At 36.4% G+C, this 57,659-nt stretch overlaps 2 protein-coding genes across 5 annotated transcripts; one reads left to right on the forward strand and one right to left on the reverse strand.

Moving 5' to 3' along the window:
• The first annotated feature begins 2,078 nt into the window (after positions 1 to 2,078).
• Positions 2,079 to 14,618, forward strand: TRMT61B (tRNA methyltransferase 61B). The gene is made up of 7 exons (XM_081263819.1): positions 2,079 to 3,253; positions 7,407 to 7,509; positions 9,539 to 9,729; positions 12,741 to 12,832; positions 13,289 to 13,515; positions 14,170 to 14,247; positions 14,335 to 14,618. The coding sequence occupies exons 1-7, from the start codon at positions 2,465 to 2,467 to the stop codon at positions 14,376 to 14,378; spliced, it is 1,524 nt and encodes a 507-aa protein (XP_081119945.1). The 5' UTR covers positions 2,079 to 2,464; the 3' UTR covers positions 14,379 to 14,618.
• Positions 2,929 to 49,585, reverse strand: SPDYA (speedy/RINGO cell cycle regulator family member A). 4 transcript variants are annotated; one of them, XM_081263820.1, is made up of 9 exons: positions 49,465 to 49,487; positions 44,005 to 44,086; positions 42,678 to 42,927; positions 39,651 to 39,709; positions 36,940 to 37,025; positions 31,928 to 32,099; positions 19,248 to 19,545; positions 7,618 to 7,742; positions 2,929 to 3,035 (listed from the first exon to the last, which is right to left on the reverse strand). In XM_081263820.1, exons 2-8 carry the CDS (start codon positions 44,020 to 44,022, stop codon positions 7,633 to 7,635), a joined length of 993 nt encoding a protein of 330 aa, XP_081119946.1. In that variant the 5' UTR covers positions 44,023 to 44,086; positions 49,465 to 49,487; the 3' UTR covers positions 2,929 to 3,035; positions 7,618 to 7,632. The 4 variants fall into 4 exon arrangements, with proteins under 4 accessions (XP_081119946.1, XP_081119948.1, XP_081119949.1 ...); XM_081263822.1 differs by lacking the exon at positions 44,005 to 44,086 and having other exon boundaries at positions 49,465 to 49,585; XM_081263823.1 differs by lacking the exons at positions 44,005 to 44,086; positions 49,465 to 49,487 and adding an exon at positions 49,290 to 49,298.
• Positions 49,586 to 57,659: the final 8,074 nt, after the last annotated feature.

The raw sequence follows: 57,659 nt of genomic DNA on the forward strand, positions 1-57,659 counted from the left end.
CTAAATAAATAAATATTAAAAAATTCTCTCTCTCTCTCTCTCTCTCTCTCTCTCTCTCTCTCTCTCTCCCCTCTCTCTCTCTCTAAAAAAAAAAAAAAAAAAAGAAGGGACTGGGAGTGTGATAAGGTGATAAAATGCCCCTGGGTTCAATCCCCAGTACCACCCATCCAAAATAAATAAATAAATAAAACTCAGGCAACACCAGCTTTAATTCAGATTACCTCTCTGATTCTTAACAAAATATCATAAACCATGTCTAGAAATATATAAAAAAGTTAAACACCATTATCAAATGGGATTTCTTCCAGGAATTCAAGGTTGGTTTAACACTCAAAAATCAACAAATGTTGGGGGTGGGGATATAGCTCAGTTGATAGAGTGCTTACCTTGCACACACAAGGCCCTGGGTTCAATCCCCAGAACCACCTGCAGGGGAAAAAATAAATCAATAAATGTGCGAGGTATGATGGCACACCTCTGTAATCCCAGTGCCTCAGAAAGCTTCCAAATTGGAGACCAGCCTCAGCAATTTATTTATTTATTTATTTTTGAATTTTTTAATATTTATTTTTTAGTTTTCGATGGACACAAGATCTTTGTTTGTATGTGCTGCTGAGGATTGAACCCGGGCTGCACACATGCCAGGCAAGCGCACTACCGCTTGAGCCACATCCCCAGCCCCCTCAGCAATTTATTGAGACACTGTTTCAAAATAAAAAATAAAAAGGGCTGGGGGTGTCACTCAGTGATATGGTCCCAGTGGGTTCAATCCCCAGTGCCAAAAAAAGAAGAAAAACCAATAAATGGAATACTTCTACTAATAGAACAAAAGATAAAAACTACATGGTAATCTTAAAAGGTACGGGGAAAGAATTTCATAAAATCTAATAATCATTCTTTTTTTTTTTAGTTTTCGGCAGACACAACATCTTTGTTTTTGTATGTGGTGCTGAGGATGGAACCGGCTGCACGCATGCCAGGTGAGCGCGCTACCGCTTGAGCCACATCCCCAGTCCCTCATTCATGGTTTTTAAGAAAACAAACTTAATTTTTTTGGTAGTGCTCTGTGGCACATGTCTGCAACCCCAGCAACTGGAGTGGCTGCAACAGTAGAATCATAAGTTTGAGGCCAGCTTCAGCAGTTTATTTAATTTTTTAGTTGTAGTTGGACACAATATCTTATATTATATTTATTCATTTTTATGTGGTGCTGAGGATCAAACTCAGTGCCTGAAACGAGTTAGGTGAGTGCTCTACCCCTGAGCCACAACCCCAGACCCCAGCTTGGGCAGTTTAGACCCCGTCTTAGAATAAAAATTAAAAAGGTCTGGTGGTGTGGCTCAGTATGTGCCCCTGGGCTCCATCTCCAGGATAGGAGGCAAGAGGGGGAGCCAAAGAAAGGAGAAAAATTCTAATGATAGAGTTTATGGTGGCTGATGTCCTAGAAAGTATAGTTTATAAAGTTATAAATTTATGCCTCAGAAAATAATGTAAAAATTCATTCTATCAAATTTAAACCAAATCACATTGAATCCACAGCCCTTTGAACACGCTTGGACTTTTCAGTTCAATTGCACTGTCGACCAGTCTTTAGGAAAAGGGTTCAAGGTACAAAGGGCAAAGGCTGCTGAATCTGATTGACCTAGAATAGGAAACCCTGCCTTTCCACTTGTCAGCTATTTTGTTAGGAATTTCATCCTCCTTGGTCAGTTTTCTTCTGCAGAAAATGAGAATAATTTTTAGACGAGTTTTAAATTTTAATCAGTACTCTAACATGCCTGGTATAGCCAGGCCCTCAATAAAATTTTGCCATGTGAACTACTACTAAGCAGACAGACTAGTGCTATTTAAGGTTAACTTTGGACTCCAAAGATCTCTTTTCCTGTTTCAAAAAGCTTATTTAGTTTTGGGGAGGCTAAAGTCTAGATATTTTAATTATTTAAAACACAGTTTAATAAGCGCATAGTGAATACTATCACTTTAATAGACTCTCTGGGCCTGCGAGTGGGAACAAGTAGGAGGTCACAAACCTGTCAATGAGAGCGGACTTGGGGGTGGGAGTGGGGGCGCAGTCGTAGGCAGCTAGGAAAGGAGCACCGGTCAGCAGGTGGCGCGTTCCAGGACTTCTAACAATCGCATCCCGAGTGACGTTTGTGGTCACGATTACTAGCAAGCTAACTCTGGGAGAAAGCCTTTACAAAGCACTTCAACTGGTTTTGTCTTTTTTAACCCTTCTGTCACCGAACGGGCCAGGCGGAGATTGACCAGCGGTAAATTCTTTACCGTGCTCACTTTCGGTAGAGGAAAACCGTCCCCTTGCGCAAGTAGACACGCTACACTAGCAGTTCTTCCACCAGGCCCGCGAGGCAACACCTCACGCCCCGCCCACTAACGCCCCGGCCACTAGCGCCCCTCTGGACGCAGGCACAGTACCGCGACCCTTCCCGCGCTGCTGCGGAGTCCTATGGCAAAGCCCCAGTGCGCCGGGCATCAAGGGGCGGGGCCTTGCCCGGCCCTACGTCACTCCTCTGAGACAGCGCCTGCGCGGGAAATCATGCTGTGCGCTGTTCGTCGCAGTCAGGGCTTGTTGGGGCTGCGGCGCCTCGGTAGGCTTCTAGGGCTCGGGATCCATTCGACCCTGTGCGGCCTTGGCCGACCGCCTTTCGAAGAAGCGCGGTTACTGTGTCGCGAGTCCTCGCCTAGAGAAGTGCGAGATGGGGACAGAGAGCCAGAGGCGACTCGAAGAAAAGCCCCCGACGCAGACTCGTCTCCACCTCTCCCTCTCCGCGTCCCGGGCACTGGGAACACATGTCTTTGGTCACTGGAGACGCCGCGGGACGAGTCACCCCCTCGAGATCACCAAAGCTCGAGCGGAGAGCGGGCTCAATTTGGTCCCGCATATTCGGAATCCGGGGATCTCCTGCTGACCCCAGTGCCTCAGTCCACTTTTGAGACCACAGAGCTTCACGACTCCTCTTCCTGCTCAACTTCCAGAGAGGGACCCTTTCGGTCCGGGGAGCTGATTTTAGCTACGACTGGGAAAAGAGAAACACAATATAGAAAATTATTTAGGTTGAGCAATGTCGGACACTTAAATAGTAGCTGGGGGTCAGTCCCGTACAGCGAGATCGTGGGGAAGTTCCCAGGCCAGGTACTGACGAGTTCCTGTGGTAAGAGTTTCATGCTGATGAGGCCGGCATTGGAAGATTATGTATTAATGATGAAAAGAGGGCCTGCCATCACATATCCAAAGGTAATGAGAGAGGGATTAAGTGGGTATTGGTACCACAGTCCTGATGAATGTACTCAAAACACACCTCAAAACGTTTGAAAATTTTCTTCTCAGATTTTTTTTCAATAAGCCAGATGGATGTAACCAACCTATCTATGATATCGCTTATTAAGAGGAAGCAACCAGATTTTAGTTTGGTAGCTGCGATTTCACTAACCTATAAAATGAAGAGTGTGCCAGCTTACTGTTAGAGTGATGTGGACTCACAGGACACATAATATTTATATTTCTTTCACACTACTATTTATTTATTTTGTTGTTGTAGATGGACACAATACCTCTATTTTTTATTTATTTTTATGTGGTGCTGAGGATTGAACCCAGTGCTTCACTTGTGCTCAGCGAGTGCTCTATTGCTGAGCCACAACTCCAGCCCCCTTTTTAAGTATTTTTTTTAAGTTTGCAGATTCAATACTTAAGAATGTTGACAATTTTGTAGTACCCTTATAGTGGTATTTTGATTATCATATTTAATTTAGTAAGGCATGTTACTAGAGGTATACATTTGTACATATATATATACACATATATATAAAATAGTTTTTGCTTACTAGAGGTATATTTAATAGATACTAGGGCTGGGAGTGTAGCTCAGTGGTGGAGCACTTGTCTAGAAAGTGTGTGGCCCTGAATTCAATCCCCTAGCGCTGCTAAAATAACACAGTAGAGATATATATTAATATTACTATGCTTTTCTGTTTAGGAGAAAAATAAAGTTTTATAACAAAATGGCTAACATTAAACATAAAATGAATACTTTTTTTTTCTTTTCTGTTATTACAGTACTAGGGATTGAACCCAGTGGCACTACTAGTGAGCCCCATCCCCAGCCCTTTTTATATTTTATTTTGAGACAGGGTCTCACTTGCTGAGGCTGACCTCAAACTTGTGATCCTCCTCACCTCAGCCTCCAGAGTGGGATTTACAGGAGTGTGCCACTGTGCCCAGCAAAATCAATATTCTTTTTTTTTAAAATATTTATTTCTTAGTTTTAGGTGGACACAATATCTTTATTTTACATTTATATGGTGCTGAGGATCAAATCCAGTGCCTCGTGCATGCTAGGCGAGCACTCTACCACTGAGTCACAACACAAGCCCCATGAATATTCTTAATAATGAGTTAACTGCCTAGTTCCTTGTTCATCCTTTGCTAGTGATTTATTTCAATCCTCAGTCATGGTCCTTGAGTAGAATGTTACTTTGTAACAGTTCCTCTTTCCAATGGAGGATTCATTCAGCAAGTAATTTGACTACCTTTACTTTCCGGGGACTTACACAGTATTGCACTCAACATAAACTTTACACTCTGGAGGAAATGACAAACAACAAATAAATGAACGAAAAAGGTCATTTTAGGTAGTGCCAAGAGCCATGAAGACAAACACATGAACCATGAGTAGGAGAAGGGTGTCAGGTGATCAGAGGTCTCTGAGTATATTTGATAGGAAACCTAAATAGGGCTGAGCAAGCCTTGCAAAGGCCTAGGAGCAGAGTGGTCTTTTTTTTTTTTTAAATATTTTTTTTTTAGTTGTAGTTGGACTTAACTCTTTATTTACTTTTATGTGGTGCTGAGGATCGAACCCAGGGCCTTGCATGAGCTAGGCGAGCACTCTACCACTGAGCCACAACCCTGGCCCCAGAATGTTCTTTAAAAAAAAAAAAAAAATTATATATATATATATATATATATATATATATATATATATATATATATATTAGTTGTAGTAGGGTACAATACCTTTATTTTATTTGTTTATTTTTGTGTGGTGCTGAGGACAGAACCCAGAGTCTTACATGTGCTAGTTGAGTGCTCTACTGCTGAGCCACAACCCCAGCCTCCAGAGTGTTCTTTTGAAGGGAGCAAATAAAAAGAAAGAAAAAAGAAATTCAAGAATCAATTAGCAGGGCTGGGGATGTGGCTTAAGCGGTAGCGCGCTCGCCTGGCATGCGTGCGGCCCGGGTTCGATCCTCAGCACCACACATACCAACAAAGATGTTGAGTCTGCCGAGAACTAAAAAATAAATATTAAAAATTCTCTCTCTCTCTCTCTCTCTCTCTCTCTCTCTCTCTCTCTCCTCTCACTCTCTCTTAAAAAAAAAACAAATGGTTAATAGAGATTGTTGCCATTTTGTCAGTTATAAATCCTTAGGCCTAAATCCTTAGGCTGAGACTTAGATTTATATTATTAAACTAATCAAGAAAGGTTAGAATATCTGTTGAGAAAAAAACATGTCTCAAAGGGTTGTTTGAAAGCCCAAAGTTTTAAATCCTAAGAAAACTTAGTAGTCAAGTGATATTTTATAACTGTGGAGGACTCTCCCAGCAGCCTCAAGCCCATTTTGAAAGAAGCAGGAAAATGAATGAATGTCAATGCTCCACCTAATTTTGAATTGAAATGACTGTTGTATGTGTAGCCTAGAAAGCTCATCCTATTGAGACCAAATAACCTCAGTGACAAGTAGCAAAAGCTAAAATATGCTCAAATTACTTTATAATGTACCACATTTCTGTATGAAAGGACCAAGAAAATAGAAGTACCTTCTCTAGGACTTTTTACTGAATGACTACTCAAGCTACCTCCCACTATATTAGCTGTTATATTCATATTTATATAAAGTTGTCTGTACCTCTTCCCATCTCTATTCCAAGATGCCTGGATATGTATTTCTTAAAGACTAAACCTTGAATGAGACTTTTTGACTAACACATCTTAAAAATCATGTCTGTTTCATTTGGTCTACAAGCCTTAATCCAAATACATTTTAGCTTTTAATTAGACAACTACACTTTGTAAAATATTTACATTTTCCAGTCAAAACCATATTTAATTTATAATTTTGTGACTGGATAGAAGGATACTAGAAACCCCTTTTAGAATTTTCACAAGTAGCTCTTCCCAGAAAAGATAGTAAAAAATTATTAAATATGCTATTTATTATCAACTTAAAGATTTGGCATTGAGGGACATACTGTAATAAATGCTTACTTTTAAGATTCTCTCATTGTAACAATTGTTATAGTGTAATAGTCAATAACAGGGTCTTTAGAGTTCAATATTGATTTTATTCCTGACTTTCCCATTTAATTCCTGGTGTCGTGGCCTTGGGCAAAATATTTAACTTGTGATTTCTCATCTTTTTTTTTTTTTTTTTTTAAAGAGAGAGTGAGAGAGAGAGAGAATTTTTAATATTTATTTCTTAGTTCTCGGCAGACACAACATCTTTGTTGGTATGTGGTGCTGAGGATCGAACCCGGGCCGCACGCATGCCAGGCGAGCGCGCTACCGCTTGAGCCACATTCCCAGCCCCGATTTCTCATCTTTATAATGAGAATGATGATACTTTCCTCATAGTCTGATTAAACAACATGAAAACATGTTTCCATCTCCTCCTGAGATGAGCAGACTGTTCCACGTATGCTTTGTTCAAAGCTGTTTCTATTCTCTACTCTTTGTCATTAAGCAAAGTTTCCTCTGCTTTCTCCTCTGCATTTGTACGTGCTATATAGTTTTAGTATTATTATGTCTATATTTTTAGTATTATTATTTTAGTATTATTTAGTGTCTGAATTGCTTATTTGCTAATTGATTCTTGAATTTCTTTTTTCTTTCTTTTTATTTGGGGGGTGTGTGTGGTGTAACTAAAGATTGAACCCAGGGACACTTTACCACTGAGCTGCAAACCCAGTACTTGGGCTGGGGCTGTACTCAGTGGTAGAGTGCCGGCCTTGAACGTGTGAGGCGCTGTGTTCAATCCTTAGTATCATATAAAAATTTAAAAATGAAGATATTGTGTCCAACTACAACTAAAAAATATATTAAAAATAAAAATAGTACTTTTTTTTGAGGCAAAGTCTTGCTATTTCTGAGGGTCTTGCAAAGTTGCCCAGGCTGGTCTTGAATTTTCAGTTCTCCTATCTTGGTTACTGGGATCATAGGTATGCACTCCCATGCCTGGCTTGAAATTCCTTATAATGTTAAGCAAAATATAGATTCTTTGTAAGTAGGACTAGAAGTCAGTCCTTTTTTTAAATTTTTGCTTCCTTCTCCAACATAGCATAAGAATGAGTGCTTATTATTTTTTATTAGTCACATTCCATATTTCAATCATAGGATATGAATATGATACTATCGATGATGGACATCAGCCCAGGAGATACTGTTTTGGAAGCTGGTTCAGGTTCTGGTGGAATGAGCTTATTTTTATCAAAAGCAGGTAAGAGATTGGGATAAATGAGCTACACCTAGATAACAAAGCATTCAGTTTGTTCGTGATAATAAAGAGATAAAGGTATTTAATACAGGTGAGTAGGGTAGCACATACCTTAATTCCAGCTTCTCAGGAAGTTGAGGCATGAGGATGCAGGTTCAAGACCAGTCTGGGCAACTTAGGGAGACCCTGGTAGAGTGCTTGCATAGCATGTTCAACTCTGGGTTCCATCCCCAGTACTGCAAAGAAAACCAAAAAGATATTTGGGGGAATACATAAATTTGTAATAGCATCTCCTGAAAACCAAATGGAGGCCACTGTCTTTCTTCGTGTTTTGTTCATTTATTCCAGTCACTCTTTTTAACCCTCCATCCATTTCTTTTCTTTTAATCCCTCCATTCTAATGCTGCCCCCCGCATCCAGGTATTGGGGGTAGAATGCACAGGCATTTTACCACTGAACTACATTTCCTGTCCCTTTTTATTTACTTTGAGATTAGAGCTCTCTAAATTGCCCAGGCTGGTGCCTCAAACTTGTGATTCTCCTGAGTCGTTGGGATTAGAGGCATGTGCCACTGTACCTCACTTGCTTCTTCCTTTCTTCCTTCCCTGCCTGCCTTCTTTTTTTCTGTCCTTTTTTCCTTCCTTCTTTCATTTAGACATAGGGGTGCTTAGCTAGTGAGCCACATCCCCTTTTTATTTTTTAGGGCATCACTGAGTTACTGAGGCTGGCCTCTAACTTGTGATCAGCTGAGGCAAGAGGATCACAAGAGCTTCTGGGATTATAGGTGTGTGCCATCATTCCCAGCTGCTTCTACAATTTTTTACAGTAAATTTTAAAAAAAATTTTTAGTTGTAGATGGATACAATATATTTATTTTTATTTGGTGCTGAGGATCGAAACCAGTGCCTCACATGTGCAAGGCAGGCCCTCTACCACTGAGTTACAGTCCCAGCCCCATAAAGTAAATTTTCTAATGAAGCAAAAAGTACACAGATTATAAGTTTATACCACATGAACTTTTCCCCCACTACTCAGGATCAAACCCAGGGCCTTGTGCATGCTAGGTAAGTGCTCTGCCACTGAGTTAAATCCTCAACCCTCCATGAACTTGTATACAGTGACCACACTCATGTATTTAGTACCTAGGTTAATGAAGGATATGTTTGTGTATCACAGATGCCTCCTCTTGTCTCCCCTCCTAATTGCCTTAAGATATAGTATTCTTTGGAACCGTAGTGTTTACTTATGTTAAACAATTTGAAGATTCATCGGACACATACCAAATTCAAATCCTTTTTAAATATATGAAAGGCTCAACCCTCATCAATAATAAAGGTAAAACTACAGTGATAAACTATTAAATTTTTATATTGACACAGATAAAAAGTTTGATAACTGTTGAAGAGGGTGTATGGAGAAGTAGACACTATTAATACATTGTTGGAAGTATAAATCAACACCACTTTTTTGGAGGACAATTGTTTTTCAAAATAAAAAATTGACATGCCCTTTGGACTACTAATTCTATGTTTAGTACTTTGTCCTATAAAGATAAACTGACATATATTATGAAGACTTAGGCAGAAGAATGTTCATTGCAGTATTATTTGTATTAGCAAAAGATGAGAAACAAGCTAAATGTTCATCGAAGATGACTATTACATAAGTTATGGTATAGACATGCACTGTAATGTATTAGCTATTAAAAGTATACCCATAACTGCTGAAATAACATTGATAAGTAAGAGTAAGGTACAAGACAGTGTATTTTTGTCATGATATATATGAAAAGCAGAGTTACTTGCATGTTGGTATAGGCACCCACTAGTGTGGGAAGTGTAAGTAATGGGTAATATGGCTACCTAAGAAGAGGAAGATGGTGGATCAGGAATGGGAGAAGTACTTTTGTAACCTTGAACTGTTTAGATTTTTTTCACATGTTTAATAATTCCTTTGGAAAATAGATTGACACTTTATACTATGAAATATAAGTTTTTTTTTTTGTTGTTTTGTTTTGTTTTTTTTACTTAAGTTGGATTACAAGGACAAGTCATAAGTTTTGAAATACGGAAAGACCACCATTATCTAGCCAAGAAGAATTACAAGCACTGGCGTGATTCATGGAAATTAAGTCACATTGAAGAATGGCCAGACAATGTGAATTTTATTCATAAGGATATTTCTGGAGCAACTGAAGATATCAAATCTTTAACATTTGATGCAGTAAGTTTTTTTTAAAGTAGGTCTTATTTGAGTACAAAGAAAACAATTGGATTTCTTGTGTTTGGGCAACAGTCTTTGTTATATTTGCCCTATTTCTATAACTAGAGATGAGTATTTTTCTTTAATACCTTTTAATATCATGGTGGGATTTGGAGCAGAGAAACTGACTCAGGTGCCACAGTTGTCCATGAATGTTGGATAATGACCAGAAGTTAGAAGCAAAAGTTGATCATCATAAATCTCAGTGTTTCCAGGATAAAGGAATAATAATTAGGAAGCAGCATTGGGAGCATTTTGAAACCAGTGCCTAACCTCAGTTGTGAGAAGTAGGGAGATAAATAGCCTCCATTTGAGAGGGAATAGGTAAGCAGCATCTTTAGAAGTCAGGATGTACAGGAGTGTTCATTAAAGATGTGGAGATTAGAGGGATTTATAGCAGTGAGAGGTTAACTTAGGGAGAAGTATAGTAGATAAAAGGACAGATGAAAAGAAAGGATGGTATTTTAAGCAATAACCAAAGATGGTAGAGATGTGGAATGTGTAGGTATTAAGTGACTTAAAAGTTTCAGAATTACATAGTGTTGGAGTTGCCTTGTCCTTGGTGGTGCTACTCAACATTCATAGCCTGGCACTATGGTCTTAGGCCTGGAATAAGGGATCTTCCTTGCTTTCCTTAACTTGTTGCTGTAAGGCTAGCTTATTTCAGTGAAAAATGAAGCAAAGTTCAGCCAGGCATGGTGGCGCACACCTGTAATCCCAGTGGCTCAGGAGGCTGAGGCAGGAGGATCGCAAGTTCAAAGCCAGCCTCAGCAATTTAGCGAGGCCCTTGAGTAACTCAGTGAGACCCTGTCTCTAAATAAAATATTAAAAAGGGGTGGGGATGTGGCTCAATGGTTAAGCGCCCCTGAATTCAGTCCCCCTGGAGGTCAATACACCGAGTTATATGCTTAAACTATGCTTTATTGTTCACAAAAGTTTTTTAAAAATCATATGGCATTCTTTAAAACTTTCCAGAGACTGTTCCCTAAGTAAAGCTAAAGCCAGCAAAATTCTATGTAAGCCGTCTCCTCTCTACTTCCACATATCCCTACCATTTTCCCCTTTTCATCTCCACTGTCAGCAACAGTGGCACCTTCAGACTCCCCAAGTAGCCCACTGCCTCAGAACATTTGTATTTGCTATTTTCCTGCCTGCAGCACACTTCCCCCCCTAACTTTCCATTGTAAATCATTTTCTTCAGATTTCTTCTTTGACCAGCTCATATATAAAATGGCACCTTTCAATGCCTGTCAGTCTTGGTCCTCTTATTCTGCTGTATGGTTATAGTTCATGTCAATCAACATCCTCGTTAACAATGTTAGATTTCCATAAGGAAAATGCTTGACATGTATAAAAACGTGCTTAGTAAATATTTGGTAAATAGGGCTGAGGTTGTGGCTCAGCAGTAGAGTGCTTGCCTAGCACGTGTGAGGCCCTGGGTTCGATCCTCAGCCCCACATAAAAATAAATAAATAAAATAAAGGTATTGTGTCCAACTACAACTAAAAAATATTTTTTAAAAAAATTTGGTAAACAGTGAATGATGTCCATTGGTCTAATGTACTGGTGGTGTTTTGATTTGGGGGGGGGGGTACCAGGGATTGAACTCAGGGGTACTCAACCATTGAGCCACATCCCCAGCCCTATTTTATACATTTTATTTAGAGACAAGGGTCTCACTGATTTGCTTAGCACTTCGCCATTTCAAGGCTGGCTTTGAACCTCCCCATTCTCCTGTCTCTGCTTCCTGAGCCACTGAGATTACAGGCGTTTGCCACTGCACCCCACTGTTTGTTTGAATTTTTGGAGTACTGGGGATTGAACTCAGGGCCTCATACACACTAATCAAGCACTCTGAGCTACTTAAACAAACACATAAACAATAATATATCATTTAATAAATAGATGTGCCAATAACTCTAAGCTTTCTGGAGTTTTCCAACAATAAATGTTACTTTGACTGGATTTTTTGTTTTTTATTAATTTTTAAAGTATATATATTTTATAACTTTATCTATCTACTTATTTATTTTTAATATTTATTTTTTAGATGTAGATGGACAACACAATGCCTTTATTTTTATGTGGTGCTGAGGATCCAACCTGGGTCCCGCCCATGCTAGCCGAGCACTCCACTGCTGAGCCACAATCCCAGCCCACTTAATTCATTTTTTATGTGGTGTTGAGGATCTAACCTAGTGCCTCACCTGTGTTAAACAAGCACTCTGCCTCTGAGGCCCAGCCTCAGTCCCTGTTTTTAATTAATTTTTTACTTGAAACTTTCAATCATTCATTTACTCATTATACTTGTCATCTGTTACAGACCTGTAATCTACAATTGAATAAAGAAAAAAGCAATAATGGGCACGTTTCTTACCCTCCAAAATTAATATTCAGAGCTTCTCCTTTAAACATAAAAAATTAAAACATTTTAAAATAATGTGAATTTTTACTACCAAAACTGAACTAAAGCATTTAAATTTATATTTTAGCAAGAAAGGGCTGGAGTTGTGGCTCAGTGGCAGAGCGCTTTTCTCATACATGTGAGGCACCACATAAAAATAAACAACAAAATAAAGATATATTTTTAAAATTACAAGGCCTCAAATATATTTTAACTTTTTATGGTATAACATTATGTCTTACATATGGCAATATTAATACAGGAATTCTTGTCCATATTCACGTATACATAAATAGCCAAAGAAAGATTTCTCTATTAATATTGCCAAGTACAAGGTATACCATTCTGATTTTTATATATAGTCAAATGCTATGACAAATTGTATAGTGATAAACAACCATTTGGGGAGCAGTAAAATGACAGTTAATATTCTAATAGTACCATATTCGAAGAAATAACTGGGTAATAGCTTTCTAAAAGTGTCATTTCACCACAATTAAGAATAGAAAACCCATGCTTTATTTAAACAATCAGACTGATCCATTTCATTTTTCCCCCTTCCCCACAGGTAGCTTTGGATATGTTAAACCCTCAAGTTGCTTTGCCTGTTTTATATCCAAATCTTAAACAGGGTGGTGTATGTGCTGTATATCTAGCAAAGTGAGTAATAGGGACATTTTTCTTTCTAATGTGATTTTTAAATACACTTTTTATTTTTCCTAAATACTGGATTAAAATGTTCATATTGTAACTGGGTATATACATTCATATTATAACTAAGGCAAAACATGACATATGGTCCAAATTCAGTTATATTGCTATTTAAATCGTCCTTTTACATAAATAATAAGATACATGTTTCTTCCAACAATTGGGAAGAAGTTTTCAAATCATAATGTGAACACTAATGTTAAATTAATATCTCTATTTAGTATGTGACATTACTTATGTGTTAACTTGCATTTTTAATCCCCTCCCCCTTAATTTAATTATATATAGCATTTAAATTTGGGTAATATCACTTAAATTTGGGTAAGATGTACAGTGAACTTAAAATAAGTGTAGAGTTATTATTTTGGTAGAAATGTAAAGGTATATTTTTCACTTTTCTAAAAGCATCACACAGGTTATTGAACTTTTAGATGGAATTCGCATCTGTGAACTTGCTCTGTCATGTGAAAAGATAAGCGAAGTCATTGTCAGAGATTGGTTGGTTTGCCTTGCAAAACAGAAAAATGGAATTTTAGTTCAAAAAGTAGAACCTAAAATCAACAAAGATTTACAATTACATACCCAAAAGGAAACTGGAGTTGAAAGTGAGATTTTTCAAGAGAATGACCATGGTGAGCTTCAATTTTACTTTGTGCATCTGTTTGTGATAAATGGAGAATGGATTCTTAAGTGTATTGACCATTATATAATAAAAAATATTCCTAGAATGAATAGGAGAAATAATGACTTTTTGTACTTTTAAAATTCTGGTATCTTGAAGAATTGGACATTGTATATGATTCATATTTATTGTTTGTCACCATGAGCTTGGTTTGTGGAATAATTTAAATATACTAAAGGATGTTTAAAACGTAGATCAGTGATTATTATTACTGATGAATTTAATATGACCTGATATGCAGATAGCTATTATTGCAAAAAGCATCTCCTAAGATGCTGCTGGAATTCTTCAGAGAATTAAATTTAGCTTCTTGTTGTATTATACACATTATTTAGACTATGAAAAAGTTTTCAGATATCCATTGATTTATGATATGGGCTTATCCTTTTGGTTATAAAACCATATGATAAAGTTATTATATAATCATTGACGAATTGTTTCTGTATAGTTTCTGGCAGAGTAGTTCCAAAACAAATGACTTTAAAAAAAAAAAGTCTGAGGAAAAAACTTCAGTAAAGGGATAGTAATTAATATTTTAACAGTTAATATAAACAAATTATAAAATATTTATGTAGCTTATAGTACATATTTTGTTCTACAACAGAAGGATCACATTCTGATTTTCCATATGGATCATTTCCCTATATTGCCAGACCTATACATTGGCAAGCTGGTCATACAGGTGAGTAATGTTTTCAGGCCATATTAAATTATTATTATTTTAATTAATGTAATATAATGACCTTATATTTTTTTCTTCTTAAATTAGCTTTTCTTGTCAAGTTGAGGAAGTTCAAACCACAACTTAACTGAGTATCCCAAATGATGGCAACCTATTTGAAGATGGAAAAATATCAAACTAGAACTTTAAGCTATAAATCACTACTTTCATAGATTAGTATTTTTAGATGTTACTATGATTTGTATAACTTTTACATATAACTTTGAAAAATAACAAAAGCTAAAAAAAGATGTGAAACTTTGCAAAACTACTTAAATGTCCCATTTTGACATATGTCTTGCATTTAGTTTTTGTAGCTAATGATTCCAAGTTGCTTTAGATGAGCCATCTCATTCTTCACTTCCTGTAAACCACTCCATGGATTTGTCTGTCTTCATGAAATTAGTGTTCTTTCCTTTCTTTGATTGATGGTCTTTGGCTACTGAAATAAAATGCATTTTAAGATAAATTTGATGTATCTGTATATTTTAAATATGTAATTTAATTGCTTGTTATCTTAGAAACAATGAGAAATCTTGGCTATAGTAAATAGTAGGGGGCATGCGAGGCATCATGGTACATGCCTATAGTCCCAGTGACTCAGGAGGCTAAGGCAGAAGGATTGCATATTTGAAGGCAGCCTCAGCAACTTAGCAAGACCCTGTCAAAATAAAAAATAAAAAGACTTGGGATGTGTAGTAAAGCACCCCTAGGTTCAATTATCAGTAACACTTCCCCCTATAGTAGGGGATAAACTGATAAGAATGATATAATCACCTTAAAAAGTCTAATAAAGACGTGATTTTTTTTTTTTTTTTTTGGTTATGGGTGTTGGTCGGCCCAAAGTCTTGCATATGCTAAGCAAGTGCTCTACCACTGAACTATATCCCTAAGATATAACAATTCTTAAATCTTTTTTTTTTAATTTTTTAGTTTTAGGTGGACACAATATCTTTATTTCTATGTGGTGCTGAGGATCAAACCCAGTGCTTCATGCATGCTAGGTGAGCACTCTACCACTGAGCCACAATCCCATCCCCTCTTAAATCTTTTTTATCCCTCTCAGTATCTTTTGAATTGGCTTGAAAGAACATCGAAAATCACTGTATGTAACGTTTGGAGAAATATACTTTAGAAATATGAATTGATTAGGAATGAATGGGGCTTATTATTCATAAGTATCAGTTATTTTGTGTTTACTATCTACCATACATTGTTTAAAGAACTACATATATTAATTTCAAACTTGCAACTCATCTTTAAAGTTATCCATATTTTATAGATAAGATTAAGAGACTGAGTTGTTGTTTAATTGTAGATCTTTTACAGGTCTTGAAATAGGATTGCCTGGGCAGATAAATGCTATTATTCCTGGATTTGTCCCTTAGGCTATAACTATTTTTTTTAAAAGATTATATATGATTATATATTATAGAGATAGGGATGTAGCTCCATTGGTAGAGTGCTTGACTACCATGCTCAAGGCCTTAGGTTTAGTCCCCAGGGCAAGACACACACATAAAAATGTTAAATTGTCTTTGGTGTCTGAGTATTTAAAGGGAGAAAAAAGCCTGTTAAGTCAATGATTTCATAGTAATACATAAAGTTTTGTTTTATTTTTAGTGATACTAGGAATTAAGCCCAGAAACATTCTGCCTGTGAGCTATGTCCCCAGCCCCTTTATTTTTTTAGTTTGAGATACGGTCTCACTAAGTTGCCCAGGCTGGCCTCACAACTTATAATCTTCTGCCTCTGCCTCCTAAATAGCTGGGATTTAGAGGTATGTACCACCATGTCCAGCTACATCATTAATTTATATACGCTGATTATGTCTTCATTAAGTGTAAGGATTTTCAACCTGTATGACTATAACAAGGGTAATGACAAAATAAATAGGAAAGCACAAAATAGTTTGTATTTTTGAGAAAAATTATTTGAGTATAATTATCAGTTGGACTGTTCTGTGCCTGCCCTGCACCAGTACTAAGGCTTGGTATAATTTTATCCCTGGGCTTCATTCTAAAATCTGAGGGGTCCTCAGATAATACATAATAATGCATCCCATGTTTCACTTGGACCAGCTTAGGTGTCATGTAGCTTACCATAGCATAAAGAGAAACAATAATAGTTTGGTTAGTATAAAAAAGTGCTGTGGGGACTGAGGATGTAGCTCCATGGTAGAGCATGGGTTTAGCCTGTGTAAGGCTCTGGGTTCAATCTCCCATAGCAAAAAAAAAAAAAAAAAAAAAAAAAAATGTGTGTATTCAGGTACAACTGGGTTCTGATCTTGGTTTCTGTTGGTATTGTTTTACCTGGTAATGGTGTGACTTTTTTGGTGCTTGTTTTTTCATCAATAAAAAGAATAATGTAATACCACTTCAGGATTTCTTGGGGGATTGGTTTTAAATGAGATTGGTGATTGTGTTGTATGTAAATCATAAAGAAGATCTCATCTATCTTCCTTCCCAAAAGTGAAATGTTTTGACAGTTTCATTTTACCTTTCAAGTGAAAAACATTTCTAAGTATCACAGGCAATTCAGATTTGGTTTTTTGAATTTTTCTGGGGGAGTGGGATTCTGGAGATTGAACCTAGGAGTGCTTTACCTCTGGGCTATATCCCCAGTCCTATTTAGTTTCTGAGATGGTTTCAGATGATTTGAGGCTGGCCTCAAACTTGTGATCCTCCTGCCTCAGCCTCCTGAGTCACTGAGATTACGAGCATGAGCCACCATGCCTGGCTCTTTTGGAACATTTTTAAGGAAAAAAAAATTAAAGATAGAAAAACATGTTTTCACCTGAAAATTGAGGCGTTGCTTTCTTTTGTTTGAAGGAAACTCGGAAGCATTGATAACTACCTATGCTAAGGTTTAGCATACAAACCTGGAACAGAGCATCAGCTTTTTGTATCCCTCTGGGTGAATGGCTGGATTGAGTTTTCTGCAACTATAACCAACATGATTGATTCCAACATTATATAGACTGTAGGAAAAAATTTTTACACTGTTGGAAATCAGCATCTGCTTAGGCATGTGTTTCTCTCCCTAAACTCTTAACTTTCTCCCCAGTTAGCTCACTCTTGTTAAGTTATTTGAGGAAAATGTAGATTTTGACTGGTCAAATGTATGTGAGATCAATAATTTTTCTTTGTCAAGGTTCTACTTAACCTTGGATAAACACTCAGAATAAACCAGTGGTAGAACAAGATGAAAACACATTTCCTTCTACAACTTCCCTAATACCCCTCTTTTGTCCACAGCCCCTCAAACACCTGTTTTTATCAAAGCATACTGACTGGCAGAGAGCCCCTTAACTCCCTGTGTGCACTCCAATTTCCTGTTGAGATGACAAGTTCAAGAATGTAGTATATACTACTGTTGATGTCTACAGGGACTAGTCTGAATAAAATATACTGTTTCTGTTCCTCTTTCTGTAAAACCTGTTCAAAATTGTTGAGTGAAGTCATTCCATTCAATCATTCATGAAGGACTCAATTCTCAATGCTTTCTCCACTTCCTTAGCAGTCTGCTAAAGGCTTATTTACAGTTTATTTTTATGCTGAAGGCAGAATTTTATTAAAGGGGCAGCACAGCATAATAGTTAGGAATTCTGGCTCTAGTCTAGAGCCAGATACTGGAGTTCACTAACTTGGGCAAATTATTTATCTTCTCTAAGCCTCAGTTTCCTTATCTGCCAAGTGGAGAGAACAGTATTTACCATATGGTTGTCTGTGAATATTAAATGATATTATGAATTATGAATATAAAATGATTACTCTCAGCACCTGGGACATTTTAAAAATTCAGTTTGTCTTACCTATTATGAATACCAAAGAAAGACCATGGTAGACCCTATTTACTTTCAAATATGAGTAAAACAACAAAAATTATGCTTGAGGTGTTATACTGTCAGTCAAGTTTGTTGAATGATTACTATGGCCAGGGAATTCTGGGACACAACCTCTACTTTCTAGTGTCTAGAGTCTAGTTTCTCCTTTAGTAAAGCTGGGATAAAAATAGGTAAAATTCTGAAGTAATCCAGGTCAGTTCATTTCTTATGATAGAGTTAAACAGAATTATAAGAAACCTGTCAATCCTATCTTCAGATGGGTGAAAATCTGGAAGAAACAGCCAGATGCACACTTGTAATCCCAGCAATTCAGGGGACTCAATCAGGAGGATCACAAGTTGAAAGTCCGCTTCAGCGACTTGTCAGTACTGTCTCAATAAAATAAAAAGGGCTGGGGGTGTGCTCAGTGGTAGAGGGCCTTTTATAAGTAATGAAGATTCATATTTTAGAATATTTTTTCTAGTACTATTTCCAATTAGAAATGCCAGAGAAATACTATATGTATAAAAATAACTTGAAAAAGATAGTGTGGTTATATTCCCAGTTAATATAATTACTTTCTAATTAATATAAGATACCATTGTTCAAAGCACTTAAATCTCAACAAAAATGAAATATGCACATAAATTATGGCACTTGTTCCATGTCAGGATTAAAAATAAGGCTTTCAAAGACTACATGATGACATAGGAAGATGCTTTATGATAAATAAAAAAAAGTTGGCTTAGATATGGTATACTTCTAATTTTGTTAGAAATGAAAAAGTATATAGAAGGAAGCCAATAGTTAGATGGTAATATTAAAAGTAAATTTATTTTTATCTTGAAATCCTTTTTGAATAAACATTTCAAAGAAATGGTTCAGGCTGTAATACTTAATGCTTATAGTGCATTAGTTCTCAATTTAACATGTCATTAAAAATCCTTTTAGTTATGTAGACTACCATAAAACATAAGGACACAAGACAAAAGTAGTAACTGAAAAGGGGAAAACTTTCAAACTAATTTAATTATTTGTAATATATAAATAATCATATATCCCTACCTGTAAGGACTGACTAGAACTCAATAAATAACATGCATAAATCTAATTCTGTCTTATCACTAAATCATACCTTGAGAATAGCTATAAGCATGAGAAGGAGCACCTATTATGTCCTTTGATAATGAGTTGTGTGATTCCCGAGAGTGTTTTTCCATCAGCTCTCCTGTGTCACTGGATGAAGATGATGATGAAGACAATCCCAGTCTAACATATCTTCCTTTTTTACCACAGAGTGAACAGTCTACTGGTGTGGCACTAGGTCCCCGGGGCAGTTGAACTTCATCTCTGTCGTAGTTTCTTACAGCTCCACTGTGGTGCACAGAGCGTTCTCGTTGCCAGATATAATGAGTTGGTGCAATGGCCATAACCTGTAATGGAAAGCTTACTTTTAGAATTTAATAAGATTTTTAAATTTATTAAAGTATACAAAAATTTAACTGAAGAACAGCCACTTCTGCCAGGTGTGTTGGCACATGCCTATAATTCCACCAACTTGAGAGCCTGAGGCAGGAGGGATCACAAATTCATGGCCAGCCTCAGTAACTTGGTAAGACCCTGTCTCAAAATTGAAAAAATAAAAATTAAGGCTTGCAATGTATCGAAGTGTCAAAAGCACCTCTGAGTACAATCCCCAGTATCTAAAACAAAACAAAACAAAACAAAAAAAAGAACCTCAGCCATTTCTGAGATAAAAATCTAAGTTACCATCCAGGTGCTGGGTGCACACCTGTAATCCCAGCAGTTCGGGAAGCTGAGACTAAAGAATCAAGAGCTTAAAGCCAGCCTCAGCAAAAAGTGAGGCACTAACCAACTTAGTGAGACCCTGTCTCTAAATAAAACAAAAAATAGGGCTGGGGATATGGCTCAGTGTTCAGGTACCCTTGAGTTCACTCCCTGGTACCAAAAAAAAAAAAAAAAAAAATCTAAAATCTAAGTTACCAATTTTAAAACGGCAACAAAACATCTTCAGATATTGACATAGTATTTAAATAATGTCAAACAAGAAACAGAATTGAGGGGCTGGGGATGTGGCTCAAGCGGTAGCGCGCTCGCCTGGCATGCGTGTGGCCCGGGTTCGATCCTCAGCACCACATACCAACAAAGATGTTGTGTCCGCCGAGAACTAAAAAATAAATATTAAAAATTCTCTCTCTCTCCTCTCTCACTCTCTCTAAAAATAAATATAAAAAAAAATAGAAACAGAATTGAAACAAACTTCCAGGTTGTCAGGGTGTTTGTTTTCAAAAATTTGAATATTTTAAGTTTAGGAAAGATAATATAGTTAGCCCAAAACAAAACATGATTCTTAACTTTGGAATGTGCTGGGTTAAAAAAAAAATTAAGGTTCTCAAATGTGTATATGTTAGACTAGTCTAAAATTTGTCATTAGGAAAGGATATGGTGAATAACAACAAAAGTAAATCTCTTTGTTCCTCAGTTTCTTATCTGTAATATGAGAATAAGAGGGCCATTATGAGCAATAGATGAGATTACCTATAAAGTATTTAAGAGTCCTTCACTATCAAACTTTGTTCTATAAGGCTTATTAAACAAAACATGGACTTTACAGTCAGGGTAGACTTTAAGTTTCTTATCCTGGCTCTGCCACTTCTAGCTGTGTGATACTGAGCAAGTTATTTAACCTTTATGAGCCCCAATTTCTTCTCTAAAATGAGGATGGTATCTATCCCATTGGTTGTTCTGAGATTGGATGAGATAGGTGTGTAAAGTCCTTACCACATAGTAGACATCTGGCAAATGATAGCCATTTACTGGCAGATGATAGCCATTTAAAAAGTCAACCAGGGAACCTCATGAAATCTACAACATATCAATAACCAATGTTTCGACCAGTGATTATCAAATTGTTTGGAGAGCCCTAAGGTTTCAGAGGTATTTTAGGGATACCAGGAGGGACAAGGGAAGACAACAGGCAAATCAACTCAATTTTGGGGATTGTGTGTATAATTTTTGTTTGGAAAGAAAGGGTTTTGCTGTTAAAAGTAAAAACCTTTAAGAAAAAACAAATTTAGAATAGTTTCTTCAAAAAATTGCGTTACTATAACTCCCCAAGATAATGACATAAAGAATACTGTGCTAATAGTATGCTTTTTCAGTGCTGGGGAACCAACTCAGGGCCTCAAGAATGTACATGCAAGGCAACTACTCTATCACTGAGCTACCATTCCAGCCTTCTATTATTTTTTTAAATTCCTTTTATTTTTACAGTTATAGATGGACAGCATACCTTTGTTTTATTTCTTTATTTTTATGTGGTGCTGAGGATCCGAACCCAGTGCCTCAAATGTGCTAGGCAAGCGCTTCACCACTGAGCTACAGCCCCAGCCCCTAGTTTCCTGTTATTTTTAAAATATATTTTAGAATTGAATTCACTTTATAACTCACTTCTTAAATCCTTCAAAAAAAAGTTTTCAACATGTAAAAAGTTATATTATTTTAAAAAGTAGAAGCAAATGAAGATATTTTATATAAAACATTTCTGTAACAATGTAAAACTAGGTTTAAATCTAAAGTGAGGAAGTAGAATATTAGAATTTCTTATTTTTTGCATTTTAATTACTTTTCCCTCAATACTTCTGTATCTCTATTTCCCACATCTGGACTGTCCTTTCCCTTAGTCTTAGTTACTTCTCCCTAAAGACCCAGTACAAGGTCTACAAAACTAAAAGGAATACATAACAAGGTCTACATATCTAAAGGGATTAAAAATCCCTTTAGATATGTAGACTACCATAAAACATAATGTGTATATGTAACTTCTGGGCTGGGGCTGAGGCTCAGTGGTAGTGCACATGCCTGGTATGTGTGAGGCACTGGGTTAGATTCTTAGTACCAAAAAAATAAAGATCTATCAGCAACTAAAAAATATTAAAAATAAATAAATAAATAAACTTCAGCTTTCAAGTTTTCTTGTCGTAATATTAATGCTACTTTAGGGATTTTAGCATGTAAGTATCTAGTTCTCAAATGATAGAGAAAAATAAGAGCTCACTGACATTACACACCTTAAACAACGTTGAGTTTTGTAGCAGTCCTACAACAAAGCTTGGTGAGAAGGGTGAAGGGAAACTGATAGCAATTTCCATTACTAAATGGAAAGTTTGGTAAACTTATTTTTGCAATAAATGACATATCATAGTATCTTTCCATGCCAACTCAGTTAAAAAATACATAGCCACACTTACTTTCTAACATGTCTACATATTTATATATACACACATATAATTACTTGAATAACAACAGTGAATTAAAAATAAGATTACTAGGGTCAAGATAATAGAGTTAGCCCAAAACAAAACATAATTCTTTTTTTAAATATTTGTTAGTTTTAGTTGAACACAATACTTTTATATCATTTATTTATTTTTATGTGGTGCTGAGGATCGAACTCAGGGTCTCACATGTGAAAGGCGAGTGCTCTACCACTGAGCCACAACCCAAAACATAATTCTTAACTTTGGAAAAAATCACATAACTTTCTGGGTTACAGGGTTATCTTTTGAAGATGTGCAGTTTTCAAATGCTAGGAAAATGACTTCTCTAAGGCATTGGTAGCAGTTGACTTTAAGAAACATTTTTCTCCTTTTTTCATTTAACTTACACTTCTGTCATTTTTAGTGATTTGGGTTTTTTTCTTGTTGTTGTGTCTTTTGCTGGTGTTTCTAAAATTTAATACTGTTTTTACAGGCTCTCTGTTTTTCCCTTTTTACTTCTCTGTGATCTCAAGAGGTAGTATAAGTATTAAAAGTACTGACTCTGGAGTTAAGACTGTTTAATTTGAATACTGGTGTGCTTCTTTACTAATTATGTGCCCTTGGAGAATTCACTCTGCCTTAGCTTTTTTTTTTTTCTTTTTAAATATTTGTTAGTTGTAAATGGACAAAATACATTTATTTATTTATCTTTATTTGGTGCTGAGGATCAAACCCAGGGCCTCACATCTACCACTGAGCCACAACCCCAGTCCCGGCCTTAGCTTTCTTATCTGGAATTACCTAGTTAGCTCTAAGAATGGCTGTGGGAAATAATACACATGCAGTACATATAGCAGCACATGGCAGATCCTCAAAGTGTTAAATTTTAACTATTATGATTTATTTTTATTTTTATGTTTTAGGTACTAGGGATTGAACTCAGAGGGAAGTTTTCAACTGAGCCACATCCCCAGCTCTACTTTGTATTTTATTCAGAGACAGGGTCTCACCGAGTTGCTTAGAGCCTCACTTTTGCTGAGGCTGGCTTTGAACTTGCAATCCTCCTGCCAAGCCACTGGGATTACAGGTGTGACACTGCATCCGGCTAACTACTTTAAACAGCACTTACATGTAATGACTTATCTTGCCATACCATTGACCATCTAATTGTCCAGTTATCACCTTAAAATGTCTAAATAGCAGATTCCTTATCTTCCCGATTGCTTCAGTTCACTTCACTATTTCCCTTATGGAATGCATCACTCTTCCTGCATAGATTCACTCCTCCTATAAAGATGTGAAACTAACAGCTCCTTCTCTCATGTGCCCTATATTCAACTAGTCACCAAGTAATGACAATTATAATTCTGTAACATTTCTAACATTGATTTCATTTTCTTAACTACTGCTATCTAGTTCACATCCTTGCTTCATGCTATCTACTACACTATTCTGTTCTGTCTAAAAACACTGTTTACAGGGCTGAGGATATAGCTCAGTTGGTAGAGTGCTTGCCTCGCATGCATAAGACCCTGGGTTCAATCCCCAGCACCACACACACAAAAAAAGCTTTTGGTGCTGGGATTGTGGCTCAGTGGTAGAGTGCTCGCCTAGTATGGGTGGGACTCAGTTCAATCCTCAGCACCACATAAAAATAAAGGCATTGTGTTGTGTCCGTCTACACCTAAAAAATATTTTAAAAAAAATAAAAAAATAAAAAATAAAATGAAAACACTGTTTACTTCACTGCTTTCTGAATTCTTAATCTGGAGTCAAGTAGATACTAACAGAACTTGGCTATAATGATATTGTGGCATCCAGACTATGGAACATAAGTGGAATCCAGGAAAACTTCCTCTCAATTTGCTGTCTTCCATGATGCATGAAAGAGATTGGAATTAGAATATTCCTCTCTCATTGTATAGGCATCCTCCCTAATCTGTAAATCAGTCTAGAAATTAACACATCACCAAGGTAAACAAATTCCACCTCAAAGAATATGATATTCTTATTTTTCTTAAGAAAATAAGTTCAGAGTAAATAGGGAAATAGTCTTATTGTTCTGGAGAAGATCTACATATATTTTTCAGATTTGTGGTAGCTGACAAAAATACAAGAAAAAAAAAACAACTCATTAAACTGGGACTCAAAAAGGAAAATGGGGCTAAAAGGGGAAAGCAGGCATACCAGTAATAAAATATAGCACAGTTGGGGGGAGAGAGGGAGAGAGAGACAAATTATAAAAGTCATTATCTTTTGACAGTGGTATATAATGGAAAGTGCTGAATGTAAGTATAGTTATCTCTGTCACTAACTTTAGGGCTATGGACAAGTCACAACATAAACAAGTTTTTTTCATCTCTGAAATGAAAAGACTACTACTTAATCCCCAAAATAAAATATAAATGCATTTTTCTAAACTAACTAATATGAGAGGTTTATACATAGACTAGATGTCTTAGAGCAAACAGAACACTGGACAATCATTAAACATGAAGTCAAGTTCTGGCTCTGCTACTTATTTGTATGATCTTGAGTAAATCCCAACCTCCTTGGTATTCAGTTTCATTAGCTGTAAAATTAGAGTGCCACCACCCTCACAGGAATTTTTGTGAGAATAAGAAAATAATTTATATGAAAATATTTATAACTTTACAGTTGCACTAGGCAACTGTAAAGTATTATTATCTTTTTTTTTTTTTTTTTGGTATCAGGGATTGAATTCAGGGGTACTTAACCACTGAGCCACCTACCCTAGGCCTATTTTGTATTTTATTTAGAGACAGGGTCTCACTGAGTTGCTTAGCACCTCGGTGTTGCTGAGACTGGCTTTGAACTTGTGATCCTGAGATTACAGGTGTCTACCACCGGACCCTGCTTAAAGTATTATTATTTTAAGTCAGTTTGTAGCCATCTCAATTTGAGTTCATTTTAGGATATAGGACTAAAGAAATATTTTGATAAGCAATATGCTAGATCCAAATGCATAGAATGCTAATGATGTAATTGTTTATAACAACCCTCTCCACAACAATAAACTTCATGTGTTACTCATAAACTAACTGTTGAATGGATACTTAAAAAGAGAACAGGATAAAGTTTACTAGATAGTTGCCTTTTCTTTTTTCTTAAATTTAATTTTTAGATAGGGTCTCACTGAGTTGCCCAGGCTGACTTCAAACTTGTGATCCTCCTGCCTCAGCCTCCCCAGTAACTGGAACTGCAAGCACATGCCACCATGCTTGGCTGGTAGTTGACTTCTCTATACCCCAATGACTCAAATGTACCTGTTTGAAACAGCCAAAAATAGGTTATTTAACTGCCCTGGAGTAAGGGGCATGCAAAGTGAGCTCAGTGAAGAATTATTCTATAATTTATTGGGTTTTTAAAATGCTTTTCTACTTCATGAATAAAAAGGTACAAAAAAGGATTGGAAGCCTTAAATTCCATGCATTCTACCAGCAAATATTTACTATCTATTTGCATGTGTGTGTGTGTATGTGTGTTTATCTTTTTGTTTCTACCTTAGTGAATGTGAATTGATAATTATACATTGTGGTTTTGATTTGTATGTCCCTGATAGTTAATGACTTTGAGCACCTTTCCATGTGTTTTTTTGCCATTTGTATATCTTATTTGGAAAAGTGTCCATTCAGCACCTTTGTCTATTTTTAAAAAAATATTTATGTTTTAGAAGTAGTTGAACACAATATTTTTATTTTATTTATTTATATATGGTGCTGAGGATTGAACCCTTGTCCTCGCACTCTGAGCCACAACCCCAGCCCCTCCTTTGTTTTTTAACTGGGTTGTCTTTTATTATTGAGTTCCAAGAGATCTTTATATATTCTAGATACAAGTCCCTTATCAAATAAATGATTTGCAAGAAAAATTTCTCCCATTCCCAATTTGTGGATTGTCTCTTCACTTGGTATCTTTGTATTATTTATTTCCCTTTTTATTGGTTCTTTTTAGTTATACATACTATTAGGATTCATTTTGACATAGCCATTAAAGTATGGAATATAATTTCCTTAACTTAGTCACTTGATATCTTTTAAAGGACAAAAATTGTAACTTTTTTTTGAGGGGGGTCTGAGGATTGAACTCAGGGGCACTCAACTACTGAGTCACAATCCCAGTCATGTTTTGTATTTGATTTAAAGACAGGGTTTCACTGAGTTGATTAGCACCTCACTGTTGCTGAAGTTGGCTTTGAACTTGCAATCCTCCTGTCTCAGCCTCCTGAGCTGCTGGGATTACAGGCGTGTGCAACTAACTATGCCTGGCTGAAAGTTTTTAATTTTGATGACATCTACTTTATCCATATTTTCTTTTGTTGCTTGTATTTTTGGTCTCATATCTAAGAAACCTAATTCAAGGTCACTAAGATTTACCACTACATTTTCTTTTAAGAGTTTTACAGTTTTAATTTGGACTTTTATGTCTTTGATTCATTTTGAGTTAAATTTTATATATAGTATAAGGGAGGTAACTCAACTTCATTCTTTTGCATGTCAGTTGTCCAGCACCATTTGTTGAAAAAAAAAATACTATTTGTCCCCCATTGAATTCTCTTGGCAACCTTGTCAAAATTCAACTGAACAAAATAGTGATGGTTGCTTTCTAGACACTTCAATACTACTTTGAGGGAGATATTACCTTATGTAGCATAAGGAAAGATCTCTTTAAGGCGACATTTAAGCATAAACCTGGATGTAGTGAGGAAGTGAAGCATATTCAATTATAGGGAAAGAGCATTCTAAGTAATGAGAACAGCAAGTGCAGAGAACCTAAGGTAGGAATGAGCCTGGTGTATTTGAAGAGTATGGCAAGGAGGCCAGTGTAGCTGGAGTAGAGTGGGCAAGGATAGAGATGAGGTCAAAGTGATAAGAAAGAAGAGCTGGTAGAACCATAAGGACTTTGCCTTTTACCCTATATGAGATGAGAAGCCACTGGGGGCTTTTGATGAAAAGAGTCATGATTCACTTATTTTTTTAGAAGATTTACTTCAGTTGCTGTATGAACCTCTTAAAGTACAGGGAAGAAAGGTTATAGGAGAGACCATTGGGAAGGTTATGGAAAAAATCAAGGCAAAAGATGACAGTAGGATATTAGTGGTGGGGTTATAAGAAATGATATTTTTTTCAAGTATGGATGTGAGACAAAGGAAAAAAGAATCAACAATAACAATTTTTTGGCCTGAACAACTAAAAGTTTTAGTTGCTTTTTACTAACATATGGATGACAGTAGGAATAGAAGGTTTAGAGGTCTGTGTAGAGAAATATGGAGTTCAGTATTAAACATGTTAAGTCTGGGTTATTATTTAGGCAATAAAATATGAACAAGCAATTTGATATGCAGACCAGGATGTGGAAGAGATGTTAGCTATCCTCATTAAAGCTTTGGGAATGAATGATATTAGTACTATCAGTAGAAGAGAGAAGTCGTCTCCTAGGACCCTGAGCCCTGGGGCATTCTAATGAGATTAGTGAGGTGGAAAGGAACTGACAAATAGGCCTGAAAAAGAAAAACCTGATATCCCTGAAACCAAATGAAGAGAATATCTGGATAAATGACATCTTAGCTGCTGCTAAGTTGAGGGCTAAGAACTTCAGATTTGGCAATTCAGAACTATTTGATACCTTGAAAAGTTTATGATGGGGAAGACTTTACATAGTTTCAAGGAGAATGAAAAGGAAGGAAGTAGAGACAGAGTACAAACTCTTTACGGGGTTTAATTAAAAGAGGCAGGGCACAGAAATGTAGCTGGGGGATGAAACTTTTTAATTTGTTTAAGTTGGTGACAATCTTAGAGCAATTCTGTATTCTGATGGCAGTGGTCTAGTAAAACAAAATATGAAATGCTGGAAAAGGAGACGATTACTGGAGTGATGTTATGAAAAAAGCAAGAAAAAGTGAGATCTAGTGCACAAATAGAGGGAATGGACTTGGATAGGAGCAAAGATGATTCTTCCACAATATTGAAGGGAGGCAGAATATATAGGTAAACATACAGTTAGAATGACAGATTTACTGTATGTTGACATTCTTTTCTGATTGCTTTATTTTCTCAAAGAGAATGCATTATTGTTACCAATTGAGTGTGAGAACAGAAATGGGAGATATTAGAAGTGTAACATGTTTGACTTCATAAAATATTCAGTTTATAGTTTAAACAATAGGCAAGTAAATAACTACAAAATTTGTTCAGTGCTATAGAAACAAATAAGATATTGTGATAGAGGATAAAGGGATTAAGCAGATTTAAATAAGGTGAACTTTTTGATCAAAAAGCTAAGAAAGAATTTTTTTGTTGTTTATAAAAAAGGATTTTGAAATGTTTTTGCCCCAAAAAAGTGATAAATACGGGGGCTTGGGCTGTGGCTCAGAGGTAAAGTACTTGCCTAGCATGTGCGAGGCCCTGAGTTCTATCCTCAGCACTACACATAAATAAATAAAATAAATGTATTGCATCCAACTACAACTAAAAAATAAATATTTTTTAAAAGTGATAAATGTTTGTGAAGAGATAGATATGTCTAACCTGATTATACAATGAAATCATGTAATGAAACATCACATGGTATCCCATTAATATGTACAATTTTTGTGTTTTTCTTTATCAGTTTAAAAACAGTTTTTAAATGTTGACATATGAAAAAGCATTAGGGATACAATAACAATTATGCATCCATATTTCTACGACCTAAAATGAATGGATGTTATTGCTATTTTTGCTTTAAGCATTTTTAAGTTAAAAGCAATACAAAGGATCTGGTAGACTTACTACATAATCAATAAATCAGTATGTACTTAATGAATGAATGAGTTCTATCAAACATTAAGGAACAAGCTAGCTTGCCCAGGAAAAGCTCAAGCAATAAAAATTTATATACCTTTAAGCTCTCAAAATTTAAAGTTATGAAAAACTTTAGTTTAATTGCTTACCTAAAGGATGAATCTTCTCTATAACAATCAACTGCTTGTTTTTAAAAAGTCATCAGTGACAGAAATCACTGCCTCTCAAACAGTCTATCTCATTTTCACATAACTGTTAGAACAACTGAATTATTATTATTGAATTTTAGTTTTCCATCTACAGATCTTAATCCTCTGCTTACATTCCAAAAAGAAAATTCACATATATTTTCTGCCCTGCTATGGTACTTTAAATATCTGAAAGCAGCTAGTAAGCTTCCGAAATCTTCTCTTCTTCATACTAAAAATCTCTACTTTTTGTTATTCTACATATGACATTTTTCTTTTGAGACCCTGCTCTATTCTATTTTTTTTTTAAAGAGTGAGAGAGAGGGAGAGAGAGAATTTTAATATTTATTTTTTAGTATTTGGCGGACACAACATCTTTGTATGTGGTGCTGAGGATCGAACTCAGGCCGCACGCATGCCAGGCGAGCGGGCTACCGCTTGAGCCACCGCTTGAGCCACATCCCCAGCCCCCTGCTCTATTCTAGTTGCTCTCCTTTCTATATATATTTGTTCTTCAATATTCTTCAAGTGTGGTATGCAGAACCAAATGCAATACTTTAGCTATAATCTGATGATTACCTCTTTTCTGCAGCTTAAGTCTAAACTTCCTGGAAGTCCCATTCCAAAACTAAATTTTCAGTTGTCTACAATATTTTAATCTTTTATATTCACATTATTTTTTATTTAAAAATTTTAATTAGTAAAATAGCAGTTGTGTAAACTGCTCTGACTCTGATCTTATCTGACCACATACTGGAGTGGCAATAGTTTATAAAAGGACTTGGGTGAGAACAGTCAATATATCAGTTCCAACAAAAATGCAGATTAGAATGTCTAAAGTTGAGTAAATGAAAATTTAAATGGAGCAAATTAAATATTAGAAATCATATGAGCCTCTCCATCAAACAAGTGAGGCCTCCTTTAATAGTCTTTACCATAGCCACTTGCAATCACAAGAAAATTCATTAAGATCAATCATGTTGTGCAACCCCTAAAGGAAAAAACTGAGGAAGCTCATGGGTAATTTTCAGAGCTTCATTATAAAGTCCACACCATTAAGCCACAGCATTCTCTTTGGCTCTTTTACAGTCTGGTACAGCAGATAAGATGTTTCCAGTTCTAATAGAGTATATTAACCCTGCTGGTGTGAAAATGTCTAGAAAGTAGGGGGGTGGTCAGTCATCAGATAAAGTATTGCCAGTCCTCCTGGAGTCTTGTTACTGATAAAGTATTGCCAGTCCTCCTGGAGTCTTGTTACTGGAGTCTTGTTACTGCGATGCGCTCTCTCTCTCTCTTTTGGTGTTGCTGGGGATTGAACCCATGGCCTTGGGCATTTGAGGCAAGCACTCTACCAACTGAGCTAGCCCCCTTCTATTCTTTTAGCTGGGTGTCTCACAGGTTCTGAAGCATTTACTTTGAAAAAATTAGTGTGTTCAAATATAGTCCATAAGGATGTCAACAGATATGCAAATTATCCACTCTTAAATTGGGGAGGGAATGACAAAGTGAAAATACAGGACTCTTCCAACGCTCTGTAATTGGAATGAGTCCAATTTAAATTCCTTAATGAGGATCCATTAATTTGAAGGGACCTCATACATCCAACTTTTCATCTACTGAATTTAATCCTGTAAAAGCTTGACTTACTGTGTATTCTTTTAAGTTATTTCTGAATCTTTTCCCAAGAGTCAACAATCCTCTTAATTTATCCTATAAATATGCATGTCTGTTTTATCTTCATTCATTAATAAATATAATTAACAAGATTGGTTCTAGGCAGAATTCTGTGATATACCACTGAAGTCTTCACTTAGGTTTGCCACTAATCCTTTAATTGGTTCCTTTTGGCCCATAATCATTTAACTGTATAGGATTAACTTAGTGATAAATTAATCTACCTTACATTTATCAAAATTTCTAAACTAGTACAAGAGCTTACAGTGATCACTGTTCTCCATTTAGTTTTCTCTCAAATTTTCCTTTAGTTTGAAACATCAGCTTTCTTTATTAAAAACCAAAACATTTGATCAAATAATTGACTTTAAAATTTTTAGTGTCCTTTTGGTTTACCTTGAAATCTAACATCAAGGAAACAACGTATTCTATGTGAATAGAGATATGGGTTTAAAAAATATTTAAATTATATACTTTAATCTTGGGAACTTGAAATATCACATATTTAGCATAAATTGTTGATTCAATTCCAAAGTTATTACAATCCTTAATAAGCATTTATTTTGGTAGGCTCACACCACTCTTTCCTAATATATTGGTGATCTTCTAGGAACGAGAAGCACATTAAAATAAAAGTACTATAGGAGTAGCCTGCTCTGAAAAACAGAAATGACAATTTTTAATTATTATGACACAAATTCAAATACCAATAAGATAATTCAGAAATGGTAGACATAGTAATGGTCAGGTTTATTATATATGCTTACATATACAAAACAAAAAAGAAACATTAAAACCATATTAAAAAGAAAGGAAAATTAAATAAACAGAAGACAAAGGTTACATATGTAAGCATTTTAAAGTCCTTACCTCCTCACAGCATCGTCTGCTTACAATAGCCCTATAATCAATTCTATCCCAGAGTTGGTCCCTTAACTTTAAGAAATTAGGGAACAGTTTTCTCCAGTTTTTCCCTAGAGCCCATGGAAAAATTTCATACTTGGATTCTTCCTCATCTTCTTCAACTGTATTAGCCAGATACCTAATAAGACCAATAACCCAAAAAAGAAATGGGCAAGGACAGGAAGAATAGTTAACAACAACAAAAAGAAATACAAATGGCTTTTAAACACATATAAGATGTTCAACTTTACTCATAATTTAAAGAAAGGCATACCAAAAATAGAGATACAGGGAATTTTACCTTGTTGGGTTCTGGGTATTTTTGTACTCCTATAAATCTTAAGTTTCATACTGGGATGGAGTTAAGTTACTTGGAAACAACTGGATCCTTCCATGTCCTGATTTTATTATTTCTTATATGTATCTGGAGCAATGTTGAGTCTGAGGCTAATTATTGATAACTACCTGAGGCAAGAACTTCCTGAGTTCTTGAGTTCTTTTCTTAAAACTTCATAAATTATGAATTTTCAGTCTGGTTGGTAGAAACAGACATTGTTCCCAGCTCTATGTGAATGAATGTTAAACACTGTTCCCTAATATTTTTAAAAATAATCTTTCCCTAGACTCAGGTAGTTTCTGTATACATGAATGGAGATCAGAATTCTATCAAATATTTGAGAGGGACCAGGCATGCACAGAAGAAAGAAAACAATCCATAATAAGAATAACCAATCAATCAAACCCAGTCCAAAACTAGACAAGGGCATTAAAAGTTAAAATTATGGGGCTGGGGATGTGGCTCAAGCAGTAGCGCGCTTGCCTGGCATGCGTGCGGCCCGGGTTCGATCCTCAGCACCACATACCAACAAAGATGTTGTGTCCGCCGAGAACTAAAAAATAAATATTAAAAATTTTTAAAAAAAGTTAAAATTATGGCTGAGTTGTGGCTCAGTTGTAGAGGACTTGCCTGGCATGTGTGAGGCACTGGGTTCAATCCTCAGCACCATATAAAAATAAATAAAATAAAGGTATTATGTACATCTACTGAAAAATATTTTTAAAGTTAAAATTAATCCATATGCTCAAAAAATAGACATTGAAAATGTGTGTCTAGACATGAAAATATAATGAAACTACACTAAATGATGCCTGTAATCCCAGCTATTAGGGAGGCTGAGGTAGGAAGATTTCGAGTTTGAAGCTAGAATAGGAAGGAAGGAAGAAAGGAAGGAAGGGAGGGAGGGAGGGAGGGAGGGGGAAAGAAGAGGAAAGAGGAGGAGGAATAAGGAGGAGGAGAAGGAGGAAGGAGGAGAAAAAGGAAGCAAAAGAGGAGGAGGAGGAAGGAGAAGGAAAAAAGGAGCAGGAGAGAAAGAAGAGGAAAGAAGAAGAAAATTATACTGGAATTAATGGCAGATTAAATACTATAGAAGATTTGTGAATAGAAGGCACAGAAACTATTTGAAATGACATACACAGAGGAAAAAAAGGAACAAAAATCATGAACAGGGCATCATTTAGATGTGGGATAACCCCCAAAAGTCTAATAAAGGTGAAATTAGAGTCTCTTAAGTCAGTGGGTAAGCAGAAAAATATTTAAAGAAATAATGGCTGAACATTTTAAAAATTTGATGAAAATTATAAATCTTCAAAGCCAAATGGACATGAAGAAAATTATACCAAAGTACATTGCTCAAAACTAATGATAAAAAAATATTAAAAGCAGTCAGAAAAAATATGAGACATGTTAGATAATATAGGAACAAAGTTAAGGATGGAGCAGATTTGCCATCTGAAATAATGCAAACCCCACGGTTGATTTTTCAGGAAAGATGGGTAATATACAACAAAAATGTTACAAAATACATAGGGAACAAGGAATCATGGGCAGAAAATTTAAAAAGTACCATGTTAAAATAAGGGGATAATACATCTGAAAAATATCAAAAATCTATAATGTACTTTGGAGCCATATTGGGATCACATCGTGATTCTACTCTACATTAACAATTTTTTCATGTTCAGTATGACAAAATCTCTATCACATATGAGGAAGATATCCTCCAACTTGAAACAGATTTCCTTGGTGCAGAGTCCATTTCTTTTGCATAATAATTATGTTTATTCAAGTAAAGAATTAAGAACTTCCTATTATAGTCATTGAAGGATGAAATTAAAAAAAAAAAAAAGATAAATGAACTGGGTGTGGTAGGGAGTGTGTGTAATCCCAACTGCTCAGGAGGCTGAGGCAGGAGGATTGCAAATTTGAGGTCAGCCTGGGCAATTTAGCAAGACTGTCTCAACATGAAATTTTAAAAAAGAATGGGGATGTAGCTCACTGGTAGAGCATTTTCTTAACACTGAGGCCCTGAATTCAACCCTTCCTATGTGGGGAAAAAAAGACACATGTTCTTTGATCTTAAGGAGCAGTTAAGTAGAGGAGGACACTAAATATGAAACAAAAAACCATGAAAGAGAATATGGAAGAGTGATAATAGAAGTTCAGAGTGTTATAAGAATATATTAAAAGGAAACTAAGATTATATAGAAAGGAAGAGAAATTCAGTTTTAGAACTGTGGCTAATAGAAAATATAGGAACTACTGAGTCAGGCTATACAAAAAATTATGACTAGACATAGAATGGAAATTATAATTCATGTTATTTTTAACATAGAACTTATAGGGCTGGGGATGTGGCTCAAGCGGTAGCGTGCTTGCCTGGCATGCGTGCGGCCCGGGTTCAATCCTCAGCACCACATACAAAAACAAAGATGTTGTGTCTGCCGAAAACTAAAAAAATAAATTTTAAAATTCTCTCTCTCTCTCTCTCTCTCTCTAAAAAAAAAAAAAAAAAGAACTTATAATGCAACACGAGATGCAACCTACAGACTACACACTACATAGTACATGCTGACAAGTGCTTTAATGATAACTTTACAAAACATGTGAAACAAATCCAATTTAAGGCTTCTAGTAAGATTTAAAGTTCCAGGTTTTAAAAAAATTCTCAGGTGAGAAAAAACTATAAGATATTACATCAACATATCTGTATGTTGATGTAATAACAGCCATTTAACTTGGTGTCAATGGCTGAATTTGACTATTGGTAAATCACAGCTGAATTTGTACCTCATCTCTGCTTCTTACTAACTTTCGTGATCTTCGAAAATAATTAATCTTTCTGAGTCTGTTTCCTCATCTGTAAACCGGTGATTTAAAAAAAATGCATTTCAAGGAGGCATGGTGACTAAACCTATAATCCTACCTACTGAGGAGGTTAACGCAGAAGGATTATGATTTCAAGGCCAACAACTAAGCAACACAGTGAGACCCTGTCTCAAAAAAATTATTTCACAGGGAAAACTAAATATATAAAAAATGCCATAGTGCTTTGTATGTAATACTCAGTATTTGCTAATACTATTATATTCTTCCAATTTAGCAATCATCACCAAATTTTAAATTTGAGTTCACTTTTTCTTATGTATTGGAAAGTATGTCTCTTTAATAAATGCAATGATCAGTTTCTTCTAGTCTTATGTCTTTAATAACTCTTTAATAACTCTAATTCCAAATTAAAATAGACTTTAGGTAAAAACTTACTCTTTGATGTTGATAGATACTGTGGTATGTAACCTAAATATTTTATATTTTATATCTGTAAGTTTGATGTTGCATTATATCCAGATATAAGATAGAAAACAAAAAAAAAGTATATATATATATATTTTGTCCTGGGGATTGAATACAGGGTCTCACACATGCTAGTCAAGTACTCTACCAATGAGCAACACCCCAGCCCATACACACACACACACATGTATATGTACGTGTGTGTGTGTGTGTGTGAGAGAGAGAGAGAGAGAGAGAGACTATATGGTTTTTTGTGTGGTGCTGGAACTCAGGGCCTTGTGCATGCAAGGCAAGCACTCTACCAACTGAGCTATATCCCCAGCCCCTCCAAAATATATTTTAAAATTACATTTCTATTAGCTGAATTCTGACTTATAGATTGGAAAATCACATCATTAAAATCATTTAACAGATCACAAAGTTTACATGAACTAACACAGTTAACACAGAAAACAAACTATATTCCTTTGTTCACTGTATTCAGTAAAATAGTCAGTGGATACCAAAAGAATTAAACATGAATGACTGCTATCTTATAGACATAGATACACAAAGAGTATGTCTAGACTATTTCCCACAAAATATTCAATGTAAAAGGGCAATGATAGTAATGATTTTTATTGTATATTAACTGGAAATTTAAAAGAGAATCTCCTAGCTTTAAAAAAATATTTTTAGTTGTAGATGGACACAATACCTTTAATCCATTTATTTATTTTTATGTGGTACTGAGGATTGAAACCAGTGCCCCACACTTGCCAGGCAAGCACTCTACCACCCAGCCACAGCCCCGGCAAAATCCTAGCTTTTTTTTTTTTTAAATTAAGTCATAAAGAAGAGAATTTGAGATCATGTATATGGGAACACTCTGAAAAATGTAAAAGGCACAATACAAATTCAAGAGGAATATTGAACAATAAGTCTTAGGCATGCAGCATGATAAGATCAATGAAAAGAACATAAAAATATCATATTAAGGTAAAAAATGCATAATTTTATACAGGAAGGTCTATTCAAAGATACCCATAAAGTTTTTTTTTTTTTTTTTGGTTGGTTGGGTATCAGGGATTGAATTTAGAGACACTCAACTACTGAGCCACATCCCCAGTCCTATTTTGTATTTTATTTAGAGACAGGGTCTCACTGAGTTGCTTGGTGCCTCACTTTTGCAGAGGCTGGCTTTTGAACTCAAAATCCTCCTGCCTCAGCCTCCCAAACCACTGGGATTATAGGCATGCACCCCCACGCCAGCAAAGATATCCATAAAGTTTTAAACTGCTTCTGTTTTAAATAAGTTATCTCATACATTATAAATAACATAAAATCACATCATAGAAAGCATACTTACAGAGCAATAAAGAAATTTATCCTGGTATGCTCATTTATAGTAAATTTAGCTCTCTTGAAATAAACAAAGGTCATAGCCAAAAGATACTATAAGGAAAAAAGTTAGAAATTAACATTTGCTTTCATAAATTGTCCAAATAGTTATATTTAAAATTTTTAATAAACAAGTTAAAAAGCATTATCTTTATTATAGTATCAATTTGAGTACTTTTCTCGTTTCCTGTAATCAATCCATGTCAATAGTGATAGTTATTGACCATTTATTAACTAGATAAGACTATTTTGTAAATAATTTTTTGAATTAAAACCCCATTTTTCTAACTTAAAATTCAAACCCATAGATAAGTTGAAGTAATATTAAAATTACTATACATCGTTCATATAGACTCACAAATTATTATTTTGCAGCATTTGCTTTATTTTTTTTTTGTGTGTGTACACACACACAATACACTTTTCTTCTAAACTTTTATTTGTAGACATACATGATCACCTCCCTGCCTTTTTTTTCTTGGTGCTGGTGATTATGTATGCTAAATATATGGCATCATGTATGCTAAATATATGCTCTACCACTGAGCCCTGATACTTATTTTTCAAGTAACTTTCAGGAGTTTTCTAAATAACTCAAGAAATTAGAGTAAGATGACTCCACTCCCACGGGGAAAACATATTTTAAATGTATTATTAGAAAGCTACATGGCTAACCTGTTATTAGAACACAACAGGATCTTACTATTCAAATTACAAACAAGTTATAATTGTAATATTTTCTTTCTCATAAAATACCCATTCATCTTTTAGTCACAGTATTGGGCACCAAGGTGATTCCAAGTTTTCATGTGACTTCTGGTAAAGGATTATTAAAGTAGTGTTCATACTGTTCTCTTTTCAACTACTGCCCCCTGCTGTCCACAACTTTAATGCATAAAAAAAGCCATAAAGTTTAAAACGATTCCACAGAAACTGGATATTTGATATTAAAACATTACTGCAAATTTTAAAGTGTTAGTGATACTGTGATTATATTTTAAAATTCTTTATTTTAAAATATTCATGGATTAAAGGCTAGGATGTCTGTAATTTGCCTGAAGATAATCCAGTCTCAAGGGCAGGGATTTAGAAGAAACAAAAATGGCCATGAATTCATGACTGTGGTAGCCAGATGAGAGGTACCCAGTGGGCTTTCATACCATATGATTTACTTTAAGTTGTATATATTTGGAATTTTCAAAAATGAAGTTTCCAAAATTTAAAATAAACACTTTTCATTTTATCTTTGCCATCTTAAGTGGGAAATAAAAACATTCACTTCAATACTTAGTAGTACTTAATCGTAAGCTAAATTTCCAATCATTCCTTTTGTTTACACATTTAAAGTGTGATGTGAAGTTATGCTGAACTGTCAACATGACTGCCTAGTCTAAAATGGCACTTACAAAGCTGAAATTGTAACTATTTAGCTAACTCAAATAGCATAGAAACAGTTCTCTTTTGTCTATTAAAAGAGCATAAAAATGTGGCGTATATACACAATGGAATATTATTCAGCAATAAAAGAAAATAAAATCATGGCATTTGCAGGTAAATGGATGGAGTTAGAGAAGATAATGCTAAGTGAAGTTAGCCAATCACAAAAAAAAAAAACAACAACCAAATGCAGAATGTTTTCTTTGATATAAGAAAGCTGATTCATAGAGGGATAGGGAGAGGGAGCATGGGAGGAATAAATGAACTCTAGATAGGGCAAAGGGGTGGGAGGGGAAGGAAGTGGGCATGTGGTAATTAATGATGGTTGAATGTGATGATCATTATTATCCAAAGTACACGTATGGGACACGAATTTGTGTGAATATATTATGTATACAGAGATATGAAAAATTGAGTTCTATATATAAGAGTTGTAATGTATTCCACTGTTTTATATATAAGTAAAAAAGAAAAAAGCATAAAAACAGCATTGTTCTAAGAACATAAGTTGGATATTATGTAAACTTGAATAGCCCTAAATAAAGAACACGATAAACTAATTTTACCCTACAAAATCATTGAGATTTGGTGCGGGGCAGCAGGTGCAGGGGCACTTTACCACTGACCACATTCTCAGGCCTTTTTATTAATTTTGAGACAGGATCTTGCTGATGTTGGTCTAGAACTTATAATCCTCCTGCCTCAGCCTCTGGAATCACTGAGATTATACCTATTTGTTTTATCTTTTTTTTTTTTCAATTACAGCTTTCTTTTTTTTAAACTTTTTTATTTTTCTTTATTTATATGTGGTGCTGATATTGACATGCTAGATAAGTGCTCTACCACTGAGCCACAACTCCAGCCCTTGTTTTATCTTAATGATAAAATATTCAAATATTCAAATGTTTAAGAAACTGCTACAAAAGGAGTGAATCTCAAAATATTTTCCCTGCAGCCTGATAAAAGGTAATAATTCTAATAAAAATGTATCAAGTCTATATTGATTCTTGTTTTCAATAAGATATAAACTTAGATATAAACTTCATTTAAATCTAATCAGTAATATTCACTGAAATCTATGTAGTATATTAATTCCAAAAATTAAGGTGTAAGGATTTTGTGTTGAAGAAACAATGCAGTCTGTTTTCCTATTCTTAGTAAAATAAGCTCTTACAGTGTTTCATTAGAGTTCTGATGATCTAGTAACATAATGCTAATGATTTATATTGTTACCAAATTTACCTTGTCTGCAATTTTACAGCAGCAGTCCATCCACAAGAAATCTTGAATTAAATCATCATCTACAACAAAACACAGCTATGACTTACCTTTTAATAATAAAATATCTCCTTTTGAAGACTTACTTTCTATATCAGGATATTATAAATGATGCTTAGAAATCCAACAAAAATGGCTAGACCAGTGTTGTCTAAGGTGTAATTGTCAGTAGTTAGCATATTTGCTATAGCAAGTACCATATAAAAAGCTACTGCCTTATCTTTTGTCTTCCCATTTGATTTGCCTCCCCTCCCTATGTATGAAGCTCAGCTTTGAGGGAGAATGGTGTTTTGTTTATTGACTATCTAATAGCATATTATGTAATTCTAGCTCATCATTTCTTTCCAAAATCAAACTTTTTTTGGGGGGGGGGTACTGGGGATTGAACTGAAGGGCACTCAACCACTGAGCCACATCCCCAGCCCTATTTTGTATTTTATTTAGAGTCAAGGGTTCTCACTGAGTTGCTTAGTGCCTTGCCATTGTTGAGGCTGGTTTTGAACTCAAGATCCTCTTGTTTCAGCCTCCAGAACCACTGGGATTACAGGCATGCACTACTGTGCCCGGTTCCAAAGTACAGTTGGAGATGAAATCTGATAATTCAGTTTTAAAGAAATGATTCAATGAATACTGTTTTATTGGTTTTTTGTTTGGTAATTGGGATTGAGCCCAGGGGCACTTAAATTGCTTAGGGCCTTGCTAAATTGTTGAGGCTGGCTTTAGACTTATGATCCTCAGCCTCCCAAACTGCTGGGATTATAAGTGTTATACCCAGCATGAATACTTCCTTTCAGTTTCCAGGGATTTTAGTGTTGGATTTTCTCTTTTATTTATCTGTTTCTCTTATCTATTATTCAAATACATATGAAAATATTTATACAAAAAGAGGTTCAAAATTTACTATTTATAATTAATATTTAATTTGGGAAAACTAATAAATACTAAAGGTGAAAATACATAATCTCAAAATATATTGGTAGTTTTTAGGATATAATCTAGGAAAATCTGCTTTTTTGCATTCCCCTACCCTTTCCTTTTATTTTTATTTATTTAATTTGTGGTATGGGGGATTGAACACAGGGACACTCCTTCCACTGAGATACAGTTCAGCCTTTTTTATTTTTATATTGATAGGGTCTAAGTTGCCAAGACTAGCCTTGAATTTGTCATCTCCTGCCTTAGCTTTCCAACTAGCTGAGATTACAAGGCATGTAGCATTGGGCCCTGCTCATTCTCCCACCCCACATTTTATGTAACAAAGCATAATTCCTTTATAGACATTTTACATGCTACAAATATCATCAATGTAATAAAATTTTGGAAAGTTCTAAGAATAACTACTGATTTTCCTGAGAATTAATTTTTGGCTTTTGAGGGGGTGGTACTACGGATGGAACCCAGGGGTACTTTAACCCTGAGCTACATCCTGGCCCTTTTAAAATTTGAGACAGTGTCTTGCTAAATTGCAGAGACTGGCCTCGAACTTGCAATCCTCTTGCCTTACTCAGCCTCCTGAGTTGCTGAGATTACAAGTATGTGCCACCACACGAGCTTCCATTTTTATTTCTTATTACCAAAGCTAATAGTAGGTATTTTCTCATGTATCTGATGACCAGTTGTCGGTACTAAAGAAGTTTATAAGAAATAATTTTATCCTATACAATTTTAAAAATTTTTTGTGGTATTGGGGACCAAACCCAGGGCCTCACATGTGCTAAGCAAGCACCACCACTGAGCTACGTTCCCCAATTTTTGTCACTGTCACACATACACACACACACACACACACACTTTTCTAGTTGTCAATGGACCTTTATGTTTTTATTTATATGCAGTGCTGACACTCAAACCTAGTGCCTCATACATGCTGGGCAAATGCTCTACCACTGAGCTATGACCCTAGCCTATGTCCTATCCTTAATAAGGAGAAAGGGAAACTTGTGTTAACATTCTAATTCCTGATGAGGGAGCATTTTTTTAATATCTTCTTCTACTTTTATTCTTATATATATTTCCTTTTCCTTCTTCTTTTTAAAGATCTCACTTTTTTCACTGGTTTCTTTATATCTTAACCAGCTTGCCTTAATGCAACTGGCTTTCCTCTATAAACAAGGAGAACTGTTACCTATGTCCACCAAATTACGGTATCAACTGACTTTATTCATTCCCAAAGGTACTTCCCAGAACCCATGTAGCCTACCCCATTTTCTAATCTGTCTACCTTACTTACCATATCTCCAAATAAAGATTCCTGTTCTTTCTTGGCTAGTAGAAGTACTATAAAGAAGATTCTTTTTGCCTATTACAGAATTTATCAGCATAGGAGCATTGTCTCATGATTTGAACAAATTCAAACTCAATTTTATTATGTGAACATGATAAAACATTTGTTAATTTTTTATAATATTCCCAAGATGTAATACTTGCAATACTGAACTTTTCTAGAGAAACCAACATCCATTTGCTTGGTTTTAGCTGTGAAAGTCCTGGAAAACCCTTAAGCCTGGGTTGGTTACTCACTTGAGTCTTCATGTATTATTTTACATTATGTCAAATAAAACTCATGCTATGATCCGAAAGTGCTCATAATCTACATTTGATACACTTGGATTTTAGTAGTCTAGAAGCTAGATGAGTCTGAATTAATTAATTTTTGGTACTGGGAACTGAACTCCATCCCCAGGACCTCACTAAATTGCAGAGACTGGTCTTGAACTTTTGATCCTCCTGACTCAGCCTCCTGAGTTACTGGAATTACATATGTGTACTGCTCATTTTAGTTGAATCTGAATTTTTAATCCATTAGCAAAAAAAGCAATCAAAACTCCAACATTTAAAAAAGACTAGTAAAAACAAATGCAAACCTGGTTGGAGATGGAACATTTGACACAGAAAATAATATTATTCTCTTAGGTCTCTATGAAAATGATAAAATATATGTTTATAATTTAATATATTTTATAATTACACTATTAGAAATTTTAAACCTACCAAATAATTTAAAGAAAGCAGTCATTTCCTGACGCTGTATAACCAGACAAGGTCCTTTAGGGCGTTTAGATTTGTTATTATATGCATTTTTTTCAGACACTTGCCAACTATCTTTAAAAATAGGACGCTTCAGATTAATGGTTTTTTTAGGCTGATGTGATCTATTCGGGCCTGATTTTACGTGAACAGTGACAGTAGGTGGTGTCTCACAACACATCTGATTGTGCCTCATTTTGGTTCCCCAAGATTCCTGTAAAAATAAAACATTCATTATTTATCACATTCATTCATTTCTATATAAAAACTAATTGAGTAATCTACCGGAAGCAGTCATCTGAACTGTTACTGAACTTGCTATTAAAAATATTATTTGTGATAGTGACTCACATTAGAAATTGCTTTTAGAATTCAGTGCCAGGAAAAGCTATGCTTCTTTTGGGTAGCTAATATACTTCCTCTTCTGAAATAATCAGATACTGCATACCACTTTGCTTCGACTATTCTGGAATTAGAACTAAATTTGAAAGTATAAAAACCATGCTGAGTTCATTATCTATTTGTGGTGTTCTTTCTTCCTGATTTTTTTTTTTTTTATTCTGCTTGAACTGGCACAATTTTATTACATGGTTGTTAAACACCACCTCAAATTATTTTATAGAATAAGGCAAACTATCACCAATTATAGAATTTAACTGGTTCCATAATTCTCTTTCCTTTATTATGTTTCCCTCCTCTCCCCCTATTCTTTTTCTTAGATCCTGAGGTCCAACTAAATTGGAGGTAATTATGGAGTTGGGGTGGGGGTACTATAAACTCCATAGAAAGACAAATAGGTGATAAATTGAGACTTGAAACTTGTCTAACAACTAGAATTGAATTACTGATGTCAAGTGTTGTACTGAAAAGCAACCCTTTCCATAAAAATATCTGTAAATTCCTTTTTTTGTTACAGTTGCTTATTCAATAGCATTTATTGGTATTTATTGACTAGTTGAAAATAATTCTAGCAAAGAAATGTAAGACAATTTCATAAATTGTTCTATTTTTAAACATTTTGAGTATATGATCATCCTATTGGAATGGCTGATTGTAAATGTATATGAATATACAGTGTTATGATCTAATAAAATCTGAAACAAAGTTAATCCATCAGTATTTAACCATATACATGAACATTACTTTGGTGGTGATTACTAAACATAGATACTAGTTAGTATTACTTCTGTGGTCAGTGTGTTTTTAGGGTACTTGGGAAATGGAGGTATGAATGGGCAAAGCAGTATACTACTCTAAGATCCTAATGAGAACCTCTGAATCCATGACTCACAGTGACCCAGGCAGCCATGCCTCCCTTGGTGTTCAAGGATTTAGGTTCAGATTCTCCTTCCTGACCCTCAGAAATTTTCCTGCTGAAGGAAGGAATGGAAAATAAGATTGGATGTAGTGAGGGTGGAGCAGCACTGTCCAATATAATGAGAGCCACATATATAATTTTACACTATTTTAGAACCACATTTAAAAAGAAAAGACAAACCAATATATCCAAAATATAATTTTTAACAGGTAATCAATATAAAAATTAAGATATTTTACATTCTAAATCTTTGAAATCTAGTGTGTTATTTACACTTATTTACAATTATGGTGCTTTTTTTTAACAATTTACATGAAATGTAAATTAACAGTTCACATGAAATATAAGTCCTATAAAAAATAAAGTTGTGTATAAGGGAAAATATTTTATACTCCTTCACTTTTTCAATTTAAAGTAAAAAATTCTTCAGCTGCACCAGCCACTGAATAAAGACATATGTGGATAGTGGCTACTGTATTAGATGCCACATTACAAAGAACTTGGAGGAAGAAATTATCCTTAATTGGTTCTCTCCTATTTTGATTCCCTCTCCTCCCCCATCCTTTTTCCTAGATCTTATCTTAAGGTCCAGCCAAATTAAAAGTAATTATGAAATTGGAGTAGGGGTGCCATAAACTCCATACAAAGATGAATAAGTGATAACATGAGCCTTGAAATGTGTGTAAGAACTTTCTGCTCTTTCCTACCCACTTCATCTGGGAGACAGCTGGAGGCCTCATCTGCATCTTTTCTGAGTAAGAGCAGCCTTATATCTAGATGGAAAAAACTAGTAGTCAAGCTTCTCAAATTGGGTTGGGTGGTGTGGGCTAGGCTCAGAGGTGGGATGTACCAGAATACAGAATAGCTGTAGCACATCTTTCAGGATATGAGTTTTATTCAATGGTAAATAGTTGTAAGTAGTTTTCATATAAAAACAACCATGGATAAATTATGAAATACAATGCAATTTTTCTATCACTCAAAAAGGCAAAATATCATGCTTACAGTAGGCCTCTTTACATTAGTCCATTAAACCTTTGGTTATGTATTGGGATATTTAATATAAAATTTGAGAAAAACAAAAGAAAGTAAATATCTGAAATTCCCAAATAGAGATACACAGATGTTAATAAGCAAACTTTGATAGGAAAGTTGTGGATAAAGGGCTTAAGGCAAGGAGATATCAATGTTATAGTCTCAATCAAATTCACCTCAATTGTGCTTTTTGTTTAGGTATATCAAGAGAAGAAGAGTTCTGCTTGCAAGTAAAAGGAAAAGAATGAAAGGCAAATCTAAATATGGGCCATTTTTTTGAGGGCAAGAGATAGGCAAAGAGGGGGAATAGAAGAAACTATTGCTCCTATAGTAAAATTCTTTAATGAATTTTTACATGGGTTATACTAACATTTTAAAAAATCTTACCAAGGTGCTGGAGAGTGGCCAAGAGGTAAAGCCCTTTGGCATGGTGAAAGGTATGCACAAGTATGCATAAGGTCCTGGGTTCAATCCCCATCATCACAGAAAAGCAAAAGTAAAATTCATATTTGAATAAAATATCTGAGATTTAAAAGTATATTTTGTAAATATATCTCATCAATTCTATGGGTATCTGAAATAATTCTTCTCTGGCACAATGTGCACAGAATCATACAAGAGAAGCAGAGTAGTTTGGAGATTCATTTGTCTATATGATCTAACAGCAAATCCACTGGCAACTCAAGTCAGGGCAGTCAGGTAAGTTTCAGCTGCCTTATAATTGCAATCACTTGATAATGTGACAGACATAATCTCATTTAATTCTCAAAACATCTCAGTAAGTTGGGTATTTTACCTTATTTTCTAGATGAAAAATTTGAGGCTTAGAGAAGTTAGGATATTTGCCCATAAACCATGTAGTGATAAAAGTAGAACTTGGATCCAAGACTATTTCACTCGAAATCTCATATTTTTTAACTACTAAAATAACTATTTTAAACATTAAATGAAATCATAGTCAAATACTTGACAGTTAGCATTCCAATGTTACTTATTATCACCTTGCGAGGAAAACATAAACCTAGTGATAATGCAAACAATATACAAATTTAGTTCTAGCATTTGCAGTCTAACTGCACACAATAAATTGTGGCAGTGGCTTCTTGTCTTTGGGGTGTATGTTGCCCATGCTAGTCTCAAACCCCTCAAATAATTCTCCCATTTCAGCCTCTGAATTAGCTTGGATTATAGGCATATGCCACTATACCTGCTTCATTTAATGTTTGAGTTAAGCCACTACTATGAGGAAGAATCACTTCTGGGGGGTTGGGGTTGGGGTAGAGATTGAACCAAGGGCCTTGTATATAATAATCTTTTTGATAAAATAACTTAAGAATCTTTATTGAAATGACTACAGCATTTCTATTCATAACCAGCATTATATAATTATTGAAAAATACAGCAAATCGAGGAAAAATATTCTGGCAAATTGCTGGAAGTTTTGCTACAGTTATTATATCTCCACAATTTTGATGATTTAAATTTTTCGGGCCAAGGACCTGAACAGACACTTCTCAGAGGAGGATATACAATCAATCAACAAGTACATGAAAAAATGCTCACCATCTCTAGCAGTCAGAGAAATGCAAATCAAAACCACCCTAAGATACCATCTCACTCCAGTAAGATTGGCAGCCACTATGAAGTCAAACAACAAGTGCTGGCGAGGATGTGGAGAAAAGGGTACACTTGTACATTGCTGGTGGGACTGCAAATTGGTGCGGCCAATTTGGAAAGCAGTTTGGAGATTCGTGGGAAAGCTGGGAATGGAACCACCATTTGACCCTGCTATTGCCCTTCTCGGACTATTCCCTGAAGACCTTAAAAGAGCATGCTACAGGGATACTGCCACATCGATGTTCATAGCAGCACAATTCACAATAGCTAGACTGTGGAACCAACCCAGATGCCCTTCAATAGATGAATGGATAAAAAAAATGTGGCATCTATACACAATGGAGTACTATGCAGCAATAAAAAATGACAAAATCATAGAATTTGCAGGGAAATGGATGGCACTAGAGCAGATTATGCTTAGTGAAGCTAGCCAATCCCTAAAAAACAAATGTCTTCTTTGATATAATGAGAGCAACTATGAACAGAGCAGGGAGGAAGAGTAGGAAGAAAAGATTAACATTAAACAGAGACATGAGATGGGAGGGAAAGGGAGAGAAAAGGGAAATTGCATGGAAATGAAGGGAGACCCTCATTGCTATACAAAATTACATATAAGAGGTTGTGAGGGGAATGGGAAAATAAACAAGGAGAGAAATGAATTACAGTAGATGGGGTAGAGAGAGAAGTTGGGAGGGGAGGGGGGATAGTAGGGGATAGGAAAGGTAGCAGAATACAACAATTACTAATAGGGCATTATGTAAAATTGTGGATGTGTAACTGATGTGATTCTGCAATCTGCATTTGGGGTAAAATTGGGGGTTCATAACCCACTTCAATCTAATGTATGAAATATGATATGTCAAGAGCTTTGTAATGTTGTGAACAACCAATAAAAAAAAAAAAAAAAACCCCAAAAAAACCAAAAAAAAAATAAATTTTTCAATTTTTAATCTTCTAATGGTTATAAAGGCTTTTGACCTCATCCAACTGTTAGGTGCTAAGGCATTGTTTTCAAATATTTATTTTTTAGTTAGGTGGACACAATATTTTATTTTTTATGTGGTGCTGAGGATTGAACCGAGGGCCCTCACGCATGCTAGGTGGGTGCTCTACATCTGAACCACAATCCCAGTAAGTGCTAAGGCATTTTAAAATAATTAATTGGCACAGCTCCTTTGATGAATTCAAATCTGATTAGAAATTGTATTACATATAATACACTTCCATGTAGTGGTAGGAGTGAATAGAATAGTCAGCTGAATAGAATTAAAGTTAGAAAATGAGGCAGGAAGCATGAACATGCAATGATTAGAAGAAAATGAACAACAGCTAGAACAGTATTCAAATGAGTGGGTTTTTTGTTTTGTTTCTAAAGAGAGGGTACTTAAATCAGTCTAAACGCAAAAGGGACTGGTTCAGGATTTAAGACTTGATTGCGTCTCATTAGCTATGTGACCTTAGGTTATTTAACTTCTGGAAGCCTCGGTTTCCTCACTCATGATATTGAAATAAAAGCACTTAGGTTTACTCAGAATCCAGTAGATAGTAAGTACTCAGTACAAATGACACATTAGGTATTATCAATAATACCATATTTTGTAGAGTCTGAGAAAAGGAACCACATGGGTAATACCTAGCACAGTGCTGAATGCTTAGCAAAAACTGTAGCAGCATCATTTTTGTATCTTCTTTACCAGGAAGGGTGTCTTTCAAGGAAAGAAGGGTTTGAATATGAGTTTGAGCCAAGTTTCACTTCAAGTACTAAATATATTTAAATGTTAAATTCTTACTGATAACGGAATTCGCTGGTATTTGGAAATATGCTAGTTATGGAATTCGTAACTACACGTACATGTTCTCAATTTCATCACAGCATCTCTCTAAAGAATGTACTTTACCCTTAGTATTTTGGTTTTTTGTGGGATGGAGGCACTGGGGGTTGGACCCGGGGCGCTCTACCCCTGAGCCACATCCCCAGCCCTTTTTTAGACAGGGTCTCGCTAAGTTGCCCAGGCTGGCCCTGAACTTGCGACCCTCCTGCCTCCGCCTCCCGGGTCCCGGGGATCTCAAGCGTGCGCCTCTATTCCCGGCTACGTCACAGGCCTTTCTAAGGACTAGAAGCTAGGTGGTCCCCAGTCGTACTGGAGTCTTGTAAGAGGGCAGCCGCCTCACTGGAGGTACAGGCTAAGGCACAGCACGGCGCCACCACTGGCCGGTGCTCTGGACTCTGGTGCGGACGCCGGGGCAGGGGTGCGTGTCCTGGGACCCGCGGAAGAGGGGGAGGCAGGACTTACCCCAAGACCGCCGCCCCGGTTCCGGGGAAAGGAGGCGGGCGGGCGGACGCCCGGCCCCGGTTTTCTCCCTGCGGCACCCGGACCGCCTACGATCCCGGTGAATGAGTGCGGGGACGTCTCCAGCCCCCGGTCCCCCCCACCTGGCCTTTCCCCGTCCTGCCCAGCTCCCCGAGCTCCGCACCAGCATGCCCGCCCCGCCCGGCCTTCGCCCTGTGGCCCCCAGTCCCGGCCTCCGGGACGCCGCTTCTCCCGAGCCCCTGGCCGCAGGAGCTGGCGTGAGCTCGAGGCCGCGAGGGCACCCGCGGAATTCACCGGTGCAGGGGTGTGGGACGAGGCCGCGGCGCTTGTTAGGGGGCAGAGACGCGACCACTTTCTCACACAGGTGGGCGGCGGAGTGGGCCGCCAGCGGCCACCGACGGGCCAGACACAACCAAAACTCTCCGGAAGCTGGTCTGCAGGCCCGACCGCGCGGTTCGAGCAGAGATACCTGCGGAGACCCGCGAAGGGTGCGCCGCCCGCCTCTGCCTCAGCTCCCGGCCTCGGGCGGTTGTGCGCAGGTCGCTCGACACCTCACCACCTCCTAGCAGAGCCCCCGCCCGCAGCCGGCGGCGCGTGGCCCGAGGGGCCAATCAGCGCGCAGGGCCGGCCGCAGGGCGGGGCTGACGCCAGCGCCTCGCCACGCCCCCGCCTGTGCGGACCCAGGCGGCCCAGCCCGCTTCTACCGTTCTCTCTCAGCGGGGCAAGGCCCGGGCACGGCTCGAGGCACCTCCTAGTTTGCCCTCTTTTCCAGCGACACGCCCCCAAATCAGTCGATGTTGAGATGGTTAACTTCCCCCAGCCAGACAGTGCGGCCCTGCAGGGCTGGGGCCGCAGTTCTCGTCCCTACTTTGAGAGGTTCCCGGGAGAATGCAGCAGCGCAGTTACCACGTACGCGGTCACGTTACCCGCTTAAACCAAGAGTGTTTTTTATAAGTTGTTTTTTTTTTTTTTTTAATGAGACAGTAATGTTCTACTGTTTTAAGCCCTAAATTTCGTCAACCGCAGGACTTTGCCCCCCGCCACGCCTAAGATGTAGTAGGTACTTAATAAAATGAGCCTTCACAGCTTTTACCCCCCCCCCCCACACACACATCCTTTCCTTTTCTTTTCCCACGCAGAACCTGCTTTTCTTCCGTTCACACTCACGCACTTTAAAAAAAATACTTTTTTTTTTTTTCACGTTGCTAGTCTTTCATTTACCTTTTTCTTTTGGTGGTACTGGGAATCCAACCAAGGGCCTCTACACATCCCAGGCAAGCGCTGTATGACTAATCCACATCCCCAGCCCCTCTCTTGTTTCTAAGACTACATAATATTACAGAATGGATGGGTCGTATTTAAATCACTTGATATTTAGATTTCTTGCAGATTTTCTTGGCTACTATAATTACACTTAGAAAAGTAATTTAGGCTTGCCTATTTGTGATACTTCCCTTAATTCTTCATTCAGCAACTCTGAAAACCCAGTCTTAGGTTCCCTTCTTTGTTAGCAAAATCACCTACAGGTAAGAAGAGAGGACATCTTAAGAGCTAATTTTTCTTGACAAAGTCCTCTGGCATTTTCTTCATGGCCTTTAAATGGGGGAATGGATCAAGAGCACCATTTAGTTGTGAAAATTTTCAGGAAAATGGCTGCTTCAAGTTTATTTCCTGAGGTCCCAAGAATGCGTCCAAGGTTTCTCTTTTGCAAGGTATCAGGGTTTCCTGTGATTATCAATTCCCAGACTTGTGTTTTTGTTGTACTGAATAATGACTACCCACTACAACACAATGTAACACACTGGGAAGGAAAATTAATTAATACAATATGGCGCTACCCTTCTAGAACTTTCTAGACAGATAAATACACAACTAAAATACAAGTTTATATATATAAACTTGTATATATATATAAAATAATCAAAAGGAAATTAAGTGAAAGTACTCCTTAGAATCCCTAAATCTTGGGCCGGGGATAGCTCAGTTGGTAGTAGTGCTTTCCTCCAGTATACAAGGCTCTGGGTTCAATCCTCAGTCACCCCCCCCCCCCCCACACACACACAAATAGTCCCAATTAGAATCCCAAAATCTTTGCAGTTTGCATTTTACAAAATCTGTAAAATATTAAACTCAGCAAACACACATAAATGTTAAAGTTGTTGGGGAAACAGCTTACTGAAAATTATTTTACCTTATACATCAACAAATCTAGGTGTGCAATGATACCACCTGATTTGTAAAAGTAGGACAATTTCATTTTGTGGGTAAACAGTTAAGCAGTGGTTGGGAACATAAGTAGATTTTGTTAGCTTCTTCCTTGTATCTTTCACTTGACCTGAAACTTGAATGAGGACCCAAGCATTTGAATGAAGACTCTGAACTATTCTTTCTCTCTTCTTATCCATCCAGTTCACCATCTCTCAAGATGGCCCTGTTTATTCCCTTACTAAAAAATCATTGCTGATTGCCCATAACCTTGACCATCTTCTGCACTGTGTCCACAACTCCTCCAGTTTGTTCCCATTCTACTTTCCCAAATGTATCTCTTTCCATTCTTACAAGTAAGAATTCTTTAACTCTGTTGCTTTTTTCTGAACATGTCTTAAACTTTTCCCACTTCTTTGACCTTGCATATAGTATGCTCTCTTCATTACTCTTATTATTTAAATTTTCTATCTGGTCTCCATCTTTTAACACCCAGCTTATATCATCCCATCATCATTTGAATAATAAGTGCAGAGCTCTGTGCCACCCTTGAACTCCTATAACATTTTCTGCAGTTCTCATTTTACAGAAGCTTATTAATCAGTTATTTAAAAATATTTTTGTGTATATATTTTTACATGAAGGAATCTGTATGCATGTTTTTTAAAAGAAGAGTGAAGTTATGGAATTTGCCAGTAATTGGTTGGAGTTGGAGAATATCATGCTAAGCAAAATAAGCCGGATCCCACAAGGACGAATGTTTTCTCCAATATGCGGATGCTAATTCACAATAAGGGGGGGGGTGCGAGGGGGCACTAGGGGAAAATAGCATTACCACCTTACCTTAACCTAGATAGAAGTAAGTGATGGGAGAGGAGGGGATGGGATGTGGGGATAGGAAAGATAATAGAATGAAACATTGTTACTGTATGTATATATGTGACTGCATGACCAATGATTCTGCAATATGTACACTCAGAAAAATGAGAAATTATATCACATCTATGTATGATATATCAAAGTGCATAAATGTAGGGGCTGAGGATGTGGCTCAAGCGGTAGCGCGCTCGCCTTGCATGCGTGCGGCCCGGGTTCGATCCTCAGCACCACATACAAACAGAAATGTTGTGTCCGCCGAAAAAACTAAATAAATAAATTCTCTCTCTCTCTCTCTCTCTCTCTCTCTCTCTCTCTCTCCCTCCCCCCCTCTCCTCTTTAAAAAAAAAAAAGTGCATAAATGCATTTCTACTAGCATGTATAACTAAAACAAACAAAAAAATTTTAAAAAGGTAAATTCAGTTCTCATACTTGAATGTGTTAGTCAGTTTTCTGCTATTGTAACAAATACCTGACATAAATAAACTTAAAAATAGGAAAGGTTAAAAAAAGAAATATGTGTACAAAATATACATGTAACACATATGTAGGTTGAAGCCTAAAACAAAAACTCATGAAAGTACCATCCACCAAAACCATATGACTTATATATCCAAGAAACAGAACAATAGTACTGTTTAGATTCTATATGGTCCTCTTCCCCCCATTAGTCTCCAATAGGTCACTTTTTCCCTGGTTCCTTTTTCTTCAGATTTATCCTAAAACACAAGTTTTATTTGTGAACTAATACTCAGCCTTTGTATTCATCATAGATTTGACCACGCTAATGAATGACACTGCAGATCACTATTACATTCCTTCTGCTCTATTAATATATTGTATCAATGCTCCTGTCAATGGGTATTTGGGTCTTTTATTTATTTTTATTGTGAATGCATTGAGCATTCTCATACAGACTTGGTCATCAGCTGCAATGTTTATACCTGGCACAGGATCTGATTGGTCAGTGTTCATGGCTTAAAGTCAAATAGTTTTGATACTTCTTGTATATGTCCTATGATGCACACATGCAGTTTTTCTATAAATGTTTCAAAATAAAACCGATGGGCTGTTGAGAAATGTACATGTTCAACTTTACAAGGTTAAATAGAGGACACCAATCGATGTTTTTCAGCACTCCTTTTCTATGTGTTCTACCCAACCCTCCAAGCCATTTGGGTGCAGGGATAGTGGCTATGTTGTGCTGCTGAGGGCCATTGCCAAGTAGGAATGACGCATCGAAATTTCCTTGCCAGCGTACCCCATGTTAAATGGACTTGCCTTGGAATTTCGCTGTTGACATTGCATGTAAGGTGACCTTGCTCAAGGACCAAGGCGGATCCGGGTTTAGAGCTGATCAGGTTTGAGGAAGTATCCTGCTCCTTGAGCTTAAGGCGTTCCCGGTTTAAGACAAGTTTAGGGCGTTCCGGTTTAAGACAATAGAGGTTTTAGGGAAGTTAGAGGTTGAAGATTATTGCTGCTGGGATTAGGGCGTTCCTGCTGCCTGAGCTCCCGTTGAGAGTATATTGGAAAAAAGCCTCGTGGAGTAGGGGAATTGGGCGGAGGAGAACTGGGATTGCCCCAGAACGTGTGTAGAGGCCGGTGTGAGTTCGGGAATAAAGAATTGCTGTTTGAATCTACAAGGTGTGAGTGGCTCGTGATCTTGTGCCCAGCCAAGACATTGGCATTGTGCAATCTCCCTCCTCTTCTTCACCTGTAGGAGTCATATGGGCTTATTTTTTGGTACTAGGGATTGAACCCAGGGGCGCGATCTATCACTGAGCTACATCCTCAGTTCTTTTTGTTTTGAGATAGGGTCTCCATGAATGGAGCCTGCATAATTACTCTTAAACAGAAAAGACATATATAAACTCTGGGTATCAGGAATAATCAATCTAACAAAATAACAGAACTTATTAAATTTCTGCCTGGAAGAGTTTTTTCCACTGTACCACTTATTTTGTTCCTTACTGAAGTGTGTGTGTGTGTGTGTAAACATTTTTTTTCTCCCTGTACTTCTGTCTTGACTTAATCCTTATTTGTTAAATGAAGAAATAGCCTCTCCACTTTAAAGTTTTTATTCCTGGTTTTAAGTGCTCTTACTTTGGGGGCAAAATATCACACGAACTATACTATTTTCCTAAAAAATGTGAAGTTTTGCCTCAAGATCAGCAAAACAGAATATAATCTATAGAAAGGAAGGCAAGAAACTAATTACAAGTATCTTGAACTGTTTGGTTGGTTTTGAACAGACAACTTCCTCAATGTGGCTGTCAGATACTAGCTGCAAAATGTTCAAGTAACTTATCACTTTTACTTCTTAGATTTACCAATATTTTACCAAATAACAGCCACAGTTTTGACAATCAATCATTTGGGCAGCACACACTCAAATCAACTTTCTCCTGAGACTTCTTTCTTAAAGAGACAAAAGCAATTATATTGAGAATGAAAATTTGAGCTGTTTATTTGTGGCAAATTTCATCATAAGGCCAAGGTGTCAAAACAGTAATACAAGCAGTCATTTTGAAACTCTTACCATTCATTAAACAAATATTGTTACTGACAGACCTTTTCTATCATTTATAAAGGGTCAAGCACTCTAGATCGGTCAGTGAATAAAAAAAGATCTCTGCCCATGAGCTACGTTCAAATCAACGCAGTGAGACTGATCTAAACCTCAAGATTTTAAGGGTCAAATGTTAACAGTCTTAAGGAACACCCAATGTCTTAATGGATCCAAATCAGTAACTGCTATGATGGAAAATGGAATGGATTACAATTCGTGTTAATCTGCCAGTGAACATACTCAAAGAGTTTAAGGATTTTGCTTGCAGGCCATGCAGTATAATAATAGGAAGATTTTAGGCTGGGGATGTGGCTCAAGCGGTAGCGCGCTCGCCTGGCATGCGTGCGGCCCGGGTTTGATCCTCAGCACTACATACAAACAAAGATGTTGTGTCCGCCGAGAACTAAAAAATAAAGGTTGAAAAATTCTCTCTCTCACCCTCTTTAAAAAAAAAAAAAAATAACAGGAAGATTTTAATCTAAATCTTTGATTAGTTGAATTAGGTGGAGTCACCAAGCCCCAGTGGGCTACAAAACCTGGCAATTATCCTGGGAAACAGGAGATTTGTTTCTAAAATCTCTTACTGATATGTTTGGAACCCAGTTGTATGTGTTGAGTTGGATCCTGGGTTTCACACAAGATTTTCTGAGGTAATGAGTATCTTACTAATTTTAATTTGATAAACTGAATAGACTCATGAGTTCTACCAGACATAAACCTCAAATAACTTAAACTTCACATCTATTTTCTCAGGAATTTTTATTAAATCAAGAGCAAAAGACAAAGTTCATGTTAATCCATGAATGGTAGAACAGGTGTCAGCCCATCAATAACTTATTAAGTGTCAACATTTTCAGCAACTGTTATCAGGGTAATATGCTGAGGATAGTCTGATATAAAAAGTTTTATCACTGCAGTTTATTTTCAACCACCTCCCACACCCCCAAGAAATATACTAGGGGTTTTAAACTTATGTTTCAACAAATTTGCATAACAATCTGTGATAGTTCCAGATGTTTAGCTGTGACATCATTGCTTTGGGGGGAATAAATTGGCCTAAATACATCTATTGAATTACTCAGATGAGGCAGCTGTAAAAATTAACACACACTTCACTTGGTGATGCAGGCCTGATTGAACTGGAAGCCTTCAGAAATAGATCTTAGGTTATATCTTTTTGCATGTAACATTTGAAAAGAATGTTTAACTTAGAAACCTCAGGCAATTAGTCCTTTCAAATGTTACAGCTATGTCTCCTTAGTCCTTTTTGTGTTTGAGATAAGGTCTTGCTAAATTGCTTAGGGTCTTTCTGAGTTGCTGATCTTGGTCTTGAACTTGGAATCCTTCAGGGTCCCAAGTTGCTGGGATTACAGGTGTTTGTTACTTTATGTGGCTCAGATGCATCTTTAATTCAGGTGTGATCTCACAAGGAAAGGGAGATGGAAGATTAGGTTGGCTGTGATAGCAAACTCAGCCTGATCATCATTGTTCTCTAACTGCATTTTTAGCATAAAGATGTAAAAAAGTTAATTTGTTCTTTTGGCTCTTACAAAGAAAAAGGAACATATCTGAACTTATAAAACTGAGCATATTTCATTCCCCTGGCTGAATATAACAGACTTTTGTGTTCTTAAGAGATACAGTGTAAGATGTTCCTGGCTTGCCTTTGATGAATTCTTTTGAAAGGTGTGTTGCCCCAAACACATTCATACTCCAAATCAATCCATTTCCCCCTCTCAATTTAGCTGAATTTATTTAATCAAAGAAACAAATCATAAATGAGGAAGCATTTTTTTTTGCAATTTTTATACCTTTATTTTTATTTATTTATTTGTGTGTGTGTGTGTGTGTGTGTGTGTGGTGCTGAGAATTGAACCCAGTGCCTCACACATGCTAGGCAAGTGCTCTACCACTGAGCTACAACCGCAACCCCTGAGGTAGCATTCCCGAAGCATGACGACTCAGAGCTCTGCCCATGGATAGGCAGTATGTACAGAAGCAAAGGACACACAGAAACGGCCTGACTGGTTATGGTTCAGCATTTACCTTTTATGGACATTTCTGGCAGTTTGAGGGCACTGACTTGTTGAAAGCTCAGCTGCTATGATTAGCTGAGACTCAGCTGTTTTACTTGTTACAAGGACAGATGTTTTTACACATCCAACAGAGTTATGTCCTGATAAATCCATAAGAAGTTGAAAATATCGTAAGTCTAAAATGCATTTACTACAAAGGACTGGTCTGTGCAAAGGGTAAACAGTAGACATAGAGTTATAATTCATTTACTCTTCTGACTATATTCTGTGTGACTGGGAACTAACAGCCTCTGCTCCAGCATCAAGAGACAGTATCCTAGAACTTATTGCTAGCCTGTAAAAAGATCAAAATTCAAAATTTTAAGTCAAATCATTTAAACTCAGGGACTATCACTCAAATAACCCAATAATGTGAATTGTGAATTAGGTACTGAGACCAAACATGTCCATTTGATAGTGACAGAAAGTGGTGTTAGTGCCCCAAGGTTTTGTTCAATATCCAAAATTAAGAGGCATGATTGAAAAGATGGGAACTATTTAACTTGACATAAGCCTGCCTCTCTGTACATTGCAAACCTTTAACAACTTAATACATAAAGAAACTGCATCCTAATTTGGGAATATATCTGAATAATCCCATTGTAGGTAACTTCATGCTTTCTTCATATTTTTGTTATTATAACTGCAATTAGATACTTTTGATGTACAAGCATAGTTCCTATTTAAAGCTTTAAAAGTTTTCTTCCTGACTTTTTTCAGTTAAAAAAACAACAACAGCAACAAAAAAAAAAAAATAACTTCAGGATTGACTGAGTACTCTACAAAAATAAAGTAACACTGAGTAGTAAAAGACGACAACACTAAACCAATCAGTCCTTTGCTGATAATTAAAACCTGTCCTTAGACAAAATTAAAACAAAGAATGTTAAACAATTTTAAGTGCAAAAGATTGACTGCAGTTGATTCTTTCAAGAACAA

Source organism: Spermophilus citellus (assembly GCF_964194105.1).
Source record: "Spermophilus citellus genome assembly, chromosome: 13".
NCBI lineage: Eukaryota > Metazoa > Chordata > Mammalia > Rodentia > Sciuridae > Spermophilus > Spermophilus citellus.

Bases quoted from the DNA above. Each gene is read 5' to 3' on its own strand.
- TRMT61B (XM_081263819.1), top strand. From the start codon at position 2,465: ATGGCAAAGCCCCAGTGCGCCGGGCATCAAGGGGCGGGGCCTTGCCCG. The intron at 7,510-9,538 runs GTAAGAGATTGG...TTTTTACTTAAG, and splicing joins CTTATTTTTATCAAAAGCAG to TTGGATTACAAGGACAAGTC. The intron at 12,833-13,288 runs GTGAGTAATAGG...CTTTTCTAAAAG, and splicing joins TGTGCTGTATATCTAGCAAA to CATCACACAGGTTATTGAAC.
- SPDYA (XM_081263820.1), bottom strand. The intron at 32,100-36,939 runs GTAAGTATGCTT...TGGTCTTATTAG, and splicing joins ATAAATTTCTTTATTGCTCT to GTATCTGGCTAATACAGTTG. The intron at 19,546-31,927 runs GTAAGGACTTTA...TTTCCATTACAG, and splicing joins GCAGACGATGCTGTGAGGAG to GTTATGGCCATTGCACCAAC.